This window comes from Carcharhinus amblyrhynchos, chromosome 1, assembly GCF_965287045.1.
Source record: "Carcharhinus amblyrhynchos chromosome 1, sCarAmb.v2.hapA, whole genome shotgun sequence".
NCBI lineage: Eukaryota > Metazoa > Chordata > Chondrichthyes > Carcharhiniformes > Carcharhinidae > Carcharhinus > Carcharhinus amblyrhynchos.
In genome coordinates this window covers 80,373,798-80,434,745 of record NC_137324.1, presented here as the reverse complement: position 1 = coordinate 80,434,745, position 60,948 = coordinate 80,373,798, and the positions used below count along the sequence as shown (strand labels likewise).

The 60,948-nt window shown below is 42.7% G+C and overlaps 1 protein-coding gene across 1 annotated transcript; it reads left to right on the top strand.

Annotated features, from left to right (window-relative positions):
- The first annotated feature begins 328 nt into the window (after positions 1–328).
- spata18 (spermatogenesis associated 18) lies at positions 329–55,941 on the top strand. The gene is made up of 13 exons (XM_080187669.1): positions 329–480; positions 11,323–11,428; positions 13,014–13,129; positions 14,986–15,104; positions 22,279–22,374; positions 24,008–24,142; positions 27,508–27,718; positions 35,145–35,303; positions 37,510–37,685; positions 38,154–38,277; positions 39,461–39,535; positions 42,542–42,590; positions 52,100–55,941. The coding sequence occupies exons 1-13, from the start codon at positions 394–396 to the stop codon at positions 52,105–52,107; spliced, it is 1,461 nt and encodes a 486-aa protein (XP_080043795.1). The 5' UTR covers positions 329–393; the 3' UTR covers positions 52,108–55,941.
- The last annotated feature ends 5,007 nt before the right edge of the window (positions 55,942–60,948 follow it).

Sequence of the window (60,948 nt, the reverse complement as noted above, 5' to 3'; positions counted from 1 at the left end):
GGTTTTAACACTTGAGATTAAAAAATAAAATTGGGCATAAAAGGGAATTACAATCATTGTAAAAGTGTTAAGAAGGATTCATCTTGTTGGAAAGTCGTACACTATTTTGTTAAACGGGGTCAATTTCTGAATGGTTCAGTAAGAATGTGCTCAATAAGAAGTGAGCAGGTTGTAACAGGATTGCCAGCAGCGAAAAAAGTAGCGTTGCTACAACTAAAACATAGTGGTGGGAGCACAGCGCAAGCGTAGCGTCCCTGACACCAAAAGCACATAGCAATCCCGCCAGCCCTTTATAAACAGCGCAGAGAGCGCCCTGGCTCAGGTGGGTGTGTGTGGGGATTCCATTTAGTGTGTGGCTTGTTCCCGGGAACTGCGATCAGTTGCGTCCCAGCTATGGCTGACACCTTGCGAAGGTTGGTCAATACGACGACCTATAAACTGCTGCAGAATAAACTTGAAACCTGGTACAAAGACTATCACGTGAGTTTTATTTTACTTTCTTTTATTCTCTCATTTAAAATCTCTCGCTGGAAGCATGGAAGACATGCACTGCTAAATATGACAGCTTTTCCCTTTGCAAGACTATCATCTTCCGTGAGCCAAATTCTAATCATATCAGTTTGTCCTGAATAAACTATTTGAAAAGATTCATGTATGATCTAATTTGTTTTGAATGGCGCAAACACACATGAGATCCAGTCCCACTGATCCACTGATCATACACAAATGATCAGTCTTGATTTTGATAATTTTTTTGCTATTTAGTGTGGCTCATTGAACTGCAACTATCAGGCAGGTTTTTTTAGACACTACATTCCGATGTGTCCTGGTCAGGTCGTTCTTGTTAAAATTTTGCAAATTAGCATGGAGATTTCCCGGGAGTTTGGTAACTAAGGACGCCTGTTGCTATGGCAATATGGAAACCAGTCCCGGTAAAATTGCAACACATTTTCTGCAGCTACTCTCTATGATGTGTTTTTAATCCTTCAGTCAAAATTACTTCAATACACAACACTAAGGTGTCAAATAATGAAGCTGACATTAGCACACTCGTTAGTGAAGGACAAAGTATAAATATTGCTGACATTTTCAGGCAGCCTTTCTGGGAAAGAAACTAAGCAGCAATTTGAGTTAGTTTCTCTTTTTTATTTCTACACAGGATCGAGTTTCAGGAAAATATAGTATTTGCATAATCCGCTGTATGTCTGTGGGCGGCACGGTAGCACAGTGGTTAGCGCCACTGCTTCACAGCTTTAGGGACCTGGGTTCGACTCCTGGCTTGGGTTACTGTTTGTGTGACGTTTGCACATTCTCCTCGTGTCTGCGTGGGTTTTCTCTGGTTTACTCCCACAGTCCAAAGATGTGCAGGTTAGATCAATTGGCCATGCTAAAATTGCCTTTAATGTCCTGGGATGCATAGGTTAGAGAGATTAGTGGATAAATATGTAGGGATATAGGGGTAGGGCCTGGGTGGGATTGTGGTTGGTGCAGATTTGATGGGCCAAATGGCCTCTTTCTGTGCTGTAGGGTTTCTTTGATTTCTAATTTAACGGGATTAGTTAAATGCATAAACATTTTGAACTTGGACAATATTTCAATCGAGTGTGTGATTTCACCACCATAAATATTGTACAGTGGTAATTATCGAAAGATTTAAAGCAACCAAATGGGGATGTCTTTCATGACGCTGCTGCAATGGTTTAATTTAACTTCAGCAATTTTATTTTCATATTAAAACAACATCCATTAGAAATATAAACTTTTTTACTAGCCCGATTGACCATAATCCTTAGACTGCATATGAATGATTACTTTTGTAACAAATTTGGGAATACTCATATTTATCACACTTGTGACCTTATCATTGGCTTTATATGTTGTTTTGTGATGCTCTGTAATAGTTTAGTTTTAGAGAGCAGAAACATTATTACATCCAGAATGTCCTGACTTTGGTTTCCACCTGATCAAAGAATCCCTACAGTTTAGAAGGAGGCCACTTGGCCCATCTAGACTGCACTGAGTCTCTGACAGAACATTTTACCCAGGACCTACGCCTGTAATCCCACATTTTTACCCCACTAATCTCTCTAATCTACACATTTTGGGACACTAATGGGCAATTTAGCATGGCTAATCCACCTAACTGCACATCTTTGAACTGTGGGAGAAAACTGGAGAACCTGGAGGAGACCCAAGCAGGCATGAGGAGAACATGCAAACTCCACACAGTCACCCACAGCCAGAATTGAACGTGGGTCCCTGGCACTGAAGCACCTTTTTTGAGAGGGGTGGGGTTTGATTAAGTGGCCCATAGAAGAAGATGTAAGTATTCAACACATTTGCATATCAGTGCAAAACCATACAAGTAGCTGACCCAGCCAGAAACTATTGCAACCAATTAAATGTACTGTTCAGCATGTGGTATTCACGAGAATGCTGGGGAACAAGGTGGTAAGGCAGAACTGCTGCTTGACTCTTAATTTCTTTCTCAAACAACTTCACTGCATGTTTTCCCAAAATATTTTATTATAATTAAATAATCAGAATTATGTCCAAGTGCTACCAATGCCTAGAGGCAGCAGGTAACAAGACAAAAGTAATGATGTCCTAAGATTGGCTGACTCCTTTACAGGGGGTAGGGAAAGCAGGGTTGGCAAACCTCTGAGTATCACCCAGGGCTACCATTCACACTATCTAGAGCTATGGTTGCCAACCTTTTATCTAACATGGCACATCTTTGTGCTCTTAAAAAATATCAGTGACACCTCCTATTTTCTCCAACTGACCTGCTCTCAAGCAAAACCCTTCTATCTCTAAAATCTCCTAAAAACATTTTGCATCACCACCTAATTCAATTTTCAGTAGTTTAAGAAGTTTACAATGAAAGCTTTATCACAAGTTGCATATTTTTAATTGAAAATATACATTTTATACACATGATAAAGAAAGATGATGGTTGGAAAGGAATCATTGTGAACTTTAGTGGCTGATATGTCTTCAGTATTATATGGAGGATTAATTTCGCTACCTTGCTTTCATGCCTTCAATCTCTCCTCCATGCCAATACTCAAATGGATCCACGACAGTTGCCAAACAGGATTAACAATTCATACCATTGCTCTCAACAATTTTAGGCCGTGCTAAGTCCAAGAAATGAGTTTTACAAATGTCAGAAGTCAATAGTTTAGGATCCTGAAGGTTCACTACGAGAAACATTAACTCTGTTTCTCTGCACTGCTGCTACTTACTTGGTATTCCCAGCATCTTCTGTTTTCCTTTCAAAAGTATCTGTAGAATGTTGCTTTTTTATTTGTACTTGATGTGAACTATGCTAGTGTAGACTGAATGAGAAATTACTAAAGTTGTAGCCAGACTATCTATCCTAGTCAAGACTATCATGTTATAGAGTTAATGTTTGCCCAAATTTCTACAGACAGTTGGGAGGAGGAATTACTCTTTAGGTTTGGAGGTTTAAAACAAAATGTTTTCACACAGATTGAGGGAAAATGTCACCGAGACAAGGTGATTAATATGCTATTGGAGATTGTTTTCTACAAAGATTGTAAACAAGCAATTCATTCATTTTCTTGTAATCAGTGAGTGCCTCACACCCTCTGTTCTGTTAGGCAGTCTGTCAGGATTCAGGATGACTTGCTTCAACTCTTGATCGATGGATTCCAAATTGGCTGATAAACCCAATGTGCGATCTGCAGACTCTGCCACATGTGGGGCAGGTGAAGAGTTGGGTCGATGGCTTGTGCACTTCCACTGACGTCTTGACTTTGCTTGAGCACATTCCGACAAAAATATTATGTGTTTGGTGCATTCCAGGATGAACTTTCTCTATTTGGCTGGTCACAAGTGAGGGTCTGACATGAGTTGGCAGAGATATATGACCTCTTCATGAATTCATTGCAGATATCCCTAAAGCAGTTCCTCTGACCTCCTGGGAGATTTATGCTGCAACAGAGCAGTTGCTTTGGAAGTTTGGTGTCAGGCATACCAAAACATATCTTGCACCTGAGCTTGTTTTAGCATCTTGATATTAGGCAAGTTGGCTTGGGAGAGTACCTTGTTGTTGGACTGTTTTTCTTGCCACTTAATTTGGAGGATCTTGTGAATACACAGGTGGTAATACTCCAGTGTTTTGAGTTGCATGCTTTAGGTTGCTAAGTCTCTGTAGCATATAGGAGCATAGGGATCACTGCCGCCTGGTAAACCATGGTCTTGGGTTTGAGCTCCTGGGCCTTTTTCTCAGTCAGTCAAAGGCTGAACTGACATATTGGAGGTGATGATGGAATTTTGTTACCTATGTTTGCTTTTGTTGAGAGAAGCCTCCCAATGTATGAAAAATGGTCCACATGTTCCAGCATCCTCACTGTTGATCAACAGGGGGAGATGTTGCGCTGTGGGAGCTGGTTGGAAGATGACTTTAGTTTTCTGGATGTTTAGTGAAAGGCCTATTTTCTCATGTGCCTCTGAGAAGGAGTCACAATGACCCAGAGCTCAGTTTCCGAGTGAACATTTGCACAAGTATCTTCTGCATATTGAAGGTCTATGCCAGAGACTGGGATGGTTTTGGTTTAGGATTGAAGGCTGCATTTGCTGAACAGTTTCCTGTCTGTTCTGTAAATTATCTCCGTGTCTGTGAGTAATTTGCTGGAAGTGAGCATTATTGCCATAGGCAATTGGTGCAATGACCTAGTCCACACCGAAATAGGGTTGTGGTGATTGCATTGGTGAGAATCATAGTCTGCATGTCATGTTGGAGTGGTGGAAGATGGTGACAATTTTGAGGGCAGCCAAATTTGAGGGGATATTAAGTCTTCACAGTTGACAGAATCAAAAATTTTTGGAAGGCCAAAAATGGCATGTGTCGCAGTTGGTGCTGTTCCTTTCGTGTCTGGGTGAGTGCTCCGGTTTCCCCCCATAGTCTGAAAGATGTGCTAGTTGGTGCATTTACCCAGAGTGTGGCGACTCGGGAAATTTCACAGTAATTTCATTATAGTGTAATGTGAGCCTTACTTGTGACTATTAAATTAACTTTTTGCATTTTTTTCTTGAATTTGCCGCACGGCGAGGGTCATGTTTGTGGAAGGATGTGGTTGAAAAGGATCCTTGCAATGAATTTCCCTTTGGTATATAGCAGGGATATTCCTCTGTAAATAATACAACTAAACTTTCAGAGCAACCCTCAGATTCCCTGGCATGCAATCTTCTTCCCAGATAAGGCAGGTTGTGCAACCATGCCAGGAGTGTATTTTTGCTATATTTCAGAAATTTTCCAGGGATTTCATATGTTCCAGTGGCTTTATTTTTCATCTGTCAAATGGCATTTTCAACTTTGCTCCAAACCAGGGTTGAGACGGACAGGGTTCTGAGGAATTCATGACAAATTCTTGGTTGAAGAATTCTTCAACCAAGGGGAGGCGATAGCTTAGTGGTATTATCACTAGACTATTAATCCAGAAACTCAGTTAATGTTCTGAGGACTGGGAATTGAATCCCTTCCCGGCAGATGGTGGAATTCAAATTCAATAAAAATATACCTGGAATTAAGAATTTACTAATGAGCATGAAACCATTGTCAATTGTCGGAAAAACCCATCTAGTTCACTAATGTTGTTTAGGGAAGGAAATCTGCCATCCTTACCCTGGTCTGGTCTATATGTGACTCCAGAGCCACAGCAATATGTTGACTTTCAACTGCCCTTGGGTAACTAGGAATGGACAATAAATGCTGGCCAGCCAGCAATGCCCATGTCCCATGAATGAATTTTTAAAAAATGCAGTCTGTGGTTGATTGCCTTCCTGTTCTTGGAAAGCATCCCTCCCTGCTTGGCTCTCAGCACAGCGACCCTCATGTCTTGACCATGCTGAAGAACCCGCACTATTTCTATCTATCATTTGTTCTTTAGGTTACATGTTTTATGCTGTAACACCTGCAGGAAGACTGCTGCTTTTCTCTTGAATCATAGTGAAGTTTCCAGTCATTGAAAGTGTTGCATTTCTGCTCAATTTAGGCCCAGTAAATCTTGGTCATAGTGCTGATAAATTTCTGGTCCTGGGCACCTGGCAAGCTTTCCTATAGTTCTTCATTTGTGGCTTCGAGGAAATCTGAGAGAGATATTTAAAATTCTGAATTGGTTGACAGAGTAAATGTGGAGAATATTTCCAGTTCTTAAAGAATCTAGGCCTTGTAGTCTGTGGCAACTTGAAATAACTATGGGAAGCTGTAACCACTACTACAATTCTAGTCAAAGCAGAAATTAACTACCAACTAACCTGTAAACAGTTGATGATCTCTTCCAGCAGTACTGGTGGGGTTTACTGCGTAACATGTTCAGCTGTGTGAGTTGGCCAGTGTTGAACTTCAAAATGGCACTATTGACTTCAGTTGTTCGATGTTATGACCTGCTTGCTCTGCATCTTCCTGGCAGACATTAGCTGCACACACTGACACCTTCACCAAAACAGCATTAGTGCAATTTGCTGAGCATGGTCTCTGAGGCACATCCTTAGTACCCAAACAACAGAGACTACCAAGCCCAATTTCGCACTCAGTATATTCTATTCTATTGTACTATTTCTAGTAACACTAACTTATCATTCCAAGTATTGCTAATATCATTCATATTCAGAGCAGGAAAAGCAGTGTGGCATTCCAAAGTAACGGTAACATTTAATTCATATTTAAAGGATATAGGAAATGATCAGGAAAGTGGAGTTGAGGTCAAAGATCAGCCATGATCATATTGAATAGCAGACCAGGCTTGACGGGCCATATAATCTACTCCTGCTCCTATTTCTCAGGTTCTTATGTGCCTTGTTGCTCAGATCTGTGTCCATCCCTGTGACTTTGATTACATGTACTCAGGTGTGAGATAGGAAAACGTGTGAAATTATCCCCATTGTCCGAAAGTTAGGACTGGAGTTCTCTGGCCGTTCATGCTGGCGGGATTGTGCGGAGCTGCTGGCATCGCACCCCTGCCTGTTTGTTTCCTGCCGGTGTGGAGTGTTGTTAATGGGAATTCCCACTGACAGCGACAGGACCAAAGAATCCCACCATTAACAAACAATGTGCCACCTCCTGCCGGCAGGGAACCCTCAGCTGGGAGGCCAGAGAATCTCGCCCAGCATGTTTTAAATGAATTGAAGTGAACCTATTTTGTGTTGTACTGCATTCATGAGGTCCTAGGGCTCCTTGTCAAATTGCTAAATTCTAAACCAGGAGTGTCAAACCCATTTCTTATGATGGGCCTAATCCTTTAGCCTAGCACTTCTAGGGCACATTCAGCAAAAGCTTAATATAAGCAAATAAAGAAAATTTATTACATCCTGGATTAAAATCCTTATTTGTTTTTCACCTTCAATTATTTCATTTTGCAGATGTAACATTTTTTTTCACGTTCTTCCCCTTCCTGTCCCTGTTGTTTTTGTACAGTATGTTTTCTTCCTATCTGCATTCTAATTTCTCTCTCCTTCCATGTTTAAGATTACCTTTATTCATTATTATTTCTGTTAAATATATATTTGCAATTCATGTTTATTTAAATAATTGGCTTATTTATCCTGCTGGTTGAATCTAATAGTGATCTTGGTGCATTTGTGACTGGATTTATTTAACAAGGTGAGTGTGACTGCCCTTGACAGTTAAGGTGGCATTTGACAAGTGTGGCATTTAGAAATGCCACACTTGTCAAATGGCAACATTTTTAAGTCAGTTGAAATTGGGGGAAATCTTTCCACTGGTTGTAAAACAGTAAGGATTAGCAACAACACCTCCTCCACGATTATCCTCAACACCATCGCCCTGTGTCCTCAGCCCTTAAGGAGTCTCACAACACCAGTTTAAAGTCCAACAGGTTTATTTGGTAGCACAAGTTTTCGGAGTGTCCCTCCTCCTTCAGGTCAGTGAAGACTTGTGTTCACAAACAGGGCATATATAGACACAACTCAATTTACAAGATCATGGTTGGAATGCGAGTCTTTACAGGTAAACAAGTCTTAAAGGTACAGACCATATAAGTGGAGAGAGGGTTAAGCACGGGTTAAAGAGATGTGTATTGTCTCTAGCCAGGACAGTTAGTGAGATTTTGCAAGCCCAGGCAAGTTGTGGGGGTTACAGATAGTGTGACATGATTCCCACGATCCCAGTTGAGGCCATCCTCGTGTGCAGAACTTGATTATCAGTCTCTGCTCAGTGATTCTGTGCTGTCATGTGTCGTGAAGGCCGCTTTGGAGAACACTTACCTGAGGATCAGAGGCTGAATGCCTGTGACTGCTGAAGTGTTCCCTGACAGGAAGAGAACACTCCTGCCTGGTGATTGTTGAGCGATGTCATTCATTCTTTGTCGTTGTGTCTGCATGGTCTCCCCAGTATACATGCCTTGGTGCATTCTTTGCTGCAGCGTATCAGGTAGACAACGTTGGTTGAGTTGCAAGAGTATGTACCATATACCTGGTGGATGGTGTTCTCAGATGAGATGATGGCATTTGTGTTGATGATCCGGCACGTCTTGCAGTGGTTGCTATGGCAAGGTTGTGTTAACCTCAGCCCCACCATACTCCTTATACACCTATGACTGTGTGGCCAAATTCCCGCCAACTTGATTTTCAAATTTGCTGATGACACCACTGTAGTGGGTTGGATCTCAAACAACGATAAAACAAAAGACAGGAAAGAGATAGAGGGAGCGATTCTTCCATCCTGCTGCACCACTTTTTTTAGCGCAGCAGGCCAGGAGACTCGAGCAGTGGCCAATTCTCGGGAGAAAAGTCTGACAACACCAGGTTTTAGTCCAACCTATTTATTTGATAATATTATCAAATAAATAGGTTGGACTAAAACCTGGTGTTGTCAGACTTTTCACTGTGTTTACGCCAGTCCAACGCCGGCATACCCACATCAATTCTCGGGAGCCATGCTGGGTGTCCTGGCCTCCACATGTCTCCCAGAGCTGGATTTCTGGCGCTGTCAGCTCTGTGAAAGTTGGTGATTGGTGGGGGGAGGCCAACGATCGGGGTTGGATAGGGTGGGGGTGGGGTGGGGTCTGGGCTGGTCCAGACATTTCCAGGAGACCAGCAATCGGGCTGTGGGGGTATCACATGGCTGGCAAAGAGGGGCCTTGGGGGCTGGCTAGCAATCGGAAGGCTGGCGCTAACAGATTGGCGCATGCACAGTGGCCTGCTCAGTGCTGTGCTGCCAGCCTTTCTAGCAGGATTAAACCTCGCCACAGCCTTTTAACGTGATTTATGCTAGTGCACTCTGCGGTGTACAGAATGTGCGAGACTTTTTTTAAACTCCCGTGGAAAAGACCAGCGGGATTTACTCCAGTTTTTACACAAATTCGACACTTAGAATTTTTTTGGGAGAACCCCATGCAGAAAATCTGGTGAATTAGTATGACCAAATAATCTCTCCCTCAATGTCAGTAAAATGAAGGAGATAGTCATCCAACTTCAGGAAGCGTAGTGGAGGACATGTCCCATCTACATCAACAGGGATGAAGTGGAAATGATCGAGAGCTTCAAATTTTTAGGTACCCAGATCACAGACAACCTGTCCTTGTCCCTCCACACTAATTCTATAGTTAAGAAAGCCCACCAACATCTCTACTTTCTCAGAGGACTAAGGAAATTTGGCATGTCTGCTATGACTCTTTACAGATGCACCATAGAAAGCATCCTTTCTGGTTGCATCACAGCTTGGTGTGGCTCCTACTCTGACCAAGACTGCAATAACCTACAAAGGGTCGTGAATGAAGCCCAGTCCATCATGCAAACCAGCATCCCATCCAGTGACTCTATCTACACTTCCTGATACCTAAGAAAAGCAGCCAGCATAATCAAGGACTCCGTGTACCCTGGACATACACTCTTCCAGCTTTTTATGTCAGGAGAAAGATACAAAAATCTGAGGTTACAAACCAACTGACTCAAGAATAACTTCTTCCCTATTGCCTTCAGACATTTGTGTGGACCTACCCCATATTAAGTTGATCTTTCTCTACACTCCAGCTATGACTGTAACACTACAATCTGCACTCTCTCATTTCCTTCTCTATGAACGGTATGCTCTATCTGTATAGTGCGCAAGAAATAATACTTTTCACTGTATACTAGTACATGTGACAATAATAAATCAAATCAGTTGAACCTAGCACAAAGGAAGATGATGATTATGGCTTTTGAAGGTTAGTCATCCAGTCCTGGGACATCACTGCAGGACTTCTTCAGAGTAATGTACTCAGCCCAAGCACCTTCAACTCCTTCATCAATTGACCTTTCTTCCATCATAAGGTCAGAATGGGAATGTTTGCTGATGATTGCATAATGTTTAGCACCATTTGCGACGACTCAGATACTGAAGCAGTCAATATTCAAATGAGCAAGACATGGGCAATATCCAACTTGGGCTGACAAGTGGCAAGTAACATTTATGCCACACAAGTACCAAGTGATAACCATTTCCAAGAAGAATCTAATCATCTCCCCATTTTTACCCATTGCTACTGGCTGTGCTTCTGTTACCAAGACTTCAAGCTATAGAACTCACTCACTTAATATGTCTATCTCTGTTCTTAGACCCTCTATTAAATGCATCTCTTCAATCAAAATTTTAGTGACTCTACAAACATCTACCTTATGGCTTGTGTAAATGTTCTTGTCAGATTCTGCTTTTGTGAAATGCCTTGTGTTGCATTCTACATTAAAGGTGCTATGTAAATGCAATTTTCTTTGTCTATTAAATCAGTTTTTGTCTGTTGAGAGTAAAGTTAATCTGGGTTAGCAAGATTTCTAGAATTAACATCAATGGCAATGTATTGGAAAGTGTAATCCACTAAAAAGTGGAGATATTGTATCTAACTTATAAGAAATAAGAACATAAGAAATAGGAGCAGGAGTAGGCCATCTAGCCCTTCGAGCCTGCCCCGCCATTCAATAAGATCATGGCTGATCTGTCGTGTCTCAGTTCCACATTCCCGCCCTCTCCCCATAACCCTTAATCCCCTCGCTTATCAAAAACCCATCAACCCGTGTCTTAAAAATATTTAGCGAGGCAGCCTCCACCACTTCAACGGGCAGAGAATTCCAGAGATTCACCACCCTTTGAGTGAAGAAGTTCCTCCTCAACTCCGTTCTAAACCGCCCCCCCTTTATCCTGAGGCTGTGCCCCCTAGTCCTCCTGTCCTTTCTGAACGGGAAGAGCCTCTCCACCTCATCCTATCCATCCCAACTTTTTATCCTATCCAACTTTTTTTATTCTATTGGATAATATGAAGGGTTCTTCAGTTTTTGTTTCCTCTGCCTGATTCACAGATCAACTCATGTGACCAAAACTTGAATCGATGCTGTGAACTTATTGAACTGACCTCAAAAGTCCAAGGAGAATTATTCACCATTCTCAGCCTTGCAGCAAGTGAAGGTATCACTTTTAAATTTCACGTTTTATTCCAACATTTATTTCTTACTACTTGCCTTTTAAAAACCAAATCAGCTTCACTTTCACTGTATTTATTTGGATTACAGACACTCAATTCCATTTTTGGGCCCTCAGTAAAAGGATTTATTGTTGGCATGGGGAGGGTCGGGAAGGAGGGTGGAATGGGGATGCGGCAGAAATGATCCCAGATACCAACTTTTCCCTATATTCAACACAGTAAAAATGCTAGCTGATGAGAAATCTCAACAGGTTCTAGGATTTCTAGGTTTTTATTCTATAGCATTGTGAAAAGAATGGTTTGAATATGCATAGTTTTTTGTGTTCACATTTTCCTCCACTTTTAACCCATACATTCTGGTAGGAGGATGAAGATACAGGAAGGATAAGCCCTGCAATTCTTTTCTGCAATTTTCAGGGTCATGACCAATAAGTTTGTGAAGGAGCTGAATTTTTGTTTGTTGCCTTCATGCTGTAATTGGAAACTATAGCAAATCCAAGTACATCTGTAGATTCCCCTTTATCTGAAGATAGAGGTTTTGCAGTGTTACTAAGGAAAGGAAAGGGGAATGGGACTGGCAGCTCTCCTGGAGCAATGGCAAAGATGAGCCAAATGATCTCCTTATATACTGTAGTCATTCTGTGATTCTATGATAGAAACTTACAGTTATGTAGTTGAAGTCCACCTATTGGTATGTCCACATGGCTTTCTTAAATGCAGCTGTCACCAATGTTGGCTGTCTCCAAGGAACCAAAATTGCAGGCATTTCAAACAGATATCGTATTGCATATTTGCATTTGACAATGTATTAATGTCTGTTCTTTGGGTGCAGAAGTGATTGGTTGAGAGAATAAAATTAAGCATATGTGGTAATGTTTCATCTGTATCCATGGACCTCACTTCTTTGCGGTAGGGAATATTAAAAAAACGTGCTTTCCAAAGACTGGTTTCAGCCTTTGTTTCTCCTTTCTGATGCGTTAATGTTCAGTAAGAAGTCTCACAACACCAGGTTAGGGTCCAACCAGTTTATTTTGATAGTAATCTCACAAGCTTTTGGAAACGGTGTTCCTTCGTTAGATGTGTGGAAGGTTCTGATCAGAGAAAGGCATATAAAATCACACATAGTTTTCAGAGTATTGATTAGAATGCAAATCTTTACAGCTATCAATCTATTCAAGTCTTAAAGATGCAGACAATGTGAGTGGAGATAGCATTAGCATAGGTTAAAGAGATGCCTCCAGACAGGACAGTAAGTGAGATTTTACAAGCCCAGACAAGTCATGGGGGTTTTTGATAGTGCGACGTGAACCCAAGATCCTGGTTGAGGCTGTGCTCACGTGTGCGGAACTTTCTAAGTTGAATTTCCAAATGCTATTGATGTGACTGGAGCCTGCTCTGGTTTTAGAGTAGGAGCTATCATTCAAGAATAAAGAAACTCAAGAACAAAATCAGTAATAGAAGATCTTCCAAATAATTCAGTGGACACTAAATAAATCAAATGCGAACATTGAAGAAGTACTTAAATAATTGCCTTTACATTTTTACTTTTTTTCTTCTTTTCTTTCGAAGGTGGTGTTTATTCTGGTGTTGACACTATCAAATCCCGTTTCCTGCCATGGCTAGGTACCAGTTTTACTGTCATTACCTCAGGGGTGACATCTGACACCAGCCTTACTCTGATGCAGGTACATAAATATACAACCCGAGTGACTCCTGTTCTTGCATTTTTTAAAAAAAATCTCTGGTTATGTGGTCTGGAGCTTGATTTTCACCTGTCAGCCACAGAGAATAAGAGAATTTCCTGTAACAGGCACCCAAGAGGTGTTTGTTGTGAATTAGATTTGATCCCTGTATCCTTCAACTGAAGTCATTTTTGTTCATGAAGTTGCTGGGAGTGTGAGCCGACAATGGGTGCAGTGAGAGAAACGGTATCCAGGTGAACAGAACAGCCAGCAGGCCTGGTCAATCAGAGTTAAGGATTGAGAAATAAACAGTGGAAGGATTGTGAATTAAGGAGGGTGAATTCAATGTTAGATCAGGAATAGAGAGGAAATGAAAGATTGGACTAAACACAATAAAATAAAGAAGTATGAAAAGACTAAAAACAACTTGTATCACTTTTAAAAACTCCCTGAAAAATTCAAAACCAGAAGGAATACAATAGCAGTTAATTAATAGTTATCATGGTGTTAAAAGCTTGCTTTCATTACTAATCACGAGCTCTAATTACCTATAGTGTTTTAGTTTCCATGTATTGCAGAAATTACATTCATTACATTCAATGCAGGTAAAATGTGAAACAGACAGTGAAATGCCATTCTTGCAACGCTAACATCATTGTGCAGTTATGGCTCTATTAGTTTCACATTCATTTTAACAGTAACATGCTGCACAATAAACAATCACAATGTTAGAATGGTACATCAATTTGAACTTTCAACCAGGCATATGAATCTTGAAATGGAGTAACAGTTAAATTTGTTCCAAGCCTCACAGTTGGAGAACAGTCAGAAATTACTCCCATTCGGGGAGAGCAGAGGGGGCAGTCGACCAGGCCAGGGGTGGGGAGTGATTGTGAGGAAGGGAGGCCAGCGATATTCAGGGTCAAGTGCCTGACAGACCTCTCTCTGTGCTGTTGACAAAACAGAGACATTTGTGCATGAGCAGTGCACCCTCTGGTGTAGGCTGCTGGCTTATGGATGAGTTTAGGCCCCACTCCTCCCGCTGCTGGTGGGAAACAGATCTTGCTTTGTTATTTGCTCAGAGTGTGAGAAGATTGGCTTTTTAACTCACCGAAAAAATACACGTGATTCTCTCCCATTTTCATGCTCGTTCGGCACTTAGAATTTTTTGGAAAGATCATCCCCCTGACATGTTGCTTAACCAGGAGTGAGCACAATCCAAATTTGAAACGATCTGCTATGTTCAGATATTTTTTCAACCAATTGAAAATTAGTGATTACAGATTTTACAGCAATGTGAAGTTTAAAAGACGTGCATATAATCATTTGGAAAATATCCACTCAACCTACATTTTATACTTTATTAAATCACAAACTGTAGGGGGGGGAGGTTTCCACCCCCATTTTTGATGGGCGGGAACGTCAGTGAGGGTCAAGATTTAAATCCCTAAATGTCTTAGGCAGGATTGCCCTGCCTAATCGCAACCGCCTCCTGGCAATGATATAGCAGTGTGGAAACCTTGTTTAAATTCACTTACACGTAAGTAGCAGGCTGGAATATCCTCTCAAGTACAAAAGTCCCTGATAGATTTTTACAAACAGGGAACTGGCAAAGAGACCCCTCTGGGGTTGCACAGATAAGTACAGCCCCGGGGGGAGAGGGTCATGCCTGTGTAGTACCCTGGCACTGCTCCTTGGCAGTGTCAGGGAGCAATGCCATGGGAGGTTTGCATTGGGTGGAGGGGGGGCTTTCATGGTGTTGCGAGTCAGGGATGTTTTTTGGGGTGAGTGTAGGGGGCATGGTTCTGCTCTGTGTTGCAAAATTATACTAATATTTATGTTGCTCACCAACTTTCTAGGAATCTGCTGAAAAAGACCAGAAATTGAGAGAGCTGGCAACATTTCATGAAAAGGAAATGATAGATTTGGAGACTGAATTAAATGCAACACGTCGTCAACTTGGGACAATCAAACAGGAGTAAGCAATTTAAAAGCAGACTTATGATTATCTCTGATGCAGAACTGCTGATTAAAACTTTTTTTCATTTTATTTATTTAAGACCAGCATGATAATTTATTTCAAAGGAAGCTTTCTTAAGCTTTAAAAAGTAATGGGCAGAATTCTCCAGCACTCCCCCTTGTGGCGGGTATAACTGCAACAGAAACAGCTTGCCATTAGCCTCTGGCAGAGTCGATGGTGGTGGCCTGTGTGGAGTCGACTTTGCCGGGACTGGAAAATCCCATTGGTGGGAAGAGCTGGAGATTCTGCCTCATGACAAAACAGTCAGTGGGTTGAAGTTCCAAAAGTCAAACATTTGTCTGTCATCTACAGTTTCTTCTCTGCTCAATTGCTTTAAAGACCAAGTAGGCTTGGTTTTAACTCTGATTGGGATCAATACATGGAGAGTCCAAAACCTTCACATACCTTGTGGTCTGAAAGCATTTGATCAGCTGGGCTCCTTCTTAAAGTATGGGGATGGGATTTTATGGCCTCACTTGACCTGAGACCAGAAAATCCCACCCAAGGTCAATGGACATTTCCATTGTCTGCCCCTCGCCTGCTCCAACTCCACGGTGGACGGGGTGGTAGAATCCTGGCGATGAAATCTGTCTGCTGTCAGAAATCAGCGGGAATGACATTGGGCGTGGCTGGTGGAAGCAGGAATTGGCTTGGGGATAGTGGTCACTAGGGATCCAAGGAATCGAGCCTCTGCACCTACCTATTCAGGATGGTGAGGTTCTAAATAGATGCTGCTGAAACTATACTCCATGGTCCAGTGAACTTACTTCACAGATTCTTTTAAGCAAGATTAAACATTTGTAGCTCAATTTAGAAATAAAATGTGGATAATGAAATTATTAGATTGTCCTGGTGGGTGACAAACAGCTGATTTGTAGTTAGGAAGAGTGGAATTGAAGATGATCTGCGAGTTTTGAATAAGTTGTATTTGAAACTTGTTCAGTGTGTTTATCTGGTGACTAACTGAACGATGTAGATTAGGATAACTTGATTCTTGCACAGTCAGTACTGAGTTAGACAACATCAGTTTTGAAGCGGTATGGGTGCCATAACTTACCTTTGCTCGGATGTAGAGAGTTGAAAATGTTAAGATTTTGACTGCGCTTTGCTATCACTCCTGCTGGAGATACCTGAAATACAGAATGAATTAAAATGTTTGCAACAGGGGTCATGCTTGTCATCTGGAAAACCTGCTGGACTCCCTCTGCCCATTAATCGTTAAAGTGGCCAGTGTCAGGTCTTCTCTGGAATTACGGATCCTGGGGATGGTGGTAGCTGTTGGCAAAGCATCCACCAGAGGCTTGCTTACATTGTGGGGCTAATGATGAGTGATGGTGTTGTAGGAATTGTGGGAGAAGGGGAGGTCAGAGGTAAAGGTTTGGGAGGTGGCTTTTGGAGACCCCATTTCCCCTGCATCTTGATCAGGCATTGTACCTTCGAACAAGGGACTGATACAGGAACCCACAAGGACTGCTTTCGGACTCCACATGGCAACTCCCCTGCCTATCCCTGGTTGAATACTAGGGATGTGGGCTTTCAGTGGGCATTCATTGCGTCAATTGACTTCTGGGGGGGAAGGTTAGCCTGGTCGGAGGCAGGAAGGCAGCAGGGTTACCATTCTGCACCCTCTTGCCTGATTAAATACCGCCAGCCTCTAAATTCTCCTTTGGGGCTCATTAAATTCTGCCCACGGCATATGCCTGTGATATCCCTTCCCCTCCAGTGAATGCCCCCCATGGCACCATGCTTCAGATCTGAATAAGGGATATTTAGAAGAGGGATGTAGTGGGACGGGATGGGAGTGGTGAAACTTGGTGAAAAAAATGGCTGAAATTTATTTCATATGAAAAATTATTGGGCTAGATTTTGACTTTGTGCAGTAGTGTTAAGTGGGTTTTGGAAATCAGACTGCGGTATTGCTAAAGTATAAATCTGGAAAGATGTAACATGTGCTGCTATAGACTATTTTATACTATTGTACCAAACCAAACTATTGTGCTGTCCCACCACATATAACAAACATATATTATCAAAGTGGATGAAACTTAAAGCAAATTGTTTGGATGCACTGTTATTGTTGATGATAATGGAAGGAGAGCATGGCTACAATTTAACATTTGGCCCAAATATAAAAAAGACTTTATTTCAATCTGTTGCAGGTGTAGCCCCTCTGGAATAGATGCAATCAGCACAAAGCTTTTCATTTAGATATGATCGCATGATTCAATAGGTTGAGATTCAGACATTATAAACTGTCCTCTTTTTATAGGCATAACATAAAAATCAGAAAATCTGCTAGATCATATGTCTGTTGTAATGAAAACAAGATGTATTTCAGCGTGGCTGGAAACACTGCTAAATGAGATGGACTGTAAGTCTTCTAATTCATTCAGTGCTGTCTAAACCAAAATCTCCATGACTTCTCTCGAGTTACAAGGCGATGAGTTACATTGCCTCAAGTACCATCATTCCTACATCCCTTCAACTGTACACTATTAAACAGCAAAGAACATGAATTTATATGGCCCCTTAACATGTTCTTTAATTATCGTAAAGCTTTTCTCATTTATTAAATTACTTGAAGTGCAGTTGTTTTTGTGCACCAAATATGCATTTTTCACACAGCAAGTTTCTGCAAATTGCAATTAAATAAATTGTCACATGATCTACCAGACAAACATCCCACTCTTTTAAATAAACCAATCTATGGATCAACATTAGTTTGAGTCTATCCAAATGGTGAGACTCTAATATTTTCAAAGGCTTCTTCAATGCAGCATTCAAAGTACAAAGAAAAATACAGCACAGGAACAGGCCCTTCGGCCCTCCAAGCCTGCACTGATCATGTGTTCCTAACTAGACCATCCGTTTGTATCCCTCTACTCCCTGAAGTGTTGAATAGAAGAGTTGGCTTAGATTTGATGGTTAAGTCAAAGAGCGGTGAGCCACCACCTGACTAGATCTGCAAACCAAATACTGTGGTTGCTTATTACATACACCTTGACCAGGATTTTCCGTCCCCTGTAACTTGTCATTGGCCACAGACAGAATCTTCCAGTCATGCCATGATCTTATTGAATGGCGGGGCAGGCTCGAAGGGCTGGATGGCCTACTCCTGCTCCCATTTCTTATGTTCTTATGTTCTTATGCCGAGACCTATGACATTTTGTATGGCTTGCCTACCCCAGTGCTGGGGAACCTGCTGTATATGGGGGAAGAGCTGGAAAATACCACCATTCCTCTCCAAACCACAATTACCATGTTCCTTATCTGGGTGACCATTTGTAACTTTTACTCTTTTTGGACTAACAATTGTAGAAACCAAAATCTGGTATAAAACCTACTGATGTGTATATATCCTTGGAAAGCAGGGTGGTGTTTGAACAGAAGGCAGAATTTTCCAGTCTCACTTGCTGCTGGGATTGGTTGTGTAGACAGTCAATGGACTTTTAGCTGGTTTGCCACACCCCAGCCAGAGGTTTTAAGGCAGCTGTTGGAGGATTTTACCCTATCTGACAAGTGCCTCAATCTGCAGCCAATCTGCTGTTTATTGGAATTCCCATAATAGGGTGTCAGTGTAATCTTAAATTTGAAATTGGCTTTGCCAAGAAATGCTCATGGAACCTTAAGCAAAACCAATGAATAACTGATCCTGCATTTTAATTTGACTGCTTAATTTAAACTTTAACATATATTTACCAAGTGATTGTATAGTTAAGTGAACACAATAAATGCCGCTACATATGTTTTCTGTTCTCTGTATCCTCTTATTCATATCAAGACCTATTGAGCATTTTCCTACTTTGTTTTAATAACCTTGGGTGGCACAGTGGTTAGCACTGCTGCCTCAGAGCACCAGGAACCCGAGTTCGATTCCCGGCTTGGGTGACTGTGGAGTTTGCACATTCTCTCTGTGTCTGCATGGATTTCCTCCAGGTGTTCTGGTTTCATCCCACAGCCCAACGATGTGCAGGATAAGTGGTCCATGCTAAATTGCCCCTTAGTGTCCTGGGATGCATAGGTTAGAGGGATTAGTGGGGTAAATATGTGGGATTAGGGGGATAGGGCCATGGTGGGATTGTGGTCAGTGCAGGCTTGATGGGCTGAATGGCCTCCTTCTGTTCTGTAGGATTGTATGATTCTGTTCTATGATGGCACTTCTTACCTTGATCAATTTTCTCTTCCAACCATGATCTAAATCTTCAAACATCAAGCTTGATGTGACCTAATAATTGTAACTTAATTTATAATAGTTTATTGTAACAGGGAAGCAAATGCATTCGCCTTTAGTTGGACTTGCTCTGAACCCTTCAACACAAAATAATTTTGCCCACAAGTTTGCTGGCAGTGTGAGCTGATAGTGAAGCAGTGAGGGCAACAGGGTGATGAAGACAACCATGGGAGGAGTATCTCCTTAGCTCATCAGATTGAAGGATTGGGTAATAAACACGGGAAGGACCGACAAAGAAAGTGAACTTAAAAAAGGGTTAAATTCAATGATAACAAAGGTACATAGAGACAGGAAAAGGTAGACTGGATTAATAGGTTAAAAGGAAAAGTTACATTTAAACAATGACATTTTTAAAACCTCTTCAATCAAAACCTGAAGGAATGAGGTGCCACATTCGTAATAATTAATTTGCAGTGTTAGAGAGGTTGACTGGCAAACAGTAAGATATATCATGCAATTCAAAGAGGACAAATGTAGTAAAAAGATCTAACTTTCCTGTGACGAGCTTTTTGCAAAGTTTATGGTACAGCAGCACAACTGGGACAGCAGCTTTTGATATTTGCAATTGTATGTCTGCTCCTCCCCTGCAGTTGTTATATTATTCTTCCATAAATAACAGCAAGTATTATCCTTATTGTTGTTTTGAGAGCAAAATCTGAGCCATACATTTTCATATATTTGATGACATCTGCTTTCGAGTTTTATCCTTTCAGCAAAATTTGTCGGAACAAAGGATAGAACAGCAGCATGTTTTCAATTACAGGACTGCCTGTACCACACCACTTGCATATAAATGATTGGTAAATTTGTTTATTCTACAATATCATATTTCAGTAAAAGTCTTGGAGGGGCTCTGTGAATATTTTGCTTGCTTGGAAAAGGGAATATTTCTTGTTTGCATTTATTCTTTTATGTTTGTTGAAATGTAAAGATATAACATAAAGCCTAACATTCAAGGCTATGGGCCAAGTGCTGGCAAGTGGGATTAGGTGGACAGGTGAGGGCCTTACATGCTTCAGTGCAGACTCAGTGGGCCAATGGGCCTCTTCTGCACTGTGTATTCTGTGATGTGTGATGGGTTAACATAATAACATGACACTTCCGTGTGTTAAGAAGGTGAAGTTGCATGGGATCAGAGGTGAGCTGGGAAGGTGGTACAGAACTGACTCGGTCAAAGAAGGCAGAGGGTAGCAGTGGAAGGGTGCGTTTCTGAATGGAGGGCTGTGACAAGTGGTGTTCTCAAGGATCAGTGCTGGGATCTTTGCTGTTTGTAATATATATAAATGATTTGGAGGAAAATGTAACTGGATGGGATTAGTAGGTTTGTGGAGACACAAAGGTTGGTGGATTTGCGGATAGCGATGAGGACCATCAGAGGATTCAGCAGGATATAGTTGGAGACTTGGGTGGACAGATGGCAGATGGAGTTTAATCTGGACAAGTGTGAGGTAATGCATTTTGGAAGGTCTAATACAGATAGGAAATATACAGTAAATGGCAGAACTTTTAAGGCTTTTGATAGGCAAAGGGATCTGGGTGTACAGGTACACAGATCACTGAAAGTGGCAATGCAGGTGGAGAAGGTAGTCAAGAAGGCGTATAGCATGCTTGCCTTCATCAGTTGGGATATTGAGTTTAAAAATTGGCAAGTCATGTTGCAGCTTTATAGAACCTTAGGCTGCACTTGGAATATAGTGTTCAATAGTGTTCAATGGGCGGCACGGTAGCACAGTGATTAGCACTACTGCTTCACAGCTCCAGGGAGCTGGGTTTGATTCCCAGCTTGGGTCACTGTCTGTGTGGAGTTTGCACATTCTCCTCGTGTCTGCGTGGGTTTCTTCTGGGTGCTCCGCTTTCCTCCTACAGTCCAAAGATGTGTGAGTTAGGTTTATTGGCCATGCTAAAATTGCCGCTTAGTGTACTAGGATGCTTAGGTTAGAGGCATTAGCGGGTAAAATATGTAGGGATGGGGGTAGGGCCTGGGTAGGATTGTGGTCGGTGCAGACTTGATGGGCCAAAGGGCCTCTTTCTGCACTGTAGGGTTCTATGATTCTATGAATTCTGGTCGCCATACCACTGGAAGGATGTGGAGGCTTTGGAGAGGGTACAGAGAAGATTTATCAGGGTGTTGCCTGGTATGGAGGGCATCAGCTATGAGGAGAGGTTGGAGAAACTTAGATTATTCTCACTGGAGCGATGGAGGTTGAGGGGAGACCTGATAGAATTCTACAAGATTATGAGAGGCATGGACAGAGTAGATTGTCAGAAGTTTTTTCCCAGGGTAGAAGAGTCAATTACTAGGGGGCATAGGTTTAAGGTGCAAGAGGCAAGTTTTAAAGGAGATGTACGAGGCAGATATTTTACACATAGTGGGTGCCTGGAACTCGCTGTGGAGGGAACTAGTGGAAGCGGATACCATAGTGACTTTTAAGGGGCATCTTGACAAGTACATGAATAGGATGGGAATAGAGGGATATGGTCCCCGGAAGGATAGGGGGTTTTAGTTAAGTTGGGCAGCATAGTCGGTGCAGGCTTGGAAGGCCAAAGGGCCTGTTCCTGTGCTGTAATTTTCTTTGTTTTTGTAGAATTCTTGCACTTTTTAAACTGTTTTATGGGATATGTGCTTTGCTGGCAAGACCAGCATTTGTTACCCATTCCTAATGACCCTTGAAAAGACAGCATTGATGAGCTGCCTTGTTGAGCTACATCCATAGTGTGGTTAGAAGGGATTGGAATTCAAATTAAGAATCTTTCCCTTTAAGATTCCTAAAAGTCTAGTTACAGAAGACTTGTGAATCTGTACTTAAAAAATGACCGTATGGAGCACTGTTCCCAGCCAGCATTATTGACATTTTGATCCTTTTGGTTGTTCTGCTCACTATTGGCTTCACTCTGTTGTAGGTTAGCAGAAGCTCACATGGAGCTGGACGATACTCAGAATAAATCAGCTGCAACATTCCTAGCGACAGAGGATGAAATCATTCAACTGAGGGCTGAGTAAGCTGCAAGTCCTTAAATTAATACAATTTCTTGCATGTAAGTACATGTTGTATTGAAAGTTAGAGGGCTCAACTGTTGGTATGTCAGATCCTAATAGATACGAGCTTCAGCTTGACGCTGCCCTTTGGTGTCCATGCTGAGAAGGATGAATGGCCTTTTGCTCTGTTCTTCAGCTATAGTAAAGTGCTATGCAGATTAAACTTGTGGAGTATAAGCCAGGTGTACCAATTTACAAAAAAATTATTTACAAAATAATTTTGTAAATTGAGTTTGCCTTTATATGCCCTGTTTGTGAACAAAATTCCCACTTACCTGACAAAGGAACAGTGCTCTGAAAGCTAGTGGCTTTTGCTACCAAGTAAACCTGTTGGTGTTGTGAGACTTTTTACTGAGCTTCATTAGAACAGTGAAGGAGGCTAAGGACAAAGTGTGAGTGGGGAGGAGAATTAAAATGACGGTGATCAGAATCTCAGTCACACTTACAGACTAAAAAGTGGAGCTCTGCAATGTGATCCCCCAATTTGCATTTGGTTTCCCGAATGTAGAGGAGCCCATAATGTGAGCACTGAATATGAAATAAATACAAATCCGCCACTATTATCTGGAAGGAATGGTTGTGGCACTGTAAAGTTTATTTCTTTGTCACAAGTAAGGCTTACATTAACACTGCTATGAAATTACTGTGAAATTCCTATGCTCGCTACACTCCGGCGCCTGCTCAGGTCAAATGCACCTAACCAGCACGTCTTTCAGACTGTGAGAGGAAACCAGAGCATCAGGAGGAAACCCACGCAGACACTGGGAAAACATGCAAACTCCACACATTCAGTGACCCAAGCCAGGAATCAAACCTGGATCCCTGGCACAGTGAAGTAGCAGTGCTAACCACAGTGCTGCCCATAGATAGTGAGGAGGTGAAAGGGCAGGTACTGCATTTCCTGCACTTGTATGGAAAGGTGCTGTGGGAAAGAGGAGAGGGTATTGGGTGTGACTGATGAGTGGATTACGATATCGTGGTGAGAACAATCCCTTTGGAATGTTGAAGGCTGCCCTTGAGGTGACACTATGCTTTTGGAGGCTTCACATTTGAGGTATTTCTTAATAGACTGAAGCTAACTGGCCTCCGAGCAGAGCTAGCTGGATGCATTTAAAAGTATTAATTGAAAGAAAAATCTTGCCTGTCTTGTGAGGAAATGGGTGGCTGCCCATTTCTGATCCTGTGTGCTGATGGGGTAGCACTGTTGCCTCTTAACGGCCAGTTTGCTTGGTGGGCCTTCTAGATAGGAGCCTATTCATATAAATTCAGGAAAATAATGTGGGAGGCATCACGATGACACTTATGTGTCCTTTGCACTCAGTTTAACAGCTTCCTGCCTGAGGAAGGTGTGGAGGAAAGTGAGAGGGATAGCCTAGAGTTACAGGTCTCCAACATGAAATATGTTCTTTTAGATTTCCGTCATTTGCTGTGTTTTGCTTTTAAGACCTCAACCTCTCTGCCATTCTCTGAAACCCCACATCAACGTTCGGGAAATTGGTCATATTGTGCATGTAAATGTAGCCACCAAAATGCAATAATCTTTCCAATGACTTTCTTTGCATTCTGGAATAATCTGTGCCCTGTATTCCCTAGGCTGAGAGCAGTCCGCGAACAAGTGAGATTCTATAAACAAAAGGTGGATTTACTGGATGACTATGAGCGACAGATCCGACAACTAAAGGATGAAGTTGCCTTCCTAACTGCGGAGAAATCCTTGCTGCAAGAAAGGTATAACCTCCTCCACCTCCAGTCTTCATCTGTCTTTGAAGGTTTTTCTTTATTGAGAGCCATGCTACTTTGGTGTCCCTAAAACAAAAAGATTTTCTTTTGCAATAGCCATTAAACCATGCAATTGGACTTGCATATTTTATCATCCAAATAACAGATAATTTGGAGGAGCTCCATTTAAGAGCAAGTGTTTGGAATTTCTTACCTTTTTTTCCAATAATATATGAACTGAGGACTCACTTCTTCCATGGGTTTGAATGTCACGAATTGCCAGTTAACAATGCAGCTAAGATTTAAGGCAGTGATTTTAATTACCAGACACAATGGGCTGATGGTCCATGAAAGGATTCTGTTTTATTTTCCCTGAGTCCAGGAGTATCAGAAGTGCTTCTGCAGTGTCCCCCAGGAAACCCTGGACCACCTCCTGCATGAGTATCCATCTGAGGAATGGCCCCACAGCTGTCCTACCACTGATCTGGTATCAGATGAATTACCGCAGCTCACCAGGTCCCTCACCACCCAGGGTGCAGGTGATGCTGTGTCACCTCTCGAAAGACCTTTCTTCCTCATCCCCACTGTCCTGGGTCCTCTTTGGGCTGGAGGAACTGCTGGACAGGGCATCTTCTTCTGGCCTTTCCCTCCTCTTGCTGGCAGGAAGTGACTTCATGAACTGTCTCCAACATGGAGGAACACACCACTCTTGGGTTTCTATGTGACTACATTATGCATGATCCTGGTCAGATTATGGATGGAGGCTGACCGCCAAGCTCAGTATCTGCTCAGGCTCAGTCTAGTTCCTCCCTGCTAGCTGGGCTGCCCACTCCTTAAACTCTAAGGTTCCACAGCTCAGTCAGATCCCCTCATGTCTTCTCTCTCTCTTTCTGGTACTCTCTCTCTCTTTCCTGTTGTGCTGTCATGTTTTCTGTACAGAGAGAAGATAGATTTGAGAGCAGTTGAGTTTCTGGTCTCATTCTCGTGCCTCCACTTTACAAATAACCCACTGGATTGTGTGCCGTATGATTGATGCACTGCAAGTTGTCCACAAGGGTTCTGGGGCAGCACCCTCCAGAGCAGTGAGCCCATGCAGATGAGTTAAAACTCAGAGGCAGGTCATTAGGGACGCTTGCTCGTGTCCTCAATCACTAACCCCCTTCCCATCTCCCCACCCCAAGAACAACACCACGCCCCCCCACCCCTCCCCACCCCCCACCATTTCCCAGGCCGCATCTGAGCACTTAGTGTCGAAGTGTCAGGGACTGGCAGTAACCTCTCTATTTTCAGACGAGATGGATTCGAATGGGGTTATGAGACACCAATCTATTGCGTTGAGTAACTCTTTTATACGTGGGTTGCGTGGATAGTGCGCTTGTCACTGAGATCCATGTTGCATGGATCCATGGGTGGCACAGTAGCCCAGTGGGTAGCACTGCTGATTCACAGCTCCATGGACCTGGGTTGGATTCCTGGCTCCGGTCACTGTCTGCATGGAGTTTGCACATTCTCCCTGTGTCTGCGTGGGTTTCCTCTGGGTGCTCCGGTTTCCTCCCACAGTCCAAAGGTGTGTGGGCTAGGTTGATTGGCCATCCTAAATTGCCCTTGGTGTCCCGGGATACATAGGTTAGAGGGATGAGTGGGTAAATATGTGGGGGTAGGGTCTAAGTGGGATAGTGATGGTGCAGACGCAATGGGCCAAATGGCCTCTTCCTGCACTGTAGGATTCTATGATTTCCTTGATTGTTCAGTGAGAGAAGTGTGAGCTGTTGAGGGTTCATGTACCCTGGTGTGTGGATAAAATCATTCATCATTTTCTGGCATTGCAGGACAGTCTTCTGGTGGAGCCCCAATCCACTGTCTGCACTGGATACTTCCTCCCTTGCAGGGTGGCTGAGCCAATTCAGCTTCCTCCTTTCATTCTCAGGGTACCCTTCCTGCACCCTCCAGTGCATTGAGGAGCACATTGAGGAAGTTGTGGTTGACCCTGAGGTCCAAAACTCTCTGAGATCGATGGGCCATCTCCTCCTGGCACAGTGGGTTGTCGAAAAAGGGGCAGCACCCTCCAGAGGGCACTTTTTAAACTATGGTGCTGTCATCCAGCCCAATCCTCATGCAATACACTGGGACTGCATAATTAATGAGCCCAGCAACAAATGATTTGGTGCAAATTCCCACCAGGCTCTGCAGCAGGAAACATTCCTGATTTCCAACCCCGCCATGGGACCTGGGCTCGGAATGGAAAATCCCAGCCTGTGGAAATGAGCTGAGATTTTCTTCAATCAGTTGTTGACATGAAATTTGAGTTGTTTAATTCTCAGTTGGCCCACCAGTGATATTGAAGGTGGATATTGTGATGGTTAAATAGAGGCCAGAACTGACATTTCAAATCCAGGTTAAGTAAAAAACCATTAAAAAATAACATTATACTCAAATATTAAAACAAGCTGCCTGGTTTCCTAGTGAATCCTTTTTCTCTTATTTATCACCAGTATTTGCCTCCCCTTCCATCTCCTGTATCATGTTCAAGGAGCACTGTGCCCTCTCCAGAACCTTGTGCTATTAATCATATGTGAGCCTGTACAGTGATTCCAAGCAGGTTATCTGATGATATGGGCATCACAGTTGATTGTGTACTCACCCGATGACCACATATGCCCTTACAACAAAGAATAATAGCAATCAGAAGTGAGGACCCTGGCCATCTCCTCTCCATTCTACTGTCATTGTGAGCATTTGATAAGCTTTATGGTGCCTAGGTGGATGAGGCCCAACAGGCAGTGGTATATATCGTAGCATTAACAATTTCAATTCAGCTGATAGCTACCAAAATGTCAAAGGGACTACAAACCATTGAAGGATAACTTTCTCCGTTATCTATTATCCATGGCCAGATTGTAAAGGTAAGACTGAATGCTTATGCTTTTGTTACAAATAACGGGAAAGGAAACCTTGGGGCCCTGAGACAAATAAAAGACAAGTTGGAATAGTTTGCTTTCTGCTCTTTGTGTAACAGAAGCATTAATCCGTTCTTTATAAACAATTTGGGATTTGATCGCACATATCTCAGAGAGGAAACGTTCCCCCAAAGTGAGGGAGCAGAGAAAATGAAGCCAGCAAAGTTCCAATGCTAAAGGGTATTTTAAAAAAGCACCGGCACCTATGTTGGAAAATCTGACCATGGGAAAAGATGGAGAGGATCATTGTAAATTTTCGTTTGTTTCTTTACCTGCATCCACTACTGAGTTAACAACTGCCGAGAAAATAAAAAGTACAGTCGTTTATAATGTTAATTCTGAAATGCCCTTCTACATTTTGCTGATTACTTACTTATGTACCTATGTGGTAATACCAGTGATTAATTTTTCCTTTAGAATCTCAGGACGGCGTTCTCCGATCTCTTTTTCCTCTGCGGCCAGTCATTCACCCACCAGTGTTAAACTGGTTAGTGCATCTCGGCACGCTCGATTGGTATCTCGCTTCAATGACCTTTATGCCAATGAACGTCTGAATGCACAGAATCTCCTCCGACGTTATGTCGATGATCTACAGATGGTGCAGAAAATAATATTCATTGCCACAACGGTAAGTACAGAGTATTGTTCCAGTTTTGTATTACAATAAGAATATGGAAACACTAAATGAAGTGCATACATTTCATAGAATCCCTACAGTGCAGAAGGAGGCCTTTTGGCCCATCGAGTCTGCACCAACCACAATTCCACCCAGGCCCTATCCCTGTAATCCCACATAATAACGCTGCTAATCCCCTGACATTAAGGGCAATTTATCATAGCCAATCAACCGAACCCGCACATCTTTGGAGTGTGGGAGGATACCAGAGCACCCAGAGAAAACCCATGCAGACATGGGGCGAATATGCAAAATCCACACAGACAATAACCCAAGGCCGGAAATGAACCCAGGTCCTTGGCGCTGTGAGACAGCAGTGTTAACCACTGTGCCACCGTGCCCCCCCTATTTACAAGGATAGTACAAGAACTGATTGGATATGAATATCAGGAAAGATTGAATAGACTGGAACTCTTTTTTTTTCAGTAGAAAAGGGAAGATTGAGAGATGACCTGATAGGCATCTTTGACGTTATGAAGGAGTTCAATAGTTATACACAGAGAAGGGGGGTGCAATCTTACCACCTTGCCACACCTGTTGATCAGCGTGGTGAGCCGGGAAGATAGCGTGAGATGCCAAAAATCTAATCTGTGCCCGGCACGATTGAAGTGTAACCTTATCAAAGTGTTTGAAATGTTAAAAGGATTTAATTGGGCAGATACAGAAAAAAATGTTTCGTCTGGTGAGGATTCAAGAACAAGGGCAAATAATCTCAAAGATAGAGTGAGGTCATTCCAGAAGAAACTCACTTTTCCACGGAAAGCAAATGGAAATTTGGCTTCTGGTGTGGAGCTGTATAAATTATTCTAATACCAATTTAAGTACAATTTGAATTCTATTAGCAGGCCCAGAACTGAAATCTCCAGGCCCAGTAGAATCTCTGCCACACCAGGAGTGTTTCACTCCAGCGGGATTTACTATAGCCTCCCATTTGCGGGGTGCTGGCGGCCTGACTCCACTGGAGTAAAGGAGGGCCATAGAGGCCTCCCCAGAGGGTCAGGGGCAGTGCCAAGGGGTGGTGCCTAATGGGGCAGAGTCTAATAGGTGGGAGAGATTGGTGGGGGTTTGGCCCAGTCACATCCAGAAGGCCAGCAATCAGGGGGGAGGTGAGAATGGATGGACAGCAATGCGGGTTGTGAGGCTGGCCAACGATTGAGCTGGCCAGTGACCAGGAGGATGTCAAACAGGGGCCACTGTGCATGCACCAATCTCAGCTCTGACAGATTGGCGCTTGCACAGTGGCCCACTCAGTGCTATGCTGCCTGCCTTTCTAGAGGGAGTAGATTTCCCCCACCCACAGATTTTTTGCATGAATCGCGCTGGTGCACACTGCGATGCATAGGGTGTGAGGGATTCATTTTGGAATTCCTGCTGAAAAAACCAGAGGGATTTACTCCAGTTTTGAATGCAAATTCGACACTTAGAATTCCCTGGGGAGAATCACTCCCGTTACGTTAAACTTGTTTAAAAAGCTCATTCAGTGTCAATTGGAGAATTGCTTCCAGTTCTGTGAGCCACATGTTAGGAAAGATATAAACGCATTGGAGTGCAGAAAAGATTCATAAAAATGGTTCCAGGGATGAGGTACTTAGTTACGCAGACAGACTGGAGAAGTTGGAACTGTTTTCCTTGGAGAAGAGAAGGTTGTGGATAAATTTGATAGAGGTAGTCAAAATCATGAGGAGTCTGGACAGAGAAACTGTTCCCACCATTGATTGGATGGAGATCACGTGGGCACAACCTTAAATTAATTAATAAAAGAGGCAGTGTTAACTTGTGAAACTTTCTCATGCAGTGAGTGGTTATGATCTGGAATGCATTGCCTGCAAGAGCATGGTGGAGGCAGGAACAATCAATACACTAAAAGGGATTGGATTACTGGATTTTCTGAAAGGAAGGAATGTGCCAGGTTAGGGGGAGTGTTGATGGGGGAATGGCATGAAGGGAATTGGCATTTAAAAAGCAGGTGTAGAAACAACAGGCTGAAAGGTACCCTTCTGTGCTGTATCAACTCTATGGTTCTGTGATTCAATACATATTACATATTAAAGGTATGTAATAATTCAGATTTTATTCTCCAAGAACCAATAGGGGTCAAATTCAGGCTTTGAAATCACCAAGCTGGGCATCCATCGATTGGGATTTCTTGATTCATGTGGTATTTTCTCTTCTTTCTAAGGGCCAGATTTTACCATTCAGAGGCTAAGTGCTGGATCTGGACTTAAAACGGATCGAAGCCTGAAATCCCATTCCAGCGCGCCCATATGCTTTTTGCTGGTTCCAGTCCGATTCGCGCTGTGGGGTGGGGCTCAGTGCTTCCAGAATGATCGGAGCTCTGAACTGCACATGCGCAGTTCGAAAAAAAACTGAAACAGCGCACCCGGGTGCGAAAGACAAAACAGAGAGAGCAGGGGAGGGGGATGGGGGGGAGACGGGTTTGGGGGGGGGGAGAATGGGGGGGAGGACGAGCCACGATTGGACTCCCCGGGGAGGCAGGCCCCCCAGCAGTCAGAACCCCCCGGGAGGCAGACCCCCCCCGGCAGAGCCCACACCCCTCCTCCCCCACAGTCAGAACCCCCCCGGGAGGCAGGGCCCGCCTCTGCGATTGGAGTCCCCCCTCCTGGTCAGACCCCCCCCCCCCCCACCCCAACACTCTCCCCCCCCCACAGGGAGACAGGCCCCCCCCCTCCCTCAGTAGAGCACACCCCCAACCTACCTGGATTGCTGCTGTCCCTCCACCATCCTTATGACCTGCACTTGTTGATGTGGAGATGTCAGCGTTGGACTGGGGTGAACACAGTAAGAAGCCTCACAACACCAGGTTGGACTGGTGTAATGAGACTTAATACTGCCGTCGTTGGACAGCCTGCAGCACCTTCCTGACCTTTGGCTGGCGTCTGCCGGAAGGAGGGGACGGGCTCAGTTGGATCTCTGGTCGGTGAGGTGGGGGGGTGTGATGGAGGATGGAGGGAGGATGAACTTAGGAGAATCTCCAACACACCCCCCAAACCAGAGATCCGTCCTCCACCACCTCCCCCCACAACCAGAGATCCACCTGAGCCCACCACCCCCCCGCAGCAGACGCCAGCGGAAGACCAGGAAGATGCTGCAGGCTGTTCAATGACTGCAGTAAGAAGTCTCACAACACCACTCCAACAGGATTTTAACCTGGTTCACCCCAGTTCAACGCCGGCATCTCCACATCAACGAGTGCAGGTCAGAAGGATGGTGGAGGGACATCAGCAATCGAGCTAGGTTGGGGGTGTGCTCTGCCGAGGGGTGAGCCTGCCTCCCAGTGGGGTTCTGACCGTGTGGGGGGGAGGCCTGATCATGGGGGGTGGATGGGGGCTGCCTCCCGTGGGGGGGGTCTGATTGCAGTGGGCGGGGGAGGGGTCTGATCGTGGGAGGAGGGGAGTCTGATTGCGTGTATGGGGGGGACCTGCCTCCCGGGAGGGGGCTGACTGTTGGTGGGGGGGGAGAGGTCTGATCATGGGGGGGAGAGCCTGCGTCCGGGGGGGTCTGACCGTGCAGGGGTACTGCCTCCCGGGGTGGCGGGGGGGTGGGGGGGGGGGAGGTGCAGGGTTTGATTGCGGTTGTGGAGCTGCCTCGTGGGGGTGTGTGCTCTGCCAAGGGGGGGCCTGCCTCCGGGGGGGGGGGGGGGGGGGTCTGCCGGGTGGGGGGGGGGATCTGCCTCCCAGGGGGGTTCGGATCGCAGGGGGGAGGGTCGCTGGGGTGGTTAGCGAAGGGTGTTCGAGGAGGATGGGCTTCGGAGGTTTCAGATTTTTATTCTGCAGGTGGATAGCAGCGCGGATCCAAAATGGATCCGAAGACAGTAAAGTGGGGTTTGGCAGTAGAGTTGAGTGTGCGGTTCAATAAGTCAGTTTAAATGTATGCTAATGCATTTAAATCGTCGCGCCGCCCGATTGGGGCTTGGATCAGACCTGCGCCCAAAATCGGGGGTTGGTAAAGGCGTGATCAGCCCAGTTTTGTGCGATTTCACGCCTGAAAACATGCGCAAAGTTTTGGTAAAATCGGGCCCTAAGTCTTGGTCATGTCTGGCATCGTGGCTTTGCTCAAAAACTAGCCTTAATTTATAAAAAAGCTCAGTCCAAAACCAGCCACGTGACAATTCCAATCACATGTTCTCTTACATAGAACAGATTGCAGGGTAATCTTATTGAAGTTTTCAAAATGTTAAAAGGATGTTATTAGGTAGACACAGAAATAAATGTTTACTCTGATGAAGAATCAAGAACAAGGGGAAATAATCTCAAAGTTAATGTGACGTCATTTCAGAAGAAAATCAGGAACCGCTTTTCCACAGAAAGTGGATATCTGGAATTCTCTCCACTTAAATGTTGTGGTTACTGGGAGAACTAGAATTTTCAAGACTGAGGCTGGAATTTTCCCATCCGTGGGGAATGATTTGAAAACGTGGCACTGGTTTTGTTTGAAAAATGCAAATTAAGGAGTAATTTGATAGAGATGTTAAAATGATTAAAGAATAGAACAAAATGGATTGAAAAGGACTGTCTCCACTCAGTCTAGAACTAGGGGATGTAGATATAATAGCAAAAGAAAGATATTTAGGACAGAAGGTAGGAGAACATTTGACATAGAGTTTGTGAAGTTGAAGAATGCTCTAGACTCAGCGATTGAAGCAGAGAATATGATATCTTTTAAGGATCGAATAAATAAGTGTTTGAAGGAAAGGAGAATAAAGGTACTTGGGCTCCTTGGTCTACTGCTTGTGGGAACATAAGTATTGGCATGGAGAAGATGGGCTAAATTTAATGTTTCTGTTTTGTTAGGTCTGTGTAATTTTATACTTGCAAGTAATTTGGGATCGGAAAGGCCCAATGTCACCTGAGATGTGCATGACACCATACATCATACGCACATGCTACACTGATGGTTTTGTGATGGAAATTACTGCATCAATATTCATAAGCTGAAGAAAAATATTTTCCAACAACAGTGGCATGGCTTCTTTAAGATCGTAGTCATGATGTGGGTATGCCGGCGTTGGACTGGCGTAAACACAGTAAAAAGTCTGACAACACCAGGTTTTAGTCCAACCTATTTATTTGATAACATACTCGCAAGCTTTCGGGTTAGCCCCTTCGTCAGGTGAATGGCCATTCACCTGACGAAGGGGCTAACCCGAAAGCTTGCGAGTATATTATCAAATAAATAGGTTGGACTAAAACCTGGTGTTGTCAGACTTTTTACTTCTTTAAGATCCTTATGTTTAGTGCAGTGACACATACTAGCACTGGATGGCAGTGCAGACAGCAGTATTTCTGTATCTGGGATGTTTTTCATTGCTAGGGAGCTGGTAAGATGTTTAAAGTTGGAGTCTAGGAACTGAGTTAATATATTAGTGAGAAATAGGAGTAGCTCCTTTTTCTTGCTAAAAGTAAAAATAAGGAAGTAGCGCAGAAAAGCAAGTGCAGGCTACTCTAACAAAAGATTAAATCTGTAATTGTGCAACAGGAAAGTTATTTTTCCTTGAGAAAAGACCTGATCCTAAACTGAGCAACAGCGCAAGAAAGATGTCTGTTTTGCATTGTTACAGGAAAGCTTTTACTTTTTGATCTGTGCCAAGTGTACATTTTTCCACTCAACAGTGTTTGAAGCTTTGTAACCATCAAAGCTGATGATATGTAAAGTACATGTCAACCAGAAGTTGCGTGGCAATCCAGTTGTATAAACCAAAATAATAGGGAATTTTTATCCTTTTCTAGAGTTAGAAAAAAGGAATTGTCTGTGTGTTGTTGGGGTGGGGGTGGTGGGGGAGGGGGGGAGTTGCAGGGCAGGTGAAATATAGTGAGAGGTTGTAGAAGAAGTGAGCCTTGATTTTTCTGTCTCCATCATAAACTGTCTACTGTTTGCGGACTCCTGACTTAACCTTTGGATGAACGGGTGATACTTCCAGGTTAATACTTTGGGAGAGTGTTGGGTTGGATGACTTGCTGAGAATTGTTGCTTACTCTAAATTAAGCGACAGGTCTTCTGCACTGATTCGGATCTGCAGGTGACTATTTTGACCCACTTCCTGCTGCTAGAATTTGCAGCCAAGCCAATTTTCCACTGCATTCATAGCCCTGCTGCGCTGAAGTATGGGGGTGGTGGGGGGTGGTTCGGGGAGGGGGGATGGAGTCCTTGTCTGAGGCAAGTGAAAGTTGCTGGAGGTCACCGATGTCCTTTACAGGTTGTCAAATGAAGTGGCAGCAGTGATTTTGCAACTCCTAACTGGCACAGATATGGAAGGATCTCTAGTGGGAGGGATACTGTTCTTCCTGCACCATTTCCATAACATGCAAACGCTTTTCGAACAGAGTTTCCATCCTAGAAATATTCAGGCTGGGCAGTGACCCAGCATTGCTATTTGACTCCTAGTGCTTTCAGAGCTGATGCAGACTAAATGTTAATTCCAAGATGGCATTTTAAAACATTGATGGATGGGGTCAGGGGGCAGAGGAAAAAATATTGTATCTTCTAGTCCAAGCATCTGTGAGATTGGTTAATTCAGATCTCCTGCTTGCAGAGGCACTGCGGTTGCTGAGGAATGTCTTTCGTAACATTAAATTGTTCCACAGTCTTTCAATAAAAGGCAAACAGCTGTTGAAGTAAAAGGGTTATATTCATACAATGAACTGAAATATTATCCTCCAGTGGTAGTGGCAACTCTCTACATAAGGCTTGATGGGTGGTGGTAGCCTTCCTGTACTTCACCCTAGTAGCCTTCCTCCCTGTGTAAGTTTAAGCAGTGAGTGTCTATGATAGGGTGCACACAGTGCGATCATCATAGCCAAGCTCAATACGGTTCTACGCCACTTGCAGCATACAAACTTCCAACAGTGGATAACAGTCAGGAGCAGGAATCCTGGCCAAGGGATAGGGAGACTAATTATCAGGCCCCTAGTGCCAAACTAGTTCCGATTAGTTAACTCATCACAAACCAGGAATTAATCATTGAGTTTCTTGGTCTCAGTTATTCAGTACCACACCATATAGACAGTAAAATTCCCATAAAATTATTTATTTTGTTATTTTGGGCCATGGTATGAAGATTGTTTTCACTGCTTAAATGAAACATGGGCTATTTCTCCTGCATTTCTTCTGGAGATGGAATTTTACCGGCACATCTGCCCCAATTCCAGGCTCGCAGAATATCATTCTCAGTTGGCCTTGGATAGGCAAGGTGCTAAAATTCCAGCACCTAACTTAGTGGCAAACAGACCAGAATAAAGTGTGAGCGTAAATCAGTGCAACAAAAACCCATTAAGGCAAATATCCCAAAAGTGGAACAGCTTAGGATATATCAAAAGGTACGGGGTTAGTCTTACCTGATTTTTTCTCCCGTTGAACATAGGAGGCATTTCAAGCAGCCAAAACGGCTTTCCGTCAATTCAAACTGCGTGTGCGGAAAACACTTTCTCCCTCTCACCTTGGGCCAGAGTCACTGGATGAAACTGTGATGGATTATATCATTCGCAATCTGGATCTCTATGATGTCCAGTCCAGCATTAATGTATGTATGAAAATACATTGAAACATGTGTCAAGCGTGCTATAGGCTCAATTTGATTTATTATTTACACCTTTCCACTACTGTTTAAGAGAATTTTAATTTCATAACCTTTCACGGTGGGAGGTGAACTTGTGATGTCTTGGTTTGCCAGTCCAGTACCATAGCCACTAGGCTACCGGTCTCACACCCACCACCGTTGTGAAAACTATTGTCTCAAAGATGTACTCGGATACTCTCGTTAAATTTAATACTTACAAAGAAATCAAAGACCTGGAAGAATTTTGAACTTTTCAATCTGAATTGTTGTTTAACGTATCACATTAAAATATTTCTTATTTATGTTGATTAGAAACACTTCAAATATTTCAGAAAAATTTTGTGCTTGCAAGGTTTGTCCCATAAGTATCAAAATAAAAGTGATTAGTGAAAAAAGGCAGGATAAGAATAACCAATGCTATCTTCCAGTATTTTAAGAGGTGTTGGATTGCTATCTGAAAATAAAGAATGTGCAAGATTAGTGGGACAAGGTAGGGGACTGGGATTAGGTTGGCTGCTCTTCCAGCAAGCCAGTACATACTAGACAGGCTGAATGGCCTCATGCGCAGTGAAGATTCCGTGATTTTGGTTAACTAACATTTCACTGAATAGCAGAGGAATTTAACTGAAAAGTTAGTGGTTGAGACCACACAGAGGAGATATTTTCACTATTTCGGGAGTCGTATGGCTGGACGGCTGGTCGTGATGCAAAGCGCCGCCAATAGCGTGGGTTCAATTCCCATATTGGCTAAGGTTATTCATGAAGGCTCTGCTTCTCAACTTTGCCCCTCACCTGAGGTTTGGCGATCCTTACGTTAAAGCACCTTAAAGGGGAGAGCAGACTATGGTCATCTGGGGCAAATTTGACTTACCTTTTTTCGCCTAGAGGAATTTGAAATGTTAAGCATTTGTGTAGCAAAATCAGCAATGGTAAACTCATAACCTAGTGTTTTTTTTAGGATATTTGCAAGAGCTGAAAAAACCTGTACAGTGATATTCTCGAATACCCAGACCCATGTCTGTAACTAATACAATTCCCTGAAAACAAACTTAATCGACTCCTTTTAGCTAATGGTACATATACATAATGCAGCACAAATTTTAAGTAAAAAAGAAAATTGCCGCCGGGATATATGAAATGAAACAAAGCCAAATACTAACCTGATTTTCTTACAAATATCATTTAAATATGTTAATTAATGTCTCAAAGCGGAATTTTTTTTTAAGTTGACCTATACGGCAAAAAAGAATGAAAAACTCTTCTATGCCTTTCAATATAGTCATGGTGATCTAGCCTGTATTTTATTTCTAATTTAATTTGGATTAACGTCCCTTCCTTGCCATTTTCCCCCTTGACAAGGGGATTCATGTTTTAGTATGGCAGTATCTATTATACCCAGTATACTGAGAAGGCTGAAAAGTCTGGAGGGAGGAATCTTCTCTGGTGTGGTATGAGAGCAATCCAACACAATCCCAACATTTATTGCCCATCCCTATTTGCATCAGAGAACTGTCAGCTATTCTGAATGGCTGAGAGTTCTGCAGTCCCAACAGTAGCAGTGGCCAGGACCGAGACTATAATCGGTCACCATATTAGTGTGAATGGCCTCACGGTGGGGTGGGAAGGCAAAGCATGGAGAGAAAGAAGTATGAATCTTAATCGAGGGGGGTGAAGCTGGGTGGGGCTCTGGACAAGGTGATTTTCCAAGTTCCCTCTCTGTCCCTGAGCCCCTTAAGTGGTCATTAATTACCCGCTGAAAGGTCTGAATTTGGACAGATCAGATAGGCCAGTCAGAGATGTCAAGGCAGGCAGAAGGATGAAGGGAAGGCTACTGGGGAGTATTATGGGCTCCCCCACCCTTGCATGCCCACCAGCAAGAGAATCATAAAATTCTAACCTATATAAGCATATATTTTAAATGATCTCAACTTAACTCTTCAACACTTTGGAAAATGGCCACACGCCCCTTCTAAAAGTCTGTTCTCAATCTCCAACCTTTTGGTAAATTGTACTAAACTTGCAACAGTCACTAACTGCAACTAGCTTAAAGTCAAGGTGTGATATTATAACTGAAGGCACAATTTGATTCATGGTATTTTGGAGGCACATTTGTAGCGGGTGAGACATGTTTACGGAAGCCCATTTAAAAACAAAATTTGTGTTTCAACAGGATGTGATCCGCAACATGAGCGTAAATCCAAAGATTTCCTTTCCACCTGAGGTGGACTTCATATTGATAAGCAGTTTTATCCGTGATGTATGCCGACTAGCCTTTGCCATGCAGACACTGGAGCCCCCACTTGATGTTGCCTTCACGACAGATGGTGAACTCTTCAATGAGAAAAAGTGAGTGTGGCCTCCATTCTATCACACTGAACAAATGTGTTTGTGGCGGGCAAAATGGCCCCTACATATCTGGAGAAAGCGTGTGCTTAGTAACCCACCAGTGTGCATAATTGCTGCTGTGTTTTCCTATATTAGAGTGGTGGCTACATTTCAAAAGTGCCTTATTAACTTTGAAAAACTTTTGAATACTCTGAGATTGTGTAAGGTACTATATAAATGCAAGTCCTCTAAGCCAGTCTAGCATTTCATACGAGAGATGTTACATTTATTAAAAGTCCATGAATGGCAAATATTCATAAATCCTAATTGAAGAGGGCTTGCCCTCATTTTGGGGAAGAAGGAACTTGGGGTTAACTTAATTCCTCACAAGCACTCATTATGTGGATTGAGTGTAAAATTCGTTTTTTTTTGCACTGTTCTGACCGCTTGTAGAATTTTAAGGACATGAATATTTTTTCCACCCTCCAGGTATCGCCGCAGCTATGACTCTGATTTCACCGCTCCACTAGTGGTTTACCACATCTGGCCAGCCCTGATGGAAAATGACACAGTTATTGCTAAGGGAGAAGCATTTACAAAAAGAGGAGCTCTGGTGAGTCATGGAACCTATAGATAAATATAGGTGGTTAAAGAAAGACAGCCAATTAAGGGCTGTTTTTCTCATCTTTGATTCAGATTCCTCCATGACCATTTCCCCATCTCGAATCTCCCCCAGCTATCCAGTGTAGCAAGATCTTTGCCCTCAGCCATTTGTAGGCTCCTTTACCTCCCTGACTTTTATTACTTCATCACTGGTGGTTGTGCCATCAGCTGCCATAAGCTCTAGAATTCCCTCCTTAAACCTCTCCACGCATTTGCATCTCTTAAGATGCTTCATGAAATGTATCTCTTTAACCAGGGTTTTGATCACATGTTCCAATATCTCCTTGTATGGTTCTGTGTCAAATGTTGTTTGATAATTGTTCCTTGGGACATTTTACAACCTTTATGATATTATATAAACGTGCATTGTTGTAACAGCCTAACTTGACTGTAAAGTGGCCACTTCCCCTTTACTTAAAATTTTAGGTAGAGCAGCCTAAGAGGGAAAGGCAACAGCAATCTGAGGCTGAAATGACTCTACTTCACTAAGTCAACAACCTTTCATCCACTGGCACAGCTCATATAACATTGGGAGCTGTGTGGGATATAATTCATATGTACTGCCTACTTGCTGCTCACCTAATTTATACTTCATAGCTGTAGATAGAGAGTAGATTCAACATGTAACTTGGCAAAAAACAATTACTTCTGCCTTTTGAAGAAATAATCTGATGCTTGCTAACCTAATAATGATAAATCATTCCTTGTAACAGATGTGAACTTTGTAACCAGTACATTCATTAAAAAAGAATATTTTTATATTGCTTGGTTGTTAAATTTTGCAAGCCTAGGAAACCACACTGTGCACTCTGCGCCTGTTTTCCAAATAAGCCCTTAAGGCTGGTCTGAAGTTGTGGCCTCTGCTATTTCAAGGGAAGCTCTCCTGGGTTCTAAGAAGTACCCCTTTATTGTGGGAGTGAGATCCAGTTCATCTATTTTTAAGTATATAATCCCTGTCTCTATTTCTTTCAATAAAATTGGGGATTACTTGTAATAATTGTATGATTAAAAAGTCATTGCTGCACTTCTTTACAGTAATTTTTTGGGAGTTTTTACAGAAAGGTACTCAGTTACTGGAAAGATAATTCCACAGTAATTATCCATCGGTAACCTTCTCATTTTTATTGACTCAGTGGTCGTCAAGTAAAAGCCGAAGCAGGAGTCCCAGTCCCATCCATTCCCGTTCCGCCAGTCCAACACGTGCCCTGGTAGGTTATTCTGAAATGTTTCTTACTGTCACTCTGACAATACAAAGTCAGGTTGGACTAACAGACTTTAACCAAAGCATAACAGACATAGTTAATGCAGATATGCATGTGTTTTAAATTGACTTTAACATTACCTTGGGTATTGCTGAGGAGAGATAATGGTTTGGAGCATTGCATTCGACTGGGATTGTAAATCACCGAGTATGCAGGAAACGCACACAGACAACATGGTGACTTCAGCCCGGTCAGAGTGCTCTGCTCCTAATGCGTGTGCTATGCAAGAATAAGAGGAACAAATTCAATGCAACAGCAGATTAATTACATGTGAAATGTCAGGCCAGTTGAGTGTGCACTCCCTGAAGCTATGTTTTATTCTGCTCAGAATCCTTTAATACTGCACTGTGGCAACAAGTTTTTTTTTCATTTGTTCAAGAGGTCTGGACATCACCTGAAGCCAGGCCAGTATTTATTGTCCATCCCCAGTTACCCTTGAGAAGGGTAAGCCACCTTCTTGAACTGCTGCAGTCCATGTGGTGTAGGTACACCCACGGCACTGTTAGCCAATTGACAATTTTCATCTCAATGCTTTAAACTGGGAAAATCTTTTTCTGCTTCCTTCAGTCTCTTTTGAGCGGTAACCTGCTGTCTGTCCTCCTTTTGAAATAGATCTGAGTTGCCTGGGGTGATCTACTGATTTTCATCCTCTTTTCCCAGTATACAAATACCTAGGCCTGGATTCCATGCCTCTATCCAAATTAGAGAGGCGAGATGGGATTTTAAAATGGTGAGCAGGACCCGATTTCTAGGATTCCTGCCACCATTCCCATTTCCAGCAATTTTTGCCATTTTGGGATAAGGGTGCGGATAGTAAGCCCACACTCTGCACTCCCACGTTGGGGATTGGCACCTCATCATATCACCCAGCAACTTCTGTGGAGTCTGGCCAGCTTTCTCCAGGACTGGTGATTCATATCTCCTCAGAGAAGTCATGAACCAGTGTCTGGATTCCAAAAGCTTTTAAGTTTTAAAGAGAATGGCAATGGTTTTTTAATGCCCTCTCATATTCCCCACACCACCTCCATGACCCCTGACTAGATCATCCCGTCTCCTTCATGGAAATCTAGCCCCTAATCTTTGTTCTGTACCTTGACCAGCAGCACAGGTGAGATCAGGAACTGACTGTGTAAAGAATCATCACTGGCACAGTGTGCCAGAGCAGCAACATGCAGTGCCATATTATTTGCTTTAAGATATTTTGCAATTTAAAAATTGGAAACTATTATTTTATATATATCCAGAATTGGAAACTATTATTTTATTTTGGAATGCAATAAATGCACTGATAACTAGAAATGCATTACATATTCATTTTGTTGCTAGTTTACAGCTTTTACTGCACAGTTTTGGAAAAACAAACAATGAACAGGCTGGATTTATTCCAGTCTGCATTGGAAACATGGCAGCCAAGCATGCGTTAACCTCGCGGTGGCAGCAATACCTCCCCCAGTGAAGGTAGTGAGCGCAGGGCTGATGTGGGATTCACAGCTGCCAGCAGGATGTAATTAGGCTCATCAGTAAACTAACTGACATCCATTATCCTCAGCCCATCATCATTTAGTAATGGCTGAGGGGTAAGATGAGAGCCACACAGGTCTGCTGTCCCCTTGGACGGCTACGCAGCAAACCCGGCATGGCGCTGGGAGGATCTGGTATTGGTCACCCTGCCCAATTTAAGGGTCCTTGTACCATCACTCACTCATGCCTCTGACAATCCTGATCCCCATCTCACCTTCTCTCACTTTTCAATCTGGGATACCACAATGATTATGGATCCCCCGAGTGGGGACTCTGTCACCAGCTAATCCTACAGGCACTGGCACCATGTGGAGCTACCAGTCTCTCATTAGCTGGCACTTCTTGCTAGGTGGGATTTCCGCTGCCTGGGGCCTCACACACTGGGAAGGCCGCTTAAATGCCTGAAAGGCATTTGTTTCTATCAGGCCTTCCCCATGGAACTGAGTCCGTACTTCAACTGGTGGAGCAGACCCCCACGGGTCCACAGAATCCGAGCTAATGTATCAGTACCATTATAATCACACATTACCTATGTGTTATTCAAAACCTCATTCAGAACGGCCACATATGTACACATTTTCTGCAAAAGATTGCAGGTTGGATGTATTGGCTTTGGAGAGGTTCGTTGTAGAATCCCCAGCATTATAGCAGAGCTTAAAGGGTTAACAGATAAAGTCTATAAATGTTTATATTCTCTTGAGCTTATAAAGTTGAGAGGTGATCTAATTGAGATATTTAAAATGATTACTGATACTCAGCCAGCAGTCAGGTTTCTAAAATGCAGCATTCTCATTAGCAGATAAATGCCACGAGTCTGATTTTGTGACCTGTACTTGCTTGGCTCTGTGACCCCAACAAAGTGTCTCAAAACCAGAACCACAGTTGCTAAAGAGGCACAGCACTCCACCTTGGGAGCAGAATATCCACAGGGGATAAGCATTAATCTAGATTACCTGGCCCATGGCCAATTCAACAGTTGGTCTGGCTTTAATTTGTATTTCTGATATACTCCTTGAGATAACTGTTTCAGGCAAATGATGGATCTAGCGAATATTCCTAGCTGTGCTGCTCTGCTGGAAGCTGTAGTCATCCATGATATAACTTTTCAACATTACACCAAGGATGAAAATCTCTTTTGCCCATCGGGCCCTTCAATGTGCCTAATGTAAATAAGAAGCTCAGTCAATATTGGGTTAACTTGGTATTGTTGTCCACCTAACATCTTTGAGGCAGCTTCATCGAGTGTTGCTAAGATTATTAATTCATTAGGTTGGAAGTTTGAGTTGCATTGTGTGGGTTTGATGATTGTGACTATTCTTGACTGTGCTTCTTGTGTATTCATTAATCATTTCTTCTTTCATGCAGTAAGAGTGCACAGCTGTTTTGCAGCTGCAAGATTGAAGTTCACGTTTTATCTCATGTCTTTTACAGTCTTCCCGAAGCCGTAGCCCTTCCCCCATCAGACGAAGCGTTAGTCCCAGTAAGTGTGAAAGCATTTTTAATGTAACAATATGGAATTATTTAGAGGTTAATTCTTGAATATATGATTTAATCATCAAAGTGATTTAACTACTTCTGTAGTCAGGATTGTGTGTGTGTGTGTGTGTATGTGAAAGATGTCTTGTTGTATTATGTCTGTGCAGCTGCTAACCAAGGTGCGCTGTCACCGATCTGTGCTTTGGGAAGCGACAGGAAGCTCGAGGCTGGTACAATCTAAGAGGACTGCCGATGACCTCCTGGGGAAATATGCCATGAAAGTTGAGAAATCAGCAGCTGGAATTCTCCAGACCCTGTGCAGTGAATAGAGATTTGGCTGAGCGCCACATTCTCCATTCTCATTGGCAACAGTAGCGAGATCTGTGAGACCAGAGAATTCTGGCCAATGTCTCCTTGGTAGAAGTCCCTAAAACGGTCACAGCGAGTTGATGGAGAAGGTGGAGAATCAAAGGATTAAAATGAAAATTGGTTATAACTTTTCTTGCATTTGTTTTTTTTGAGGACTGTAATTAGTTTTTATTTTCTGAGGATGTGTCTTATTGTTTGTGCTTCATAACACTCACTAAAAAGTAGCTAATCAAACTGCATTACACCTCTTTATCCTTTACATCTTTGCAAGTGTCGGGTAAATTCAAAGCTTTTTTTTGAACTTAATAGATTGGCCTTAATGTTGCATACTTTTAGCAAAGTGTACACCTGGATTCAACAGTTTAACACCCATTAAACCAACAAAGAAAGAATTCATATCAATAAGTCAGAGGTTCTCGTGGGGAACATCAGCTGAGAAATTGGAGATTTTGTATAAGTGGATGGAATGTGTGCTTATGACTTTGTTTCTACTGGGAATGTTGCTCTATTGCTCGGGGAACATCCAGCTCTCCACATTGAATTCAGACACTAATAACAGAAATGTATTTGTTAGGCCATTGAGTTAAAACAAAGGAACAAGGTTGGTGATGATAATGATGTATTTTTGTTCCTAGTCCTAAAGATGAAGTCATTAACATAACATAATATGTGCATCCACTGCACTAATGGTGCTCCCCATCCTGTGGGTAAGCAAGAATATTGAAGCCTGGGCAGTGTGTGTCATGGTCGAGGAGTGGAAATTTAAAAAGGGAAATGTCACCATTTCATCTATGCTGCAAATAAGTTACTGTCAGATAAATAGCATTAGGATCACTTGGTTTCAAAAATATAAGTGCGCAGGCTATCAACTGACCACCAGGCATGTGGATCTAGCAGAATGTTCTTTCAGGAAATGTTGTCCCTTCAGTCCTGCCACTTTCACTGAAGTCAGGATGGAAGAGGTAGAGGCAAGAAATTCCTTTCAACTGTTTGCTTACTGGTCAAAGAGAAAGTGAGGAGCCCTAGAGAAACTGGGTGACAGGCCAAATTCAGCCACCTCCCCATGCCATCTGGTATACATCAGCCTCTTGTCCTTCCAGGTGCCTGAATGGCACCCAGGTTGATAAGGTTGGTTAGAAGGCGTACGGTGTGTTAGCTTTTATTGGTAGAGGGATTGAATTTCGGAGCCATGAGATCATGTTGCAACTGTACAAAACTCTGGAGCGGCCGCACTTGGAGTATTGCATACAGTTCTGGTTGCCGCATTATAAGAAGGATGTGGAGGCATTGGAAAGGGTGCAGAGGAGGTTTACCAGGATGTTGCCTGGTATGGTGGGAAGGTCTTATGAGGAAAGGCTGAGGGACTTGAGGTTGTTTTCGTTAGAAAGAAGAAGGTTGAGAGGTGACCTAATTGAGGCATACAAGATGATCAGAGGGTTAGATAGGGTGGACAGTGAGAGCCTTTTTCCTCGGATGGTGAAGGCTAACATGAGGGGACATAGCTTTAAGTTAAGGGGTGGTAATTATAGGACGGATGTCAGAGGTAGGTTCTTTACTCAGAGGGCAGTAAGGTCGTGGAATGCCCTGCCTGCAGCAGTTGTGGACTCACCAACTTTAAGGGCGTTCAAATGGTCAGTGGATAGGCATATGGATAACATTGGAATAGTTTCGGTTAGAGGGTCATTAGATTGGTTTCACTGGTCGGCGCAACATAGAACATAGAACATAGAAGATTACAGCGCAGAACAGGCCCTTCGGCCCACGATGTTGCGCCGACCAGCTTTTTTAAAAAAAAACAACACTAACCTACTAATCTAAACCAATCCCATTTCGTCCATAAACCTATCCACAGATCTCTTAAACGCCCCCAAACTAGGCGCATTTACAACTGCAGCTGGCAGGGCATTCCAGTCCCTCACCACCCTCTGGGTAAAGAACCTACCCCTGACATCAGTCCTATAACTACCCCCCCTTAATTTAAAGCCGTGCCCCCTCGTGCTAGCTTTCTCCATCCTAGGAAAAAGGCTATCACTATCCACCCTGTCTAAACCTCTAATCATCTTATATGTTTCAATAAGGTCCCCTCTTAGCCGCCTTCTTTCCAGCGAAAACAACCCCAAATCTCTCAGTCTCCCCTCATAGGATCTCCCCTCCATACCAGGCAACATCCTGGTAAACCTCCTCTGCACCCTCTCCAAAGCCTCTACATCCTTCCTGTAATGTGGGGACCAGAACTGCACACAATACTCCAAGTGCGGCCGCACCAGAGTTGTGTACAGTTGCATCATGACGCTGCGACTCCTAAATTCAATCCCCCTACCAATAAACGCCAAGACACCATATGCCTTCTTAACAACCTTTTCTACTTGATTCCCAACTTTCAGGGATCTATGTACACATACACCTAGATCCCTCTGCTCCTCCACACTATTCAAAGTCCTCCCGTTAGCCCTATACTCAACACATCTGTTATTCCTACCGAAATGAATTACCTCACACTTCTCCACATTAAACTCCATCCGCCACCGCGCGGCCCAGCTCTGCAACCTTTCTAAGTCACCCTGCAAACTATGACACCATTCCTCACAATCTACCACACCTCCGACTTTGGTGTCATCAGCAAACTTACTAATCCACCCAACTATACCCTCATCCAGATCATTAATAAAAATTACAAACAGCAGTGGCCCCAAAACAGATCCCTGAGGCACACCACTCGTAACTGAACTCCATGACGAATATTTACCATCAACCACCACCCTCTGTCTCCTATCTGATAGCCAATTCCTGATCCAACTTCCTAGATCACCCCCAATCCCATACATCTGCATTTTCTGCAGAAGCCTACCATGGTGAACCTTATCAAACGCCTTACTAAAATCCATATACACCACGTCAACTGCCTTACCCCTATCCACCTCTTTGGTCACTTTCTCAAAGAACTCGATAAGGTTAGTAAGGCACGACCTACCCGCTACAAAACCATGCTGACTGTCTCTAATCAATTCATTACTCTCCAAATAACTATAAATCCTGTCTCTAATAATCCTTTCCAAAACCTTACCCACCACAGAAGTAAGACTCACCGGTCTGTAATTCCCAGGGAAGTCTCTTCTCCCCTTCTTAAACAATGGGACAACATCGAGGGCCGAAGGGCCTGTACTGCGCTGTAATGTTCTACGTTCTAATTTTAGGTTAACAATTCTCCGCAATATGTTTCGAGGGGAGAATGCAGATGATTGAAAGAGCTCTCAAAGTAAATGCAAACTAACTATCCATTTTGTTCGAAATACTCCAGTATCTTGCAGTGCTTTGTGTATTTTTCTAACTTTGCATTAAATATAATTCCAGACACTATCTTGCTATAAGATGTTGCAGCTTTAAGGCATTATGTGGGCAGACACAAGCCCCACAGAGTGCAACTGGAGACCAAAGCATTTGAAATTGTCTTTTGTGTCGTACCATTGAGTTCTAAAGAAACATGTTGATTGAAATAATTGCCAGTTTCTCATAGTTTTAGGCTGAACATGAACTAGAACATCAAAGGCAGCATGGCAGTGGTTTTGTAGATTTTTTTATTGGTTGATGTTTTGTCACGATATTGTATTAGGCGGATTCAGATGGACAGTCCCTTCGTGTTGGAATGCTTGTTAAGGTAGCCATATCAGAGGTAGATACTAGAACAGTTTTTTCAATCACAACACTGACTAAGAATGTCCAGTACCCCCAGTACAAGCGTAACAGATTCACAGTGGGAAAACTGTAGTCATTACGAAGGGACAATACAAATTGATCCTATCTAGAGAAGAACACCAAGTCCATTGATAGATGGACAGTTCAATTTCTTACGCTTTGTTTATAATTTTCTCTCTTCCCTTTCTGTCAATGTCAGTGACATACATTGGGCTATGATTCTCTTGCTGGTTCCAGCCCTCTGCTACCTCATTAATTGGTGATCTTTCATGTTTAAGCCTTAATATTTGGTGCTGCAAGTAGTTGGGGTTTTGGGGCTGAATACAGTCCTATCCTTTTGAATATCTGCGCATGTGGACATTCTGTCAGCATGCTGAGTAATGTTCAGGAATGGGAACGTTGGCTGTTGTTACTTTCTTTCCCTAATCCTAGCTAACTCCACATACAGGGATCAAACCAAGAATCTTCCTCTCTCACTGACTGATATCCTGTGTGACTGTGACCACAGTCCCTTCTCTACCTCTGCATAGATTTTTACATTTTGAGTTCTCCATCCTGTTTCTCTGTGACCTCTTTTGGTCCCACCCTTAAATATCTTGGGTGGGTTTCTCCCAAAAAAAATTCAGGTGTTGAGTTTGCATAAAAACTGGAGTAAATCCCGCTGTTTTCTTTCAGTGTGAGTTTCAAAATGAATCTTCCACAGTTCAGAGTGCATCAGTGTGAATCCTGTTAAAAATCAATGGATGGGGCCTATTCCCACTGGAGAGGCTGGCAGCATAGCGTTGAGTGGGCCACTGTGCATGTGCTGATCTGCTGGCCACTTGATTGCTGGCCAGCCCCGCAACTCCTATCCACTGACCCCCCGCCCCGCTCCCGAATGTGTCTGGACCAGCCTCGCCACCCACCCCAATCCCTGGCCTGCCTGAATCTCCACCCCTGCCCCCTCCACAGCCCTGATCTCCCAAGCTTCCTCTTTCCCCTTCTGAGATTTCAGTCTCATGCCTGCTAACTATATGTAAAAGAATTGAAATGCATATTTGCACAAATTATACAGCTCTGTGCCAGAAATTGGTGCTGCCAGAGGCACGCGGAGGCCATGGCACCCAGTGGGGAGTAACAAAATGGCCCCAGCTTGGGTCTCTGGCCAGCTGTGCTACACAAGCAGCGCAGTGCGCTGGGAGTATTGCGCCCCCTTATTTCAGTCCTTGTGTCTCTCAACGTTTTGCCTACTGCCACCTATTCCTAATTTACATCCAGTCAGTGATATCGTTCACAAATATGGGCCCAACTTCCACATATGATCCATAGTATTAATTGCTCATGTCCTTCATTTTTGTTAAGCAGTTTAATTGCCTACTACATGAGTTAGAATAGGAATGTCCAACTTTTCATATCAGTGGCCACATTTCAATATGTTTTTCTCACTCATGGGACTAATGAGCAAATTTTGGAAAGATAATAAGATTAGAAATTTATCTTGCTGTTAATCAAAATAATAAAAATGTGCATTTTTATGAATCAGTTTTAAGTATGAAGATTAATTTATTAACTTGGTGAGAATTTGAAATCCAGCAATTGCTTGTTTGGGAGCCAGTGTAGTGCAAGGGGTGATGGCTGAATGAAGCTTGTACAAGTTAGTCCTGAGATGATGAATGGTGCTGAAATGCAAGTTCTTTATTTTTCTTGGTTTCTCACTTTCTCCTCTGACTGTTCTCTAAAGACTGGACAAATCTAACCTGACATTTGAATCCAATTGTGTTGTTACTTTAATTCTTTAAAAGCTTATAAAATGTAATGAATGTCCTGCTCTAATACGGCTGTATCTTGTGTAAGCAGCCTACTCTTGCAGGCCCAGCACTCGAACTAGTTCACTGCAGTGAGCCTTGAAAGTTGATTGAAAACAGTTGACCAATAGCTCAGACTGACAATCAATGACTGTCAATGACAATTAAATCACTGAAGGACGGAATCGTCAGGGTTTCTGCTTGAGCACTTTCTCCTAGGGAACAGTGAGACTGGCCTGAAGCCTCTCCCAAAGAGTTGGTGCTCTAACTCCAGGCTCATAGCCCACTGGAGTTTCCCAACCCAAAGAAAGATGCAATCCGGGCACAAATCTGATTCAAGAAACAGAATCAGAGCAGTAATTTGGAAACAAACGAGAAAAGGTGATGATGTTGTGATAATGTTACTGGACTGATAATCCAGAGGCCTAGGCTAATGTTCAGGGGATAAAAGCAAATTACTGCAGATGCTGGAATCTGAAATCAAAAGAGAAAGCTTTGACAAAGGGTCATCTAGAGAAGGGTCATCTGGAGAATTGGTGGCACGGTAGCACAGTGGTTAGCACTGCTGCTTCACAGCTCCAGAGACCTGGGTTCGATTCCTGGTTTGGGTCACTTTGTGTGGAGTTTGCACATTCTCCTTGTGTCTGCGTGGGTTTCCTCCAGGTCCTCTGGTTTCCTCCCACAGTCCAAAGATACGTGGGTTAGGTTGATTGGCCATGCTAAAATTGCTCCTTAGTGTTCTGAGATGCATAAGTTTGAGGGATTAGCGGGTAAATATGTAGGGAATGGGGGTAGGGCCTGGGTGGGCTTGTGGTCGGTGCAGACTCAATGGGCCAAATGGCCTCTTTCTGCACTGGAGGGTTTCTATGATTTCTATGGACTCGAAACGTCAGCTCTTTTCTCTCCTTACAGATGCTGCCAGACCCGCTGAGATTTTCCAGCATTTTCTCTAATGTTCAGGGGGTATGGGTTCAAATCCCACCACAGTAGTTTGTGGACTTTAAATTCCAGAATAGAGCTAGTCTGAGGAAAAGTAACCATGACCAATTGTTGTTAAAAACCCATCTGGTTCACTAATGTCCTTTAGGGAAGGAAATCTGCCGTCCTTACTTGGTTTGGCCTACATGTGACTCCGGACCCACAAGGAGTCTGTGGTTGACTCTTAACTGCCCTTTGCAATAACCCAGCAAGCTAGTCATTTCAAGGGAAATTAGGGATGGCCAACAAATGCTGGCCTTTCCGGTGACATAAACAATAAAGAAAAATAAAAGCAGACCCACAAATTTCCTGCTGTTCTGAAACTCAGCATTTCAAATCAGTGCTTGCTGCTTACAGGAAATTGACAGAATCATATGAGAATTGCCAGAGGAATTATATACCAGTTTCAATTCATTCCCACAGACAAACACTCCCCCCCTGCAGCCTTACACCTCAAGCAGACAAACACTCCCTTGCAGACCCTTCATATCTCAGGCAGATAAAACACTCCCTTGCAGCCTCATGTCTCTACTCTGCAGATATACACTCCCTCACAGCCTTGTTCCCCTGGCAGACAAACACTCCTCTGCAGCCCTGCTCCCCAACCTCCCACCTCTGTTGGATAAATGGCCATGCACAGCCTCTCAAGTCCAGTATTCCCCACACCCCGCCTCCCCCCCATCCACCTCCCCCCACCACTACCACCACCACCCCCAGACTCACCACTGCTACTGCTCTGGGAGCTCATCATCATCACCTTCTCATTGCTTTCTGCTCCTGGATTTTTCCCTCCTGCATTTGCTGCTGATGCCTTTACAAGCTGCTCTGTCATCAAACCTGCTGGCTGTCAAGCACAAAATCTAGCCCATTAAGTCTATACTGTACCTCCCTTACACTTCCCACTTTATCACCTCTTCTGTATTAAATTCCATTTGCCTCTTGTCTACCAATTCTGCTAGCTTGTCTGTCTCCTGTTGCAGTCTATTAGTATCCTCTAAACTTGTTTTTGGCAAATTTTGAAATTTTGCTCTGCATTTCAATCTCCAAGTCATTTATACATTTTGATACACCAGTGACAACCATCCTCCAGTCTGAAAAATAAACATCTACCATGACTGGCTGCTTTCTTTTCTTAAGTCAATTGTTTTATCCAGTTGAGCGAGCCTCAATTTTGTTAACTAACCTTTTAAGTGGTACTTTGTCAGACACTTCCTTAAAATCCATATAGACAACATCCACTGCGTTTCGTTCATCAACCTTCTCTGTTACTACTTCAAAAAGTTCAATTAGATTAGTCAAACCTGATCTGCCTTTTATGCATCCCCGCTGGCTGGTGTTAATTAACTAAAACTTCTTCAAATAGCTGCAGATTCCACCCCCGATTGTTTCTAAAACCTTACCAACCTTATCCACTATTGATATCAGACGAACTGACCAGTAGTTAGTAGGACCATCCTTTACAAGCTTTCCTCTGCAATCCTCTAGTCACCCCCCATCCCGCGCCCCGATACCTAGGAGCGATTGAATGATTATGGCAAGACCTTACATTGTCTCCACCCCCAATTGCTTTAGCAACTTGGAATGCAAGCCATTCAGACCAGTGTCTTATCTGCTCTAAACATTGCCCAGCCTTCCCAGTGCCTCTTCCCTTTGTTTCACTCCCTCCTTTATCTCTTTTCTATTGAATTTTTGTCAAATTCCCCTCTTCTTAATAAACACCATTGCAAAGTGCTTGTTAAGTATTTTAGCTATGCTGTCTGACTCTGAGCATTTCATAGATTCATAGAATCCCTGCAGTGCAGAAGGAGGCCATTTGGCCCATCAAGTCTGCACTGACCACAATCCCCCCTAGCACCTATCCCCGTAACACTGTGTATTTAACCAGCTAGTCCCCCTGACACTAATTGGCAAATAAGCAAAGCCAATCAACTTAACCTGCACATCTTTGGACTGTGGAAGGAAACCGGGGCACCTGGAGGAAACCCACGCAAACATGATGAGAATGTGTAAACTCCACACAGACAGTTACCCAAGCTAGGAATCGAACCCAGGTCCCAGGCATTGTGAGGCAACAGTGCTTGCCACTGTGCCACCCATTATCACCCTCATTGTCCCTGATAGGACCCATTCCAACTCTTACTGTCTGCTTATGGTGCTGAAATCTGGGAATGAAGCAGGGACCTTTAAATTGGATTGAAATTGAGGTCCATCTATCTAAAAAAAATCATACTAGGTTCTTACTTAATCACAAGCTATACATTGTAAACACACGTGAAAAATGCACTGCAGCTTTAAGCACATTTCTGATGAATTGTTTGCACTGGGCATTTTCTTTTTCTTCAATTCTACTGCAGGATTTTGTAAATTGTATAATGAATAGAGCTAGATATTACAACAATTTCTTTTCAAAATGTTTTCGTAAAAATATCAGTTGGTGGCCAACTATTTGCATTATTACCATACATTCATTTTGTATCTGACTTAAATTCAAAACTGTAATGCTTTAATAAGTTCCAGTCAGGACAATGTATTTCTCTTTTTTTTCCCTCAACAGCTGGTTTAACTTTAATTTACAAAAGGTTTACGGCAGCTATGTTGACCCATTTAAGTAACTTATAAGATTTACTAGCAAAGCAGAGAGACTAACCAAGAAAAATTAACACTTGATTTTTTTTGTGTGCTTACACAGGACACTGAAGGAATCTTAAGTTCAAGAATTAACAGATTGATGGACCTCTGAAAGCATCTGGAGTGTAATCAACAGACCTAAATTAATGTGAATAATCTGCATGTTCTGTTCTTCTGAGAAAGGGATACAATCTTTTATTATTTGTTTCTTGTGTGTTGCTTAATAGTTGTGAATTATTAAATACATACCTTGTACAGTATCATAAACCTTACCTTATAGGTCATAATTATTTAACAAGACCTATGGGTGCACATTCAGTTGGCAGGGCAAGTGATAAGGCAGTTAAGAAGTGTATGGAATATTTGGCTTGGCATTGAATACAAAAACAAGGAAGTTATGTTAAATCTTTACAAATCTCTGGTTAGACCTCAGCTAAAGTTTTGTGTACAATACTGTTTCCTCTCTCAGGTCGATAGCCAGAGGTTATGAATTTAAAATAATTGTGTGGAAAAATAATTCTCCTCGTTTCATCTCTGGTTCTGTGTCAAGAGGGTTGTTAAGAACTAGAACACACTACCTGAAAAGGTGATGGTGGCATCAGGCTCCATAGAAATTTTCAGAAGGTAATTAGATATTTGAAGAGACCTTATTTGATGGGAAAAAAGCAGGGATATGAGAGAAAATTGAACAGTTTTGGAAGTAGTGGTACAGCACAATGGGCCAAATGGCCTCATTCTGTGCTGTAGGATTCAGTGATTCAACGTCAAAATGTGAGCAATGCATTCCTGACTTTGTGGTTGTTGGATCACAAAATACATTAATAGGCAGGGAAGAAATTCAACTGAAAGAATAAAACATAAACAAGTTAATCTCCCCTTTAATTGTAGGAATAACAAAATGTTCTTTCCAAATCGTGAGGTTTGTTTTTTTAGAGTCTTGAACACTGTAAACTGAGCGCAACATTACACTGGAAGCAAAATGCTGCAGGTGCTGAAAATCTGAAATACAAACAGAAAATGCTGGAAACTCTCAAAGTCTGGCAGTATTGGCAGAGAGACAATATGACGTGGGGGGAGAAGGTAGCATTAATATTTCAGTGCAAGCATCCTTTGTTAGAACTGCTAAACAAACCAATTCTAATGAAAGGTCATTGTCCTGAAATGTTAACAGAACCTTCCTCTCTGCACAGAGGCTTTGTGACCTTCTGAGTTTTTCCCGACAATATTAAGCAGGGTTTTGTGCTTTTTAAACCAGGGCCGTTAGTGCCCGATATATGGTGCTGAATATATAACACACAGGTAAAATAGTTTCATGTTTGACTGTAACCTGGAATGTTTCAAATCATTCAAAGTTTTACACTTGTGCTAATTTTGATTGTATAATGGCTCTTTAAAGAGTCGCAATGTTGTTTTAGTTTTTTTTGCATTGTATTGCTATTTTACGTGAGGACCTGCAGTTTAAAAAGACATTAACTCTCATGACTATCAGTGACCCAACAGGATCAAAAGGGGAAGTAAGAACACTCCATGTTGTTCTGCAATAGGAAAATGTTTTAAATTGCCAAGTTATTTGGTCCAGGCAGCAGGATTATAATTCAGCAGAGTTTACAACATTGCTCTGTTAACTTTGGTCATTGAAATGGATTAGCAAACTTCAACTATTTTCAAATGATTCCTATAGAACATTCCATCCCACATTTCTCTCCTCAAGTTCCTCCATTTTACTTTCAGCTCGAAGCTTTTCACTGCTATTTTGCTTCTGTTTTAATGTCATAATCCTATTTCATAATATTTACCAGCTTTTGCCCTTCTCCCCTGATTTCTACTGGTCTGTTTGAAAGGTAATATTCTAGTCCTGTATAATTTTACCACATAGACTTGAGCAATGCAATAATGTTGTGGTACATCAGTGTAAGCAGTATTGAGAAAGCAGCCAGGGATTTAAAATAGAGAGTTGTCTACAACACTTTGACCCTTAAGCTGTAATAGACATGTGATACAGGTTTGTGTGTGTGCATGCATACACATGTGTCATTGGTATGTTCACTTTTTGAACTTCTATCCTGCACATAAGCACTTTCTGTTGTGATTGTAGATCAGTCTATCAATATCCAAACAGAATTCCTACTATAATGGTTGATTAATATAATCAAAAGTAGAGAGCACAGCCATTGTTTTTCTTTAATTATTCACTCTTTCATTTTGTTAAGTATGTTAGTGCTTTAAATTATACAAAGTGAATTTGGATGATGCCTTGTCCTTTCTCCTACATGACCTGGGTTCAAATCCAACTCCAACAGATAAGGGCAACAACCTTCAACTTCTTTTGGCCATATGAATTCCTTGTCAAAAATTAGTTTGAAACCAGTTACTTTTTGGAGTTGGCCCAAGTCACGGAATTGGCAACATCACATTTAAACTGCTCCTGAAAAACTGATGAAGCAAGTAGAAAAAATGTTACTCTTGCAGTAGGGGTGCTCTGTTCAAATTAGCGCTGAGACATAATGGAGTAGAATAGAAGGAGCTTTACTCAGCAGCTGGATACGCTTATATCTTGGGCTGTGCCTGAAATGAGAAAATGTTTCATTTTCCTACACTAATCGTCCCTACCTTGTTGAGCACAAATTTTGCCAAAACATTTGAAGCAAAAAGGGGCATTATGAGAACTAAAATTTTGTATTTCATAGGAAATAACATGTATTGTAGTTTTGTTGTTTATCCCAAAACTGTGACAACACCTGGAGAAAGAATACCTCCCATGGTAAACATGCAACCTGCACTTGGTACTCTCATACAGTCACCCATTTAAGGATGCAATAGCTAAAGTTCTTGAAAGAGCAGCAGTATCTAACAGTTGATAGTAATTGTGTCATCCCACAGATTGGTTGTAAAAAGGCTGTCAAAAAGCCTGGAGAGTGCTCTGTTGGTGTTAACTGACAATCTCTGGCTTAGAAACATTGTACTCCCCAAAGCTGGCAGCTTCGTAGCAATGACTATAAACTGAAAAACGCATATGTAGTTAATTTTCACTTCTACCTGCTGCTTTCAAAGAGAAATATTGCTCTTTGTCCCCCTAAGGGAGGGACGGGGATAATTTTATGAACCTGGAGTATGTTGTTGGCACTTGAATCCCCCAAAATTATTCTCTAGGCATTAGCCACAATGATTGAAGTAACAGGTTTCCTTACAGATTTTATACTTAGCAGGGTCCTCAACCAGATGCCGATCTAGGTTTTATTTGAATGGCATTGATATAACATTTCAAGAATTTTGTGCTTTATTTAAAATTCAGAAGACATATCTCATTTAAACTATATTGTGTTCAATGTTTTGGCTAACGCTTGAAAATGATGATAAACATTTTTTCATGGTGTGTGTGTTCTTTTTTTCCAAAACATTTTTAGAAACTTTCAGGTATCAAACACCTTTCTATGATGAATCAATACGATCGTACCTTTTGGTTTTATTGTCTGCGTTGTGACCTATGAAGTAAAGTTATTTCACTATTCAGTGAACTGTTGTGTGATGAGTCATGTGATGTGTTTAGGAATATACTGTATAAATCTTCATGTGGTGTCTGGAAATGATAAGGATTTGGATGTAAGTTAGTTGCCACCATTAGTGCTGAGGTGCTGAAGCTTCAGCCTCTTCTGCTCCTCCATGCTGAGTGCTCAATACCATCTTGTAGGAGTTGCTTAGCTCGGTTGGCTGGATAGCTGGTTAGTGATGTAGAATGATGCCAAAAGCGTAGGTACAATTTCCATATTAGCTAAGGTTATCCATTGCCTTCTCAACTTTAACCCATGCCTGAGATGTGACCTTGGGTTAAATCACGACCTGTCAGCTAACACTCAAAGTAGAGAGCAGCCAATGGTCATCTGGGACTGTGGCAACTTTTCAGTCAACAGAAGTTGTACACTTATCATACCTAATATGTGATGGGTGATTTTTCTCAATGTTCTAAGGGGAATAATTCTGACCTATGGTGACCAGTTTATTAGCTTTGTTAATTACTTGCTGCAACTACATACTAATCTTTCACCAATAATGTACCAGGACACCCAGAATCCTCTGCGTCTCAGAGCTCTGCAAGAGATTTGCTTCTCAGATCAGGCAAGCTGTTTGTTAATGGACAGTGGGGTCTGGGCAGCACACTGTAATGATTTAGGTCAAAAGACTTTCCAGTGATCTTCTGGCTTCTGTACCCAGGTGCAGGAAATGCTTGGCACTCTCAATTGGGGCCTGAAAACCTTCCTAATCGAAATTCCAGATTGTTGTATCTTTTCTCATAAAGGTTTACTCTCCTATCTGATTTTATCTGTTGCTGTTTTATAGAAATATTTTCATTGCCCCTTTTCCTTGATTGCTGTTTGTGGAGATAAGACGTTATTTGGGATGTGGTAAAACTACACTGTTGTGTGTTCCCAATCCTCAAGAATTTTTTCCTTGTGTTGAAAGCAAAATACTGCAGATGTTGGAGGGAAGAGCAGTACTTCTTCAGGGAAGGCTTGCTAGAAGAGAAGTGGCAGTGAGTAAGATAAAAGCAAAATACTCCAGATTGACAAAGAGTCATTCTAGACTTGAAGTGTTGGCTCTATTCTCTCCCCACAGATGCTGTCGGACCTGCTGAGATTTTTCAGCATTTTCTGTTTGTATTACCTTTCTTTGTGTGTAACTTTGATTAAAGCAATGGGGCAGATGTAGTTATTCCAGCTGCTGCTCAAACAGGAACCAGCAAAAGCTTAGCACCCACAGGAATGTTCAATGAATACAATTTGCACATCTCCATCAAGTTTGCATTGGGCAACAAATCATACACTGGATTTTAGAATTGGCCTTTTTGAAATGGTTCGTAACAAACAATGATGATAGTTTGAGGTTCTCTGCAATCCCTTCAGTTATTGATTATATTTCACCCATTCTATTTTCAAAAATGTGAATTGACATTTGAATCAAGAATTGGAACACTCGATTAGCAAGTTGCAAAGAGAATTCTCTTGTTTTTGTTAAATGGACATAAATGTGCTTATTTCCTAATAGATCCGATGCACCACAGGCTAAAAATCATACTTAGAAAAAACACCAAGCACCAGTCTAAACAAATCTGTAAGTCTTTTCTGTTTCCTGTTTTGATTGGCAGGGACAAAGGATGACTATCAGATAGCTAACATTACAGACTGTGGAAGGAGAGATGTAGATAGACTTGGGTTATTATCAGTACAAAAAAGTTGCCAATACATTTAAACAGCTATATATGTCAAAAGCTAGCGAGTATTTTTTTAAAGTATTTATTAGTCACAAGTAAGGCTTACATTAACACTGCAGTGAAGTTACTGTGAAATTCCCCCAGTTGCCACACTCTGGCACCTGTCCGGGTCAATGCACCGAACCTAATACTCTGATTGAAAATCACTGATTTTTCATCCCAGTTTATTTAAAAAGAAAATAAGGAATACACCAGGCATGTTTGAGAATCTTTAAGATAAGATTTTAGAGTTTTGATCTATTTTGGGAAAAGGATCCAAAATACTAACATGACCAATGAGGCAAATTCCAATAGTTTCACTCATTCCAAACAAAATTGAGAACTATATGTCAACAGGGGTCTGCTCACTCGCATTGTGTAGAGTGGCTCATTTCTTCAATTTCAATAAATAAAGCATTCATATGTATGAAGGAGTTTTTTAAAAGTGAATCTTTGAGATGTTGGCATTGCTGGCTAGGCATTTATTTCCCATACCTAATTTCCCTTGAGAAGATGGTGGTGAGCTGCCTTGTTGAACTGCTGCAGTCCATGTGGCATAAGTGCACCCACAGTGCTATTAGAGAAGGAATTCCAGGATTTTGACCCGGCAACAGTGAAGGAATGGTGATATATTTCCAAGTGAGGATGGTGAGTGACTTGGAGGGGAACTTTCAGTTGATGATGTTCCAACAGTAAAATGAGCCTGACGTATCTGGTAGTGGATTGCTCCCAGAACCGGTAACACACATAGTAGAACACCAGACCCAGATGTTTGGAATTCTAAAATCTAAGTTGTTTCTGTCAAGTCATAAAGAAAAGACTGGATGGTGAAAATTTGAAATAAAACAGAACCCTTGTGATCTGTATCCCTGTACCGGATAATGCTGGAAACAGCAGCTCAGATACATTCCATGAATAGAGAGATGTAATGGGTAGAATTTTCCTGCATTGGGCCTCTGAGCCCAGATTTGCTGGCACTGAGGCTGGCATCACAACCTTCCCAGAGTCAAAAACCAAAATGGGTGCCTCTGAAATAAAAACGGGAAGTGCTGGGAAAACTCAGCAGGTCTGTGGAAAGTGTAACAGAGTTAACGTTTTGACACAAATACAATTCTTCTTTGGAACTGGCTGCCTCTGTGCTCGCCATTCTACCAAGGAGAAGTTGGTGCAACTTAGATGGGTCGGAAACTGCGAAGGCAGCTTACCATGTGGCTACCTTGCAGGTCTGAATATCAGTTATTATATAGTCGGGATATAGATAGGTAGGTGAATTGAGAGGGAGGGGAAACTCCTTTGATGGATTGGTCTTGGCCATAATTGTGACCTTTCATAAATGTAGCCCACTCTTTGCAGATGGCTCCAGTGGAATCCTGGCCTGCAACACTGGGAGGCTGCATGCATGACTGGCAAACTGCTGGCAAGCCCAGAAGCCATCCCTAATTGGGCCCTTAGCTATTCAAACTAGCTGCCTGTGTGGAGAGGATGATTAATCGGTTTCCTAGCCCTCCGCTGGGAAAGTTCTCTGGCAGCAGGGATGTGTCTGAGAGTCAACTCGCCACAGCTGCCACCTATTTTCTTGGCTACCCAACCTCCAAACCCACCATCATGGTGCCAAGACGATTCAGCCCAAAGTTTCAAGTTGTTTTATTAGAAGCAAGAGAAGTGACAGGGAAAGGAAGGAGTGGGGAAAGAACAAAAGAGAAGATATGTGACAATGTGGAATCCAGGAGAGATTCCCAGAATCTGCACAGAAGGAGGCCATTCAGCCCTGTAGAGAACAACTGGCCCATACCCTGTAGTTCTTCAGGTACTTATCAGTTTCTCCCTGAAAGCCCAGATTGGCCCTGCCTCCATCATACTCCCAGACAATAACCACTTTGCTGTGTAAAAATTGTTCTCCTTATGTTGCTGTTGGTTCTTTTGCCAATTACCGAGTCTTTTGGTTCACAATCCTCCTGGCAGTGTGAATAATTCCTCACTTTCTACTCTGCCCAGACCCCTTGAACATGATCGTGAACAAGTCTAAAAAATCTTATCAAATCTTTTTGTTTCAAATTTCCAGCATCCACAACACTTTGTTTCTTAACTGTCAAAAGGGATGATGGTGCAAGGCAAATGAAGATGTTAAGAGGATGAGAGGTGATTTAAATAGGAAAGTAGAATCATCATAACTTTTAACAAAAACAAAATGGAAGCAGTAGTTATGATCTGGAATTGAGTCTGGAAGCCTGTAAAGTCCATGATCAAAAGATGAAATGCTATTTCTCAAGTTTCCATTGAGCTTTGTTGGAACAGAGTGGAGAGGTTGAGGGTAGAGAGGTTAGTTTGTGAGTGGGGCATGGAGTTACAATTACAGGAAACTGGAAAGTCAGGATCACACTTGCAGATTGAATCGTGGTACCTGCAATGTGCACATGCGGTCTTTTTCTCTGAGCCCATCTTTTCTTCCAGTCACATCCCTTGCCGTATTTTCTCTGCTTTTGGTAGAGATTTTCCATCTCTGACTGTAAGTGTCCCCAGCTAAGGTCTCAGCTTCATCCCCTCATGTCTCCACTTCAATGAACTATGAACTTGTCACAAAGCTGACATCTTCTTCCATCACTTCCAACTCCTATACCTTTGATCAGGAGTCTTCCTATCTTCTGTCTTCAGCATTCTCCCTCCAGATGGATCCCCCCCTCTGGCCTCTTACTGTCTCTTGATCTTTTCATTGAGAACTGCTAGTGTGTTCTCAATTTCCCTTCTCCACTTGCTCTCCCCAGTCTGTCTCCCTCCAATCTGTCTCCCTCTGAACTTGCTGCATTTCCTCCTCTCAGGCCAGCACTAACATTGTCATCAAACCTCTTGCAAGGATGATGTTACTTCTGCCTGGTGAATCGACTTGTAGCTGACAGAAGCCAAGCTGCAACTCTCTGACACTTCCACTTGTCTCCCTCAGAACATCAGCCCATCACCAAACATCAAAATATTGTCTTCAGGTTTGTCACTGACTTCATCTCCTCCAGAAATTTTCCCTCCAGGGCCTCAAACCTCTTGGTTTCCCCACCCCTCAAAAAACCCACTTCTACTTACTTAACAAGACTAATAAATGGGACTGTTTGAGTAGACCCATCATTTTTACTTATTACTGCCTCACTAAACTGATTTCTTCCTCTCCTTTGTTCATTCTTTTCTTACTTCTATCTGTGACTCCTCTGATAACCGACATCACTTTTACATTTTTTCAGATTCCTGTCCTAACTGCCTCCTTTCCTCCATGAACATCTGATCCCTCTAAGTCTACCCTCCATAGGAGGTTTGAGAGGTCTCTGTTTGCCCCTTGAACAGAAGTCCAACCAATCTCCAACTAACCTCCTTGTCAAGCCTGAACTTGAGCTGAATCTTGTTCTCTCCCTGGTGGTGAGATTGAAGGTGGGAGGGGCATGTACTTAAGCATAACTGAACTCTGTTGGCTTCCTGCCTCCACCCAAAGTAAGTTCTGGGCAGGAAGGTCCATGGTCGACCTTTTTGCTCTGCTGCCAGTTGAGGCTCTGAAAGGGCCTTGCTCCTGTCCTTGTTTCCAAACTTCAGTAGCCCCCACCCCACAAAACCCTCCTCCACCATTACATCAATTGTCTTTGCCTGGATTACTCTGCTGATCCTGGGACTCTGAGGGGTGTTCTTCA

Bases quoted from the DNA above. Each gene is read 5' to 3' on its own strand.
- spata18 (XM_080187669.1), top strand. From the start codon at position 394: ATGGCTGACACCTTGCGAAGGTTGGTCAATACGACGACCTATAAACTG. The intron at 15,105-22,278 runs GTAAGCAATTTA...ACTCTGTTGTAG, and splicing joins CTTGGGACAATCAAACAGGA to GTTAGCAGAAGCTCACATGG. The intron at 37,686-38,153 runs GTGAGTGTGGCC...TCCACCCTCCAG, and splicing joins GAACTCTTCAATGAGAAAAA to GTATCGCCGCAGCTATGACT.